General features: G+C 40.1%; 2 protein-coding genes across 4 annotated transcripts in view; one reads left to right on the top strand and one right to left on the bottom strand.

The window, feature by feature from the left end:
* The first annotated feature begins 33,458 nt into the window (after positions 1–33,458).
* Positions 33,459–64,010, top strand: AP1S2 (adaptor related protein complex 1 subunit sigma 2). Of its 3 annotated transcripts, XM_034649638.1 has the most exons (6): positions 33,459–33,705; positions 36,153–36,331; positions 43,958–44,066; positions 45,116–45,253; positions 61,618–61,626; positions 62,446–64,010. In XM_034649638.1, the coding sequence occupies exons 2-6, from the start codon at positions 36,153–36,155 to the stop codon at positions 62,491–62,493; spliced, it is 483 nt and encodes a 160-aa protein (XP_034505529.1). In that variant the 5' UTR covers positions 33,459–33,705; the 3' UTR covers positions 62,494–64,010. The 3 variants fall into 3 exon arrangements, with proteins under 3 accessions (XP_034505529.1, XP_034505531.1, XP_034505530.1); XM_034649640.1 differs by lacking the exons at positions 61,618–61,626; positions 62,446–64,010 and adding an exon at positions 58,087–60,860 and having other exon boundaries at positions 33,460–33,705; XM_034649639.1 differs by lacking the exon at positions 61,618–61,626 and having other exon boundaries at positions 33,495–33,705.
* A 1,701-nt stretch (positions 64,011–65,711) lies between these two features.
* ZRSR2 (zinc finger CCCH-type, RNA binding motif and serine/arginine rich 2) overlaps positions 65,712–72,089 on the bottom strand; it is a 24,979-nt gene continuing 18,601 nt past the window's right edge. Inside the window, exons 7-9 of the mRNA XM_034649892.1 lie at positions 69,830–69,885; positions 68,944–69,053; positions 65,712–66,639 (exon numbers count right to left, since the gene is read on the bottom strand). Coding sequence (XP_034505783.1) covers positions 66,179–66,639; positions 68,944–69,053; positions 69,830–69,885 — 627 coding nt within the window. The 3' untranslated portion in view covers positions 65,712–66,178. The remainder of the gene's footprint in view (positions 66,640–68,943; positions 69,054–69,829; positions 69,886–72,089) is intronic.

Below are 72,089 nucleotides of genomic sequence, written 5' to 3'. Positions count from 1 at the left end.
CAATCTAAGAAATAATGCTACCACTGTTTCAAGGTCCTTATCACATCCCTTTTGCCCCCGGCGGTAAACATTGTGTTGTATTTTGTTAATTGGTTTACTCCCTTGCTTTTCTTAATAGTTTGACAACATCTATATGTATCCCTGCAGAGTATCTGTTTATTTTTTTATTTTTTATTTTTTTTAAAGATTTTATTTATTTATTTGACAGAGAGAGAGACAGCCAGTGAGAGAGGGAGCACAAGCAGGGGGAGTGGGAGAGGAAGAAGCAGGCTCCCAGCGGAGGAGCCTGATGTGGGGCTCGATCCCATAACGCCGGGATCACGCCCTGAGCCGAAGGCAGACGCTTAACCGCTGTGCCACCCAGGCGCCCCCAGAGTATCTGTTTAGAGTTGCTTGCTTTTGAAGGCTGTGTGTGTGTGCGTTCATACTTTGTATTCTGTATTCTGTGACTTCCTTTACTCAGTAGTGTATTTCTGAGATTCAGCCATCTAGATAGGTGAAATTCCAGTTCAATCATAATCACTGCTCTACGGTATCCTATTGTGTGAATGGATTACCTTTTTATTCATTATTCTGTCAATGGACTATTGGGTTGTTTCCAGTTTACTGCTATTTTGAATAACGCTGTGGTGGACATTTTTTATGTCTCCTGGTGCACACAGACCAGAGTTTCTTTAGAATATACCAGTAAGGCCATGGGACATGTGCACCTTCATCTTTCTAGATGATGCCAAATTGTTTTCCAAAGGGGTTTACCAATTCACATCCTCACCAGCAGAATATGAATTCTCTTTGATGCATGTCCTTCCACATTAGGTATTATGAGAGTAATAAAACACTGTGTGCCTGCTCTGACTTCACTTGAAAGTGAATGTCCATCTGGTACAAAATTGCCAGCGTGTGCCACAGCGGTTGAAAGAGCAGTCCAGGGGCGCCTGGGTGGCTCAGTCGTTAAGCCTCTGCCTTCGGCTCAGGGCGTGATCCCGGCGTTCTGGGATCGAGTCCCACATCAGGCTCCTCTGCTGGGAGCCTGCTTCTTCCTCTCCCACTCCCCCCACCTGTGTTCCCTCTCTCACTGGCTGTCTCTGTGTCAAATAAATAAAATAAAATCTTTTAAAAAAAAAAGAAAAGAAAGAGCAGTCCAGCAGCTGTCTGAGCCCAGATGTTTCTGTAGCTACAGTAAAATGTCACACTTTAAATAATGACGACTATAACTATTTGTAATTAAACTGTAATATTTTGGAATAAATTTTTCTGTATGGAAGTTCATTCTAGGATAAAATAGTTGACCCTTGAACAAAACAAGGGTTAGGGTCCCAACCCCATTTGCAGTTTGAAAATCTATATATAGCTTTTGACTCCCTCAAAACTTAACTACTAACAGACTACTTTTGATCCAAAGCGTTACCGATAACATAAAATCAATTAACATATATTTTGTATGTTATATGTATTATGTGCTATGTTCTTACAATACCTAACTTTTTCTTTTTTCTTTCTTTCTTTCTTTCTTTCTTTCTTTCTTTCTTTCTTTCTTTCTTTCTTTTTTTTTTCTTCTTTTTGGTATGTCTAGGCTATGTGTTTTGTCTATAATTTTTTTTAAATTGTGGCAAATCTCCAAAGACTTTCCTATATATTTACCACTAGACACTTGGCTAAAATGTGTATTTTGTGCACCCCTGGATTACAATGGACAAAACAAAATTAGCATTGGCTATCTAGATTTTGAAAATAATTTCTTGGCCTCCTCTCCAACTCCACATCAGCTTGTGTCCTTGTGCAGTTCTCCCTCTCTTCTTTCCCTTCTCTGTTTTGTCCCTCTCAGCAGCCAAACACAAATTCCTTCCATTTTCTTAAGGGAGCAGTTTGGCCCTCTCTCTCCTGTACTTCCAAGTTTAGTGAGGGCCTTTCTTCACAGAGCCAAGGCCTTATAGTAAGTACTGAAACCTAGAGCAGCTCCTTCCCCAGACTCTTACAGAGACAAATGTATATATTAGCAGATAAATGTAAAATAGTTTATATGTAATTTACATAATATATATGCAAACTATAGATGATACTAAGTATTAAACTAAAAGGAAAAACCAATGAATGGAAATAAGGGGTGCATGGGAATTCTTTTTTTTTTTTTTAAGATTTATTTATTTATTTATTTGACAGAGAGAGAGAGAGAGAGAGACAGCCAGCGAGAGAGGGAACACAAGCAGGGGGAGTGGGAGAGGAAGGAGCAGGCTCCCAGCGCAGCAGGGAGCCTGATGCGGGGCTCAATCCCAGGACTGGGGATCATGCCCTGAGCCAAAGGCAGATGCTTAACGGCTGAGCCACCCAGGCGCCCCTGGACTGCTCTTTCAACCGCTGTGGCACACGCTGGCAATTTTGTACCAGATGAACATTCACTTTCAAGTGAAGTCAGAGCAGGCGCACAGTGTTTTCGGCCAGCCCTGCCAGCGTCGATTTCTGCTTCTGGGGATGTTGCCACCGATCTAAGTTTCCTTCCTAATAGTAACTGACCAAGGTCAAAATTTACCTCCCAGAGTTAAAGGTGAGGTAGACGGTGACAGTGCCATTTCACTGAAGAAGGCTCATGGACCAAGCTCTTGTGCATGGCTTAAAGAAGATAGCTTCTGAATATCTTCAGGAGCAACCTTAAGATTGTTTTTCTTGATCCGGCTTTTTACTTCTAATAAGTGTGCAGCACTTACATTGCTTCACGTGATTACGGGAGATAAATCTGTCCTCAAACCTTGGATCTGGAAATGTGGCATTGGAGCAAGTAATTGGCTTTCAAGATGACAAAATTATCTCTGAATTTCCACCTGCATCTCGGTTTTCATTACATTCACAGCAATTTCAGCATCTGCAGTGGAGAAAACTGATAGAGGTGTCTTTCCAGCAGGTCATGGAGAAAATACTTGCAGCTAAAGGGCCCATCAGTCTGCTTAACTGCTTCAGCAGCTTTTGGCAAATAAACTCTCTTCATTGCAAGGAACCACTGCTTGTTAATAGGCCCTGCTATGTTGGTATCGTTATCTGCAAAGTACAGAATTAAAGTTCTTTTGTCTAAGTAACTTTTTTTTTTTTTAAGTTTTGACTTATTTCTTTATTTAACTCATCTTTACTTGGGGCTTGGACTCACGACCCAGAGATTAAGGGTCTCATGTTCTTCCAATTGAGCCAGCCAGGTGCCCCCCAAGTGACTTTTTTTATTTTTAAGCGTGTTATTGCTGCTTTTACATCTTGTTTGACCTGTAGTTTGGGAAGCACTGTTGGCAGCACTTTGCATGCCGTTAGGGAAGGAGTTCCTGTTTATTAAAAGCTACAATGAAGTAAATTCTTGCTTCCTCAGCTTGAGTGATCCTCAGGGATTCTGATTTGGTAGTTTGGGGTAGGTCTCAAGAATTTACATTTCTATCAAGCTCCCAGGAGATGCAGATGCTGGTGGGGAGCCCACCCTTGGAATAGCTCTGAGTTAAATAATGACCTTGTCCCCACCCACTGTCTTCAGTTGTAGGTCTGGTCTGCTGAAGGGATGTCTGTCTGCTCTTCTTATTTTGTCAAATTCTGAGCTTTTTTTTTTTTTAATTTTTTTATTATGATATGTTAGTCCCCATACAGTACATCATTAGTTCTTGATGTAGTGTTCCATGATTCATTGTTTGCATATAACACCCAGTGCTCCATGCAATACGTGCCCTCCTTACTACCCTTCACCGGCCTATCCCAATCCCCCACCCTAAAGTCTAAGCTTCTTTCCAAGGAAACCATTCAGCCCTCGGTTCTTTTTTTTTTTTTAAACAGCAGTATTGAGATACAATTCACATACCATACAGTTTATCCCTTTGAAGTGTACAATCCAGTGGTTTTTAGTATATCGACGAAATTGCGGAACCATCAACATAATTTTGGAATATTTGTATCACCTCAGAAAGAAACTCCATATCCTTTAGCTATCACCGCCACTTCCCCCCAGGCCCTGGCAACCACCAAACTACCTTCTGTCTCCAGGATTTTGCCTATTCTAGATATTTTAGAGAAATGGAACTGTACGGTCACCCTCTGCTCCTAAGTGTTTCCTTGAAGGGACAGGAGCACAGCAATATTTGTCAGGACTGAACAAGATTAGAAATACAACTCTGCTGGGCACCATTCTTTAAGAAATGAGGCTCTCAGGAATGATATCTTTTCCTGAACAGGGTCAGTGGCATTAGCGGTGAAGGTTATTTGGATTTTGAAGGTTTATTATTTGCTGTTGTGGTGGGATCTACTTATTTTATGTGGCCACTACCGTGCCTTCTGACAATAACCCATTCTTTCTTCTGGAGGACTGTCTTCGTTGCTTCAACTGTGTGGTTTTAATGGCGCTGCTAATCACCACAGCCTCCTCCCAGCTCCCATCACCTCTCCCACAACCCATGTTCTAGACTGAATTTTGTGTCCCCACAACATTTATGTGTTGAGATCTCAGCCCCCAAAGTGAGGGTATGAGGAGGTGGGATCTTTGGGAAGTAATTAAGTTGAGGCAGAGCTGCATGAGCGGGATTAGAGCCCTCCCAAGAGACATGACCAAGCTTGCTTCCTCTCCCTGCACTCTGCCAGTGGGAGGACACAGCAAGAAGGTGGCCATATAGAAACCAGGAAAGGGCTCGAACTGGAATCCAACCAAGCTGGCCTGTGTGAGAAATAAGTGTTTGTTACTCCAGCCACCAAGCCTACGATATTCTATGATAGTTGCCTGAGCTAAGACAACCTGATTCATAGGAGAGGGTACATGACCCAAGCTTGCTTTGGATATTTCCACCAAAACAGCCCTAAGGGAAGGGAACTGTTTCTTTCCAGGTATCTGTGCTGAAAGGATGTGAGCCCTGGAGCGGCCATCAAGCAGGGTTTCAACATCCTGGCTGAAACCTGCACAGAGAGGCAGAGGCAGGGAGGGAAGTAGTCTTGAGCAGAGGGGACACCCCCATCTTATCGCTGAAGTTCCCAGGGCCACCCTGGTTCTTGCTTCCTCAAGACTGGTTTGTTGGTTCTGATCTCTATTCTAGAAGTATGGAATGGACTTCAAGCAGGTCTGAAGTCTCAGAACCAGAAACTTGAGGTAAATGAACATTTACTGTCCCAAGTCTCATGGCAAATGAGTTGTTTTGTGTCCGTTTCTTATATCTGGCAAGTAGGCAAGCAGGTAGCCAGGCTCTCCAGTATGACTGAAATGGGCTAAGAGAGTAAAAAGACTTCAAGAGAAGAAGCAGGTGAGCATTTCTCCCACCCAGTAAAATAGTCACTCTGTGCCCACTGGCTTAAAGGGATCTTGGAGGAATCAAGGATGCCAGCTGCATCATCTCCTGCAGAAGATGAAGCTAAGTCGCATGAAGCTAAGTTTCTGTGTCTTTTGACATCAGAGATAACACATTCCTTTAACTCTGTCTATGGGCATCTTTCCACCAAACACATCACTATCCCATTGAGAAAATGGTGCAATGAATTATCCCAAGACACTTCTAATAGATCCCTGTTTAGCTAAAGTCCTTTTTGTTTGCTTTATCATCTGTTTTGAAAAGTTCCAACTAATACAACTACTGATGCTAAGGAATTTACTCACCATTCTGCCTATCTAAAGATAAGGCACTCACTATACTTTTGTGCAAAATATAACTATATATCACTGTCAAGCAGAACACTGTGCGCCAGCTATCAATCCCAGGGGAGCAAAACACTGCACACCAGCTAACAGAGGACTCTAAACACTTCTGCCCATCGCACGATGGTACTGGAGTTGCCAAGGAAAACACAACACGGTCAAGCACTAAATGGAATGATGTTTGACTTACATGGAGAAAACACAGAGCAAGACCAGCTTCGATAGTGGGGGTCGGTCCCCCATGGCCAGCGGGTCCCCTGGGCAGCCAGTGCAGGGCAATTGGCCTATACACACCCTTCTCGTGTCACAGCAGAACTCTGACCACTCCCCATGGTGTCTGAAATACTGAAAGCTAGGTGTGTGCCTGTGGGTCACTGGCACACAGGTTTAAGCAGAGTGAAGGAACATTCATTAAGCATGAAACAGGGAAAGATACTCCCACATGAGGCAGTCAACCCAGCACAGGCTGTGTGGGCTCTTCATACCTTGGTAAGGAAGTGTTCCAGGTCCAAGGCCCATTCTTACGTGGCCGAGTGGGGAGCTGGGTCCGTGAGTCTGCCTTTCTCGGTAATAACCATATCCACTTGGAAACTCTGACCTGCAAGGTACAGAAAACCTAACTCAGACAGAATTGGCTCGCATAACTGATAAGCTGTCCAGTAGTAAGGGCCCCACTCTCCATTTATTTGTGACTCTTTGCTCTGCCTGCCTATGTCATACCATAACCATTTTAAGACAGGCATTATTTATGGAAGCAAAATGGTGCAGATTTTGTCTCTCCTGACATTGGACTCTTCTCTAATTGGACAAACTCGGCATTCCTGAAACAAAAGGGGAAGGAATTAAGGCTGCCACTTGCTAGGGGAGGCAATGCAAAGTCTGTGACATTGACCCCAGTCTCTGTTTGGACTTAGTTTAGTTTGATAATGGCTGCACTTTGATTCTGAACCAGGTAATGCTGATGAGTGAACAGCCCTGCCCAAAAGAAACACACAGGCTTCTAATCAATTCATAAATAGTTTCTGTGAATGTAATATCAAATGCTAATTTAAAGGTAACCTAAGAAACCCAGAGGAGGGTACTTTGCCTAACCAAGGGTGTTATAAAGGCTCCCTAGTAAATATCTTCCCTGTACTTGAAGGTATTTGCACTTGAGACTTAAACTCCGTACAGAAGCTCCATGAGGCCTGACCCCACAGTATCCACTTATCCCCTGGCAGGGAGGGGCTCTCAGGCCATCCTTAATCTGTTCCAAAAGAAGTCTTTGCATAACTGTATTTTAGCCCCATTAGTGGTTTTGTTTCCATTTTCAGCCAGTTGTTTGTTCGCTTCTGACAGTGTAACAATCTTAGCCTGCCCTCCCCCATTTGTTCTCACAGCTTTCCACCCTCTCCACCTACATATGAGAACTTAATTTTCATTTTCCAACGTATGGAGACACAGTAGCACTTCTCAGAGCCAAGTCAGAGGGTACTGGGAAGTTGAGAACTGACATTTATTAAGCACCAACCATATACTGGCATGAAAGTGGACTTTTTTCTTTTTTGCATCCATTTAGTTCTCAAAGAAGTCTGTGAGGTAGATCTAGTCTCCCTGTTTTATAAATGAGGAAACGAACCCAGAGAAGGTGGGTTAATCACGGAGAGTTATGCACCTGCTTAGTGAAGAGGTAGAAACCTACACCTAAGGCCATCTGATTTCAAAGCTTTCCAAAGCTGTTTACTTCATTACCCAGTGATTTCAATTTTGGCTATAATAAAAATCATCTGGAGAGTTAAACCACACACACACACACACACACACACACACACACACACACACGACTTGGGCGCCACTCCTAGACAGCCTTATTTTAAAAGGGTGGGGCCCAGGCCTCAGCATTTTCCTGCAAAGCTCCTTGGATGAGTCTCATGAAAACCCAGGGTTAGAACAAATTGTACTAGAATGTGCTTGCCTCCCAAACTATATCAATAAATTTCATGAAACGTAGCAGAGGCTGGACAGCACTTCAGTCTCAACATCTAAGAATAGCTAATAATGGCACCAATACACAGTATTAAAGGAAACCCAGAGTAATTTCACCTAGGATGCTTCACTCATGCGAAGAGTTTAGGCTAGGTCTGGAACCAACATAACAAATCAGATCCCAGAAGCCTACTCTTGGCTTTGTTTCTGAGCCTGCATATGACAGCTGACTTCTCAGCACACACCACGAATGGCCTGCTCCATATGCCCTCGGCGCACCCTGGGTTCACCTACAGCTACTGGGGAAGACAGTCTTGTACACGCTGACAGCTCCTCACCTCAGGCAGCGACCCATGTCTCTCTGCATCTCTGCCTGACGGCTTTCTCTAGCACCTCTGGAGCTGGCTCAGCCCGTGCACAGCTGCCTGGGAAGCGCCAGGGATTTATCATCCCCTGGCACAGCCCTTAACCAATGAGGGACAGAAGCCTGTGGCTAAATACCTAGGGTTCCGAGGCTGCTTGGTTCCCCTGAGCTTCATTTGTACATGGTTAGAATGACTCATAACTCACCCCTTTTGGTGACTTCCTCCCTCGCATTATGGTCCCCACTCCATTGCTTATGCTTCCTGGGATCACCTCCCCAGTTTACTCTTTGCGCCCAAATCTTAGTCTCAGGGTTTGATTTGGGGAAACCAAACTAGAAACACCTCTAGGTGTCTCGTTTTAACCTCAGATGTAAATAAGCATAAGCCAACAATGATACTAATTCATATATGAAAACTACTTTCTAGCTTAAAAAGAGCTTCCACAAACACTATCATCTTGATCACTAATGGAGGAAAACATTTCCTAACACCAACACAAGAGGGTTATGGGATGGATGCAATGAGCTTTAATTTCTTGAAAGAAAAGTATACTGTTATCATAATAAAGACAGGCAGAGACTCATTTTTCCCTGTATGCACATACCCTGCTGACTCTATTTGACTCTATTAGTGGGTCCTTCACAAGGAAAATGATCTATTCAAGCAAATATTAGAAATAATTCTATGGTGGGGCGCCTGGGTGGCACAGCGGTTAAGCGTCTGCCTTCGGCTCAGGGCATGATCCGGCGTTATGGGATCAAGCCCCACATCAGGCTCCTCTGCGATGAGCCTGCTTCTTCCTCTCCCACTCCCCCTGCTTGTGTTCCCTCTCTGGCTGGCTGTCTCTATCTCTGTCAAATAAATAAATAAAATCTTTAAAAAAAAAAAAAGAAATAATTCTATGGTTTTACACAGGGGATACTCAAGTAATTAGTGCAACAACATTAATGGGTTGTGGGGGTTTTGGGTTTGGTTTTTTTTTTTTTTGAAGTTTTATCATGAATAGTCATTCATGCTTCATTATGTAAAATTTTATGTTAAAAATATGTATGTGGAAACAGTCTTCATTGAGATAAAAGCAATTTGACATGGGTCAGAGACTAGGGATAACAGAGAAACTCAACATTTTTTTTCTGTCCTCCTATAATTTAAATAAAAATGAGGTAGAAAGGGGGAGATCATTGGGATTGCAACATAAAGAATAGTATTCCTTGGCCATTACTTTGCAACATACAATAGATTCTGCTGGGTATTATAGCTTCTAGCAGTCTTAGCTATAGAGAACTTCAGATAAAATTGACTAGCTCAAGGAAAGGATATTACTATTGTGAGAATAAGAATGAGCAAAAATGCACAGCTCTCTCTCTGAATCTAAATCCCTAATGAAATGGATAATCCTGCAGAAGAAGAATTCGATTGAAGCTATTATTGTCCCATCTGTGCTGAGTCAGGGCTGGCCACCTTGCACTTTTCTTCACAGAAAGTAGGGCTCCTTTTTCAGTAGAATTGCAATCTTTTTTCTTTTCTCTACAATTTGGACCTTTTTACTGCAGGTTGGATTTCTATTATTCATATTGTAAGGAACTTTAAAGCATTTCCTTAAAACAAGATTAGAAGTTTTAAGTCTACGTAGGAGGGTATCACCTTAACCACGTAGTTAAGGTTCTTCTGGTTTCATATTTATTTATTTTTAAAGATTTTATTTTTAAGTAATCGCTCCACCCAACGTGGGGCTCGAACTCACAACCCTGAGGAGATCAAGAGTTGCGTGTTCCAACTGATCCAGCCAGGCACCCCTCATATTTACTTTTCAAGAAAATCTAGATGATTTCTTAAAATGTCTAAGCCATAATATTCACATATGAGGCCTTGAACTTCCAGAGTTTTTTCTCTTAACCCACTGACCTCTGACCTTCAATAAAACACACAATTTCATTTTTCTTTTCAGGTCAAGATTTGGTCTGAGTGGTCATGACAAACTGGGGTGCAAAGTGGGTGTTTCCTTATAGAGGCTGAAAGTGTAAAGGAGCAAACTGCTTCTCAGGAAAAAAATAAAAACAAAGCAGGAAAAAGTGCTGATCCTAATTGTATGACTGAGTGAGAGGGCAGGCCAGATATGGAAGCAACATCTGTCTAGGCTCACTGAACAAAAGTGCATGCAAACCAAAGAGATAGGAATTTGGAAACACTTAGAGAAGTTTGAGGGGGAAGGGAGTGGGTGGGTAGAAAAGAGACACTAGAAATCAGTGGAGCCCCCAGAGAGAAGCTGAATTTGCTAGTGACTGCATATTTGACCACCTCTGTATAGTCAGACTTTCTAAAATACATAAACAAGTTCTGTTTTAGTCCTCAATCCCTCCCAAAACATTCTGTATGGGGATGGGGAGACCAGGGGGCTTGGCTTGGCTTATAGTCTAACATTTTTATTCTTGATAATAATATTACGGAGATGTTCACGTATTAATTGAAAATGGTGTCAGTGTTCCAGATCATGATGTTAATTACCACCGCAGGCTTAAGGATAGACTGTAAAAGAGTAAAATGTAAAAAAATGTATATATTCACCCGTTTTCCCGTGCTAAATTAATACGACATTATCTTGGGGAAGCAGGAAGATATAACACTCTTTTCAACATTTTTCTGTGGGACTTTTTCATCTTTACTATTGGTTTTTAGATTGTGGCTAGAAATCAGTTTTTTTGGAAAAATTCAAAATGCATTCACATCTTCTTTGAAGCAGATTTTTATCTAAAAGAGTTGATTATTTGTTGTCAGCATTCCAAAAACATGTTTTGGGGGATTATTGCCCTCATCTGTGCTTATTTCTATAACTTATCAAATACCAACATTCTAATCTGCAAGTAACTTTAAGAAAAAAAAAAGTGTTTGAAATGGATAGTACTGAGATTAATAGAGATGGCAATTTTGGTGTTTCCTACCACTGTCTGAGAATCAGCTTTGCTGGGGCGCCTGGGTGGCTCAGTTGGTTAAGCGTCTGCCTTCGGCTCAGGTCATGATCACAGGGTCCTGGGATCCAGCCCTGCGTGAGGCTCCCTGCTCAGTGAGGAGTCTGCTTCTCTACCTCTGCCTCTGCCCCTGCTCCTACTCTCCTTCTCTCTTTCTCATAAGATCTCTCTCTCAAATAAAGAAAACCTTAAAAAATAGTATTTCAATTTTAAAAAAGTGTTTAAAAAAAAAAAGAATCAGCTTTGTTGTTTTAGAATCATCCAGTTGCCCCATACTGACCTGAATTTTTCTGTTACTCATGAAGATGTCATCTTATCCAGACATAGCCCTTAAATCTTACCCTGGGTTTTGGAACGATTCCTGTTGTTCTCTTTGCTAGGGGTAGACGCATATTTTTGATATATGAATTTATATTTCTGAAAAGTTTTAAGTAATCAGTTCACTTAAGTTCACATGCTACCACATAACATAGAATACTTGTTCATGTTTTCAAACACCAAATATTACTTTAAAATCATGCCTGCTGTAGCATTCAGACGAGTTTTCTGTCAACACTTGGAAACTATAATATTCTTGGATGTTTTATTTATCAGCTCCCTCTCTCCTACTGCTGTTCACATGTTGGAGAAATGGTGCAAGCCAAAAGACTTAAGTTAGAGTCACAGGAATGTTATAAATGGCGGTGACTGGAACTGGATAAGGGACATAGATATTCCTAGGTCACTTTATGCATTTTGTTCTGGGTCTGGCTAAGAGTTAGGTCCTTTGATATCAGCTAAAACTGTCAAAATTAGTCAGTTGTGAAAATGCAAACCTTAGGAGGCATTCTTCATCTGAAAATCTGCGTTAATGCTAACTGTCCATGCCCCCAGGAGAAAATCTGGTGAATAAGACTGCAAGAGCAGATTCGAATTTTCTAATGCATGTTTCCCAGTTGGAAACAAATCACTTTTATTACCTTTTTCTTATTTTTTCATTTGCAATTTGTGGACTCATAAATATTACACGTAGTTTAAAACTGAATGGAATTCTATGATTTACTTTTTCATAAATTTTTTAGAAAGTAATTGGCTTGTTCTTTGGTGCTCTCCTGATATTGAAGATGAAAAATGTTATATAAGCATTTTGACGGATTTTGAGGTTTTAAAAAATTTATGTTGGATAAGTTGACTCTAGAATAATACCGTTTCTGATTTGGTGTCTCAATTGTACTTTTTCTACTCCCACCCCTACCCTCATGTACACACTCCACTCATTCATTGCATTAGGTATGGCACCTGGAGGGGAACATTCTTAGTGAAAGCTGCTCCTAAAGAGTGGAGGAGAGATATCATCACCTCAAGCAAAATGTTTGGTAACCGGTGGGTTCTGAGTTTGCCAACTCAGAAGGAGACACATTGTTGAAATTTTAACATTGATCTGTTGTGGGATATAGGAAATACATTCAGGCGCTTTTAGTGCTTTCCTTGGTGGGCTACTTGGGCAGGCTCTGGGTTCTTGTTAAGAGCACTAGTAACTATTTTCACGCTTATTTTTCTTAAGCAGGTATTTATGCTTTCCAGGTTTTGTTACTCTTTGAAGGAAAAACTGGGTCCTTAAAATTAATCTTGGATCTGAGTTTTTTCCACAGGTGACCCATCTGACCTCCTCTGAACTTATGATGTTGGAGTATTTAGACACCTTTGGGGGGAAAAAAAAGAAGAAAAGGAAAAGAAGAAAAAAAAATCACAAATTAACATCTGATTAGGTTTTACTCATCTTCATGGCTTGCTGCAATCTTTCAAAATCCTGATTCTGAATTTGCTATCCGATCCACTTGGGTATTGTCTGAAAAATCCGATCAATGTACCATCTCAAGAGAGATTGATGGTCTACTGGAAGGGCCTGCGCCTCCCCCAGGGAGCCCTGCAACAGGCTGGCTGTCTCACAGGAAGGGCTTCAAGGTGTTCAGCTCACAACGGTGGTTGCTTTGTGCAAATTCCAAGATTAGGATGATCCTCACCTCGGCAGGGCCATTCCACTGACCATGAACCCAGGTCTTCCTAATTCCTGATGATGCACTCCCGATCGGGTGCCTCCTGCCCCTCTCAAGTTCTCCATGAGTACAGAGGAACACAGTCCTTCTCCTGGAGCCAACCCTGGTGATTCCAACTGTACCCTGCCCCCAAACACTTCTCTACAGGACAGAGAAGCATTGGGAGGAGGGCACATACAATGCATGCGTGACATTGTCTGTCATATATTTTATTGGTCCTCCTCCAAGTTTCCTCAAGAAACCTGCTTTACCACTGCATTACGTAGTATGTATAGAATTTGATGCTGCCTTGGGATTTAAGGGCTGGTACTCAAGTAGGGCAACTACCACCTGACCTAATGCTATGATCTTTTGGAAACACAAAAGGGTTCACCCAGGGGCGAGATACATGTTCCCTGGGGTTGTTGGCAAGTCACCAGGCTGAGCTGGAATGGCCAGTGATAAGGTGATCACAAGGCTTATGCCCAAAGGCTGCAGAAGCCCTAGAGCAGCGTATCTTCAATGAAAGGAAATGTAGGATGATAAAGCTGCCTGTGACTTCATCCCCTGGTTCCTTCTCAGCCCTGAAGATCCTTCCAAGCCCTAAAGATGACAAGGAAGATGTCGAAGGCAGAATAAAGGGTCCCAGAAGATATCCATGGCCTAATCCTCAGAACCTGGGAATATGTTACATTCCATAGTAAAAGGGAATTAAGGTTGCTTATCAGCCGACTTTAAAATAGGGAGGTTATCCTGAATTATTGGTTGAGCCTGATATAATCAAAAGCGTTCTTAAAAGTGGAAGGAGGGGGCGCCTGGGTGGCACAGCGGTTAAGCGTCTGCCCTTCAGCTCAGGGCGTGATCCCGGCGTTATGGGATCGAGCCCCACATCAGGCTCCTCCGCTATGAGCCTGCTTCTTCCTCTCCCACTCCTCTGCTTGTGTTCCCTCTCTCGCTGGCTGTCTCTCTCTCTGTCAAATAAATAAATAAAATCTTTAAAAAAAAAAAAAAAGTGGAAGGAGGTCGAAGAGTCAGAGTCAGGTTGTGCTGGAAAGCCACCTAACTAGGGGAGGAGTGTGTGCAGAGGCTAATACCTCCTGCTGTTTGGTCATCACCCAGGCCAAGTCAAGCAGGCCCTGCAAGGCCCGGGGAAGCAGCCAGGCAGCTCCTGATCACCTCCTGGGATACTGTCTTGGGTATGAGTGCACTGAGAGCTCCACAGAGCTACATGATTGGCTCTGTATTACTTTTCAGACTCTTCTACTAGCACAGCATCTTCTCTAACCTCTGACTTACTGTGGAAACCCTACTTATTGCCCAGTCAATTTCTGCTGCTGAGAGGAAGCTTGTATTTAATGAGCCCTGGGAGGAAGGTCTGCAAGGTCCGAAGCCTGAACGAAAGAATCACCATGTATGCGCATGAGAGACACATAACTCCTACAAAGGAAATGTCCCTAGATAACATCAAAGGGAAAAAGAGTTCTCTGATGATGGAGCTCTTAGGGGAAAGTGAGCAGTGTTTACTGACAGTCAGTAGATTGGTCTGGGAAACACTGAAAGAAGTCATGGTGCAGAAGATCATGTTACTACCACAAGACAAACTAAAGAACCATAAAAAGGAGAAAATATGGGTCATGTAATTTATGAATTTATGTTTAAATCTTGCAAACCAGGAGGGCTGATGGCAATAGCCTGGAACATGTTCAGGAGGTAGGTGGTGCAGATACAGAGGTCCCTAATTGCCCTCTTCATATAGAAAAATGCCTTACTTTTTATAATTTTGAAAATTTAGTGACAGAAACATGACTGGAGACAAAAGAAAAATCCATTACTGTGAGAAGCATCACTATGTGGACGAGGGCCAAGTGACAGGTAATCAGGTCAGTGGCTTAGGCCTGTGATCTAGGAGTATGAAGATGCCAGCTTGGACAAAAAGGCATTTTTATGATAACGTAATAATGGCATAGAGGAAACATATTCTATACATCTGAAAGAAAACAGACTTCAAATCATCGTTATTTCATTAATCAAAATCATCACATTATTTTTATTTCATCCAATTATCCTTGACTAACCTTCACTATTCATATAACTTATTGTTAATCCAGCCTTTGCATTATTTTCTATACCAAATAACTTATATATGTCAAACACCAACACATTCACAATCATAACTGTATAGGATTTACAGTATCTATACTATTATTGTACCTGGGCATCCCTTTCTAGAAGTCATACCTCTACTGTTTTTCATTCCTTCATTTTATATTTATCACCCCAAACTGGTGGACATACAACATTACTCAATGGATATTTGTTCAGCTGAATTAAATGAAATGCTATGCTAATATAAAATAAATCATCAAAACAAATAATTTTTTAAAATGTACAAAGGACTTAAATAGACCTTTCTCCAAAGATAGAAAAATGGCCAATTAGTATATGAAAGATCTTCATCATTATTCATTAGGGAGATGGAAATCAAAACCACGATGAGATACCATTTCACACCTACTAGGATGGCTATTTAAAACGAAAACCAAAAACCAGAAAATAACAAGTGTTTGTGAGCGTGCGGAGAAATTAGAATCCTCGTATATTGCTGATGGGATTTTAAAATGGCACAGCTGCTGTAGAAAACAGTTTGGCAGTTCCTCAAAAGGTTAAACATAAAGTTACCACATAGGCCAGCAATTCTACCCTAGGTATAGACCCAAAACAATTACAAATAGGTGCTCAAACAAAAACTTGTCCACAGAGTTCATAGCGGGACTATTCGCAGTAGCCAAAAAGAGGGAACAGCCCAAATTTCCATCAACTAATGAACAGACAAATGTGGTCTATCCATATAACGGAATATTATTTAGCTACAAAAAGAAATGATGTACTGACACAGGCTACAACATGAATGAACTTTGAAAACATCATGCTAAGTGGAAAAAAAAAAACAGACAAAAAAGGCCACATATTGTATGATTCCATTTATACGAAATACCCAGAATAAACAAATCCATAGATACAGAAAGCTGATTAGTGACTGCCAGGGACTGGGGGAGGGGAGAACGGGGAGTGATTGCTTAATGGGTATGGGGTTTCCTTTTGAGGTGATGAAAAAATTCTCCAACTAGATGGTGGTGATGGTTGCACAACACTGAGCATGTACTTAATACCACTGAATTGCATACTTTAAAATGATCAAAATGGTAAATTTCATGTTATGCATATTTTATCACAATTTTAAAGAGAAATTAAAAAAAGAACACAGCCGCCTAATAAGGCATTTCTGTCCACCTTGACCACAAGGATACCGAGACCTTGCCAAATACCTTGCAGAACTCTCTGTACACTATTTGCACCACATTACTTTGACCAACCAGCCTAACATCATTAGTAAAGGTACAAGTAAAAGGAAATCTAATGACTAATGTGATGTACTTAGTGACCCCACCATCCTGGCTCCTACAGCTCACCAATTTCCTGTGTGGATGCTTGTAAATCATTCTTTGAATATTGTAATCAATCACCTGGGAGTAACATCAAGTATACTAGACTGTTATTTTTGGTATTGTCTCACTTTTCAGAATTAGGAACCCCCTTCTTCCCCACACCCTTCCATTCCTCTAGCTTCTCTCCTACTTTCCAACTCTAGGAATCCAGGGTCTCATTTGTAAGTTTTTGTTGATGGTTTATCATATTTACCTGGGCTCAAATCCCAGTACTTATGGCCAAACAACACTGCCTTTTTGCTTGTATTTCTTCTTCTCCTCCTTCTTTTAGATCTCACCTCTCGCCACTCTCCACTCACTACTCCAGCCATGCCAGCTTCCTGCCAATTCCTTACATCAAATATGCCATGCTTCCTCCGACCAAGCTCTAAGAATGCCAATATAGACCAAGCTCTAAGAGAATGCCAAATATTCTCTGGTCTCCCTGTCTAGAAAGCTTATCCCCCAGATTCTATTGGTTCATTCCCTCACTTTCTTCAGATCTGTGCTCAAATATCACTTTCCCAGGCAGGCCTTACCCAACCACTCTATCAGAAATAGCAACCCCCCTCTTCCCGTCTCTGGCATTTCTCTCCTGCTGTTTATCACCTCCTGACTTCTTTGTTTATCTGCTTATTGTGCTGTCACTCCCTTCCCCTCACCTCTTGGCACTTCTCACTACCTGACAGAGTTATGTGTTTATTTTTGGATAGTCTAGCTCCCCTGGGATATCATGGGGGCTCTGTATTATTTATGTAATAAATCCAGGGTGGCCTTCAACTCTCCCCTGACCCATTTGGTCAATCAACCGAGTGTTATTGAGTAATCTTTATATGCCAGGCTCCGTGTCAAGTCTCTGAGACCGGGAAAATGGAAAAATGTGGTCCCTGCTGGTAAGGAGCCTCTGGACTACTGGGAGTGCCCAGACAACAACAGGTCATAGGAGGGACCATGATCTAGGGAACGTCGAGGTCTCACTGAAGAAGTGAAAAGGGCTGAGGTTTTCTGAATGCTAAGGAAGGGTTCCACAGGTGTTGAGTTAATGAGGTGGAAGAGAGTGTAGGTCGTTCAAAGAACTTTAATATTCTGAGGCTGGAGCCCCAGATGCAAAGCACTTATCATCGTCTGATCCTTTGTTTATCATTTATCTGTTCCCCACTCTCTTTCCCCTTATTTCTTGGGCTTATCGCCTCCCGAGCAAACCCCACGAGCTTGGCCGTGAAAGGCCAGCACGCAGAGTTTGACACCTGCAGGTGACGGAGCGGTCAAGAAGACAGAAAGGAGGAAACAAGGCAGGGAGCCCAGCAGCTATGCTGTTTGTACAAAGCCCTCTTTATTCCTGCTTGCAGATGGCTGCAGTACTTAAGAAAGCTGCCAAGTCAGATTAAAAGCAATCAAGAATGTAGAATATAGGTCCTAGGTTCAACAGACAGAACCACTGGTAAGGGAGTCATTGCTATACAAAAGCCTCCCTGTTTCAGTGTAAGTTGGAGCAGGGCAGTGATCGGGGGAAGGCTGGTTAACCAACCCAGCATATAATTGAGTCTGTTCTTTTCTCTATTCTGCTAATGATTCATTAAGCAGAGTGTACCACTCACTGTGATCCAGACTCATGACTTCAAATCAAACAGAGGAGGCCAATTTCTGCAAAGTACAGGAAGGAAACAATCAGTGCCTTGGGCTTGGTTAGGGCAAGAAGCCTGCATTTGCTATTCTTTGGGCAAGATATTCCGGGAAAACTATAGCTTCAGACCTAGACACAGAGCTGGCAGTAGAAAAAGTCTAGGCTAATGAAAAACACATGCCTTGGACTTGGTTACCAATTACTGTTTCAATAAACCTGTACAAAATTATGGCATTAGGACATTTTAGCAGTAGCTAAATGATTAGAGAAAGAAATGGACAACTGGCACTAAATATTTTAAATAGAAATATTATAGGTTAAGGGGCGCCTGGGTGGCTTAGTTGGTTACGTCTGCCTTCAGCTCAGGTCATGATCCCGGAGTCTGGGGTCAAGCCCCGCCTCAGGCTCCCTGCTCAGTGGGGAGCTGCTTCTCCATCTCCCTCTGCCTGCCACTCCCCCTGCTCGTGCTCTGTGTCAAATAAAGAAATAAAATCTTAAAAAAAGAGAAAGAAATATTATAGTGTTAAGAAACTAATTTGACCCGCTACTTTAAGGAGAGCTGAGAATTGTTGGAAGAATTAATAATATTCACATGCCACTTTATACCTACTATATACAAAGCATTATGATAGGTCCTTGGCATCTTTTATTTCACTGCATCTTCAAAATAACTTTCTGAAACATATTTTTTGAAGATTTGTTTTAAGTAATCTCTATGCCCAAGGTGGGGCTCGAATGTTTAACCCTGGGATCAGGAGTCACATGCTCTACTAACTGAGCCAGCCAGGCGCTCCTCGGAACATATATTATTAACCTCATTTAACAGATGAGAAAAGTGAGGTTGTGAAAGACGAAGCAAGCTAAGGTACAGAGAAAAGCCAAGATCTAAAGCCTGACTCTGCCTGACTTGAAGAGCATGCTGTTTTGTACGGTGCCCTGAAAAGCTTTCAGGCTTTTGTGGCAAACACCGAGTACCTTCCAAAACAAAGCCCTGTTGGAGAAAGCATAAGATGAGAATTAGAAAAGTATTTTTGCTGAATGAGAATTTGCAATGATGGAAATTGCAGTAAGGAAATACAGTTTCTTCAGTAGTTGTGAAAATGCAGGATTCTTCGCCCAAATTAAGAGATACCCACAAGCAAAAAGAAAGCAGTTGAAAGGAAAGATTTTTAGGGGAAAGAAATCACCTTAATTCAAGGTTAAATCATGAATATAAATGAGGTATAAAATAAGAAAGCATCTTTATGAGCAACACAGAGAAGCTTCAAGAAAAGAGCCCTTTAGTTGAGTGCTTGTGCATTTGGCATTATGAGGGAGAACCAAAGGAAATTCTAGACACTGGCCTTCTGTTTCATTTGTGCCTGACTATTCTAGACTTCTGGTATATAATTCATGAAACATTTCATTTCTGTTTAGGGTAGAGAGAACACCAAAACACACACACAAATCCCAAAACAATGGCAGACCTGAAGTGGTCTCTTTGGGAACCCCGAATTGAAAGGAGCCCTAGGGAGCTTCCTCTTAGAACTAAACATAATTCTGCCTTATATTCCATCTCTTTCAATGCTGTAAGAGAGCCATCCTTTTGCCCCCTAAATACTTTATTCCCTGGGCTAACCATCCTTACTCATTTCAGCTTTTGCCCCTATTTCATGATTTATGGCACTAGATGGTATGACTCCTATGAAGGAGTTGAAGTTGGTCTACGTCCCTCATGAAATATGTTTCCCAGAATTGAACATAATAAATCAAAGGATGGTAAGATTGATTATCAAAAGCACAGAACAGTCAGAATACTATATTTCTATTTAAACAGCCCAAGATTCCTTTGGGTTTTTTTTTTTCTTTTATTTTGTAGCCTCATCACGCTCTTGGCTCTTACCGGCTTCAGGCCACTGAAATCCCCAAGTCTTTTTTTCCACATGCTGCTATTTCACAAGTTCTCCCTATATCCTTAACTTTGGTTCCAAGGATAAAACAATCAAACTTGTCATATTCAAATTTCATTTTAATAGAGATGGGCACTTATGCATTTATTTATGAATTTAACCTGCCTTATTCCAAAAGATACTGGCTGATACATCATCCCTGGGCCAATGCCAGTTTGCAATCTGCTTTGTCATCTGATTTATTCACACTCCCTCCCAGCTTCTTACTCTCCATGTATTGATGACCAGGTCCACTCAGTCCATATTCAGGTTACTTAAAAAGGACCATGCTAGGAAAACATCCCTGCTCAATAGAAACCTGCAACAGAATCTGCCAGATTTGACAAAGACAGATCCATTAACCAGGATTCTTAGGGTAGAGTGGTCATGCTGCTAAATTATCTTATCGCCCATCCCTTTCTCCATCTCTTCCACAAGGATGCCATGAAAGTCTTTGAAAAATGCCTTGCAGAAATACAGAAACTCTATGTCCACAGAATTCCTTTGATCTACTGGTCTAATAAACATATCACAAAAGAAACCAAAGCCTGCCTGTCAGGCTGTCTTTTCTTAGTAAATTCATGCTGGTTTCTTTAAGGATCTTCTCTTCCCTCTCTGCGAATTCACACATCACCCGTATAATATTCTTAATGCAGAATTAATACCGACATCCCTGTTCACATGTCATCACCTATCTTCTCCCCTTTTTGAAAACCAAGACATTTGCCCATCTCCTGTCTTCAGGAAGTGCTTCTATTTCCCACAGACTGCAGATGACATTTTTAGGACCTCTTTTGAAAATTGTTTTCATCTTTTCAGTTACGTTTTGTCTAAACCTGAAGACTCGCATTCTTTTAGTTTGCATCCTTGGAGTGGGAGTAATGAGGGGAAGGAGCGAGAACAGTATCCCTGGAGAATGGGGGTACTGTTTTTAGGAGTGAGGGGTCCTGGGCAAACAAGAGATTCTACTGCAGCAGTGAACCTTCAAATTCAAATACCCTTCAGCAAGTCTCAGTACTCTTGCGTTCATCTTTCTTGCATTATTGTTAGAGGTCTGTGCTGTTCGTGTGGTTTGAGCCTTTGATTGCTATCTCCTTCCTCCTGGGTTTTTAATGTGTCTCTTACAATCTGAGCTCCTCCAAAAGCCTTAGCTCCTCTCACCAGCACACTTAGTCTCTTGGATTACTTCTTCCACTCTTATTAATAAGGGGCTCTCATGCCCTCACACAGACAACAGTCCCTTACGCTTACTTGTAATTGACATTTCTTGGAGGTAGATGTATTCATTGGTTTTATTGCTGTTAGTAGGCCCTGATCCCATTTGCAGAGTTTCCGTTACTAACGTGGTTGAAAATTAGCCAAAGACCAAAAGACATGAAGCCATCCAGGGCTTCCAAGGTCAATAGGCTAGGAAGGATAAAGTATTCCATTATCAGGATGAAAACTGAATGCTCACATTAACCTTCCTAATGGTTTGCTTACCTTGTTTTTATACTTTCTAAGTGAACAGGAACAAAGCCACTTGCTGCTGCTCTCATTAACACTAATGATCAATAAGTAGAAAAAAAAAATTTTGCTGATTCTTATATTTTGTTCAACATTAGGTATGCTTAATTTAGAGCTTATTAGGGCATTGCCAATTTTGCTCATTATCTCCTCTACAAGATGAATGTGTTTCTTAAGCAAGTAGTTAACATGAAGCAACAATGACTAACTCAGTCTTTGTAATTAAGCAAGGTTTTCAGTTATATTTACTGCTGAGGGTGGGGAGGGAAGAAGCAAGCATTAGCATTTAATATTGACTTATTTTAGATACTCCCAAGAGAGAGAAGTACTTATAACAAACTCAACGCTGTTAATGACCAGAACTGACTTGGTGTCCAAAGGAAGTGTTTGCCTTACATCCTCCCCTAAGCTCTTTTGAGGTTCTTTCCACCCATCAAAATCATGCTTTGAAATGAAATGCCAGTACAGGCTACAACATGAATGAACCCTGGAAACGTTATGCTAAGTGAAGAAAGCCAGACACAAAAGGCCATACATTGTATGCTTCCATGTAAATGAAACGGCCGGAAGAGGCAAATCCATAGAAAGAACACCAGAGGCTGGGGGAGGGGGTGTGGGTGTGGGGAGGTGGTGCTGGAGAAATTAGGGGGTAATGGCTAAGAGGTATGGGACTTCTTTTTGGAGTGATGAAAATGTTCTGAAATTGATTGTGGTGATGATTGCACAGCTCTGTCAATAAACTAAAAGCCGCTGAATTGTATTCTATAAATGGGTGAACTGGGTGGCATGCAGATTACACCTCCATAAAGCTGGATTTTCAAAATGACACCCTACTTCTCCAATTGCCATTATATACCACTCCCTGTCTTTCTTCGGAGTCTTTAGCAACTGGATCACTCTCACCTTTTCCATCAGGTCCTGCTACCATCCCGAATGACTTTAACGTCCACACAGGTGACCCACTACTCAACACCTGAGTGAGTCCGCATCTTGGTCTTCCCTGCTCCAGACAGCCTCACCTCCTTTCCGCTCAGCTACTCACTCTGCCCTTATGTGTTGCATACTCCACCAGCCTCCCCACCTCCTCCTCCTCTGAAATAATGCATTCATGTGTTTCTCCCAGAACACAACTTCCAATACTTTCGGCTGTCTCACTCGGTTGCTCTAATTATAAAGTGGCCATGATAGCTGTAGGGTCTTCCTCTTCCTCAACCCCATTACTTTCTCCCTTTCTGCTCTATCAGCATCCCTGAGCCCCGTCCTTCCCTCCCTCCTCCCCTCCCTCTCGCCTGAAACTCCCCACTTCATTGTCACTGCTTTCCTTGTCTGGCTTAAATACCTCACCACTTCAGTCTCTTGTCCTTATTATCTCAATCACCTGGCAAATCTCAACCCTCCAGCAATGCAACTAATTACAGAATGGCCCAGTCACAGATCTTGTCTCCACTGCACATTCAGTGCCCTCAGTTATCCTTTCCTATTGCTCCAGAAGCTTCTCTCCAGTTCTCAAAGGTCTCTAGTGGAAACCTGCTTCCCACTTCTCAACCCATCTCCACCTCCCTCTTTACACCCAGCAGATAATCTTACCTCCCGCTCTACGTCAGAGAGGGAGATCCTTCCCTACCACCAAACTATGTGCTTATCTATATTCTTTCTTCCTCCTCTACCATTCACTGCTCGAATCTTCATCCTCTCCCTCTCTACTGATTTCTACCCACCAGCGGGTCTCCCTCCTAAAGCAACAACAGCACCTGGAACTTGATGCCCCACCCTGTCCCAGCTACCTCTTTTTTTCTCCTCCTCTTTAAACATAAACCTCCAAAAAAAGCTGCCCCCACTTCTCCCTTTCTACTTTTTCCTCCATATGCTGCAATACCTATTTCTACACATCACTTCACTCAAATGGCTTTTTTGTCTATACATCACTTCACTCAAATGACTTTTTTTTTAAAGAGAGGGAGGTGGGGAGGGCAGAGGGTGAGGGAGAGAGAGAATCTTAAGTGGGCTCCAAGCCCAGGGGAGCCTGACATGGGGCTTGATCTCACAACCCTGAGATCATGACTAGAGCCGAAATCCAGAGTCAGACACTTAACTGACTGAGCCACCCAGGCGCCCCTCAAATGGCCTTTTTGAATCCAGTGAGCTCTTTCTGTCCCTACTTGAATTCTCAGCAATATTTGGCATATCTGACAACTTTCTCCTTTTTATCAGGATCTCTTCTTTTAGCTTTATGACTCTACACACTTCTGGATCTCCTCCCATGCTTTTGATCACTCCTTCTCAGTCTTCTTTTGAGGCTTTCCCTTGCCTGCCCCCTAAAAGTTAGTATTCTTGAGTTGTGTAATTGTATAAGTGATCTATTAATGCGTAACAAATTAACAAAACCTTAGCAGTTTAAAACAATATCCACCTATCATCTCTCAACTTCTATGGGTCAGGAGTCCAGGCACAAGTTTGCTGGGTCCTCTACTTAGGTCTCACAAGGCTAAAGTCAAGGTGCTGGCCAGGGATGTATTCTCATCTGGAGCTTGGGGTCCTCTTCCAAGCTCATTCAGGCTGTTGGCAGAATTCAGGACCACATATCTGATTTTGGAGGTTAAAAAATGAGTGCCTTCTACCAGCCTTTTTTCCTGGGTTCCCTCTCTCAGAAAATCATCCCCCATTGTCATCCTTGACTTTACGCCCACTCTCTCTGCCCCCACATCAAAGCAAACTATACCAGACAATCCTACCTCCTAAGCCCTCTCCAATCTATCTCCACTTCTCTTTATTCCTTGGCCAGGCTACCTTCACCTCTTATGTGAATTATCCAACAGCTTCCCAACGGGTCTCTTAGCCACCAGTCTTAACCACTGCCATGGACATTGTGGACCTGCTTGCTCAATATCCATTCCAACCTCCCAGCAGTGCTCGTTCCAGAGAATGAAAAACGACATTCTTTAGCTAGGTTTCTGGTTGCGACGTAGATTGTAACAATCAAGTGTACTCACATAACATTTGGAAGAAGGCAGTGATGTATCATGGGGAGGGGGCCTTGCCTCTGCTATTTCAGCTGCCAAGCTTGGTTATGGAAGCATTTGGCTTTTGGTGGCAGTTGTAGAGGCAGTCCAGGGTCCGGTCCCTAGCCACATAACTGAAAAAAAGGCAGTACCCAAGCATCCATTTTGCCGGCAACAGCTTCCTGATTTCTTGAACACAGCAGAGGGGGTATGGTCCTGAAGCCAGCAGTTACGGAGATAGCTTAACATTCCAGCTCACTGATCATGGCACACACAACAGTTCCCTGGCATTCAAGTTCTACAGTGTTATTCTGGAAGGTTTTTCTGGAAACTCAGCCTAGATTTTGCTTGTCCAATCATTTTTAGACTGCTTCTGTCAGTATTGGTTAGAATGGTTCATTCTATCTGCAACTAAACTCTGACTACAATATATCCTGCAATTAAGCACCTTCATCCAGAGAGCCTTCTGAAACTCTAAAACTCAAATCCTATAATGGCACTGCCCTTGCTCAAAATCTTTCAATATCCCCCAATATCCTTGTAGAAAGACCAAATCTTCTTCATCTTGTTTGAAAAGCCCTGCATGATCCGGTTCTCCTATGCTCTGCAGACTCACCCTTACCAAGGTACTCTCCGGCCACGCTGACCTTCCGTTCAGGTCCCTAAGATACTCACGCACACATCTCTTCCTCTTTGCCCATGCTAGCCTCCCTTTGTGGAACACTCTTCCCCTGTCTTCTCTTGGTTCATTCCTCACTTTTTAAAAAAATCTTGGCCAAAGGCTATGTCCTCCAAACAATCTTCCCTGACTCCACCACATGTCACTAGTACCAAAACTCTGGGTTAGGCCCTAGCTTATATGCTCCCACAGCACCCTGGCCTCTCCCCTTTGAAATATTTACTCCACTATACTGGGATTGCCAATTGTAAACTGTACTCCCCCGACCTTTACACCCTATGGACCTGGTGGGAGGTTCCATCTAACTTGTCCTCTATTTTACCCCCTGTGCTGAGTGCCTGGCCTAGACGTAGGCATATAAATTTAATGAAGAAATTGGAGCATTTGAAGCAGAGGGTCTAATCTCTATCAGATATATGTTTTAGAAAAAATACTCAGGTGGCCATGTGCATGCAGAAGAAACTGTAATGACATCATAGAACAATGGCATGTAATGGTGGAAGGGGCTGAGATAGAAGGTCCAGTTTCTTGGTCTGACCTAGTGCAGTATTACTGGGGATGGAAAGAAGGATACTTTGCATGCTATGGCAGGAAGAGGGGGCACAGAAAACTGGCAACATTCAAGAAGTAATAAGACGGGCTTCTTAAATCTTGTTTTGGCATTCCAATTCAATTTTTTCTTTGTTTTTCAGTTGAAGTATAGTCATCCAATTCAATTTAATTAACAATTTTTGAGCATCTACTTTATGCAAGACATTGCATTAGGTTATGTGAGACAAAGATTCTTAAGATACTGTCCCAATCTTGGAGATTCCAATGGCTTCAGCTGGCTACTGGAGTCACAAAAACTTTAAAAGAAAGCAGAGCGATCACGGAGGAGGCACTGAAGAGTTTACATTTTGAGGGGCTGTGTGTGTGTAGTTTCTCAGTTTATTTTTTTGTCTGCTTTTGCCTAAAGATAAGGGCCAATAGTTTACGGGCAATAGTGTACTATAGTGGAGAAAACATCGCCTGGAGACAGAACATGGGGGTCTTACTTCTTCATCTGCCACTAACCAGGCAGTATGATCTTGAACAATTTGTTTAACTTCTCTGGGCCTTAATTTCCTTATCTGTAAAATGAAGTTTTTGAATGAAATGACCTTAAAATGCTATTATTTCATATATTTGTTATATTTTAAATACATACAGTATTTCTAAAAAATTTTTGAGTCATTCAATTAAAATGTTCATGTATTCTAAAAAGTGCTTTTGGATAAATGTTTTAACTGTTTTCTATAGTATTAGAAGACAAAGATACAATCTAGTCACAAACTATAAACTTTGGTTTCTTGATTCTAAGAGACTGATGATAATATTATCCACTTTGGACAATTAGGGACAGTTTACTGGAATGTGCACCCCTCACCCCCAATTCCTTGGCTCTTTCAGCCCTATGATTTTTGTTTTTTTTTTAATTTTCCCTTATCTATCGCCTGGTACAAACACTAGGCTTTGCTAGAGAATAAAAAACAAACAAAACCCTCAAATCAGTCTTTTTGCCCCTTTGATAAATGAGTTTTAAATTCTGGGCTTAAACTACATGAGAATTTTCTTTAGATTTCAATGGAAAGGAGACACATGAAGGGGCACAAAAAGGTTTAGAATCAAGAAAAAGAACTATCTACCTGCTCTCCCCACCACTATAGTTCTTTCTCTTTGGAACTAAGTGTATAACAGCTTACAAGAATGGCCAGTAATGCTAGCAACTGTATCAGATGAACTCAGAAAAACCACTTGCTGGATACAGAGTGATTTCTGATTCACTTAAAGTACAATTGGTGGTAAGTATGATGGTGGTGGTGGTGGTCTCTGCGTGTCTGCTCCATGCAGTCATTTAGGAACCCAGGCTGACAGAGACTCAACCATCTTAAAAGACTAATTTCCAAAGTCACCTGGGTATCAATATCCAGTGGACAAAAGTAGGGTTGAGGGAGGGAGGGAGGGAGAAGAGGCTTTTGTGTNTCATTTAGGAACCCAGGCTGACAGAGACTCAACCATCTTAAAAGACTAATTTCCAAAGTCACCTGGGTATCAATATCCAGTGGACAAAAGTAGGGTTGAGGGAGGGAGGGAGGGAGGGAGAAGAGGCTTTTGTGCGGAAGGTTTTTCTGGGCCCTATGTGATAACACCACATTTCATCAGCCCAATCTCAGCCCCATAGGATACCTAACTGCAGGGATGGCTAAAGAATGGGGTGTAGCCAGCTGTGTGCCAAGGAAGAGAAGGGGCAGATTTTGATCACTGCATAGTGGGTTTCTGCCATATCCAGACATACTGATTCTGTCTAGCTCTTCCCTCTCAACTCTCTCCTTCCTACCTCACGTCTGTAATTGTTGACAAGATATTTCAGAGGTGATTCCTACTTGGCATGAGTAGTTGGAAAATATTTTTAGAGCAGTGATATTCATCAAGTAAGCATCTGATTTTTATGGTACAGCCTTCAAGTTTCCCTAAGTGCTCTACTTTCTAACTTAGACTAACAGAGTACATTAGTTTGTACAGGGCATACAATGATCATATGCAACTCTGGTTTACGCATATAGATTTAGCTTCAGATTTATATAACTGGGAATATTATTCTCCTAATGTTATCATACTTAGTAAGGTCAGCAATAAAAAATATTCAGATCTCAAGTTTCCTTAAGATCATCAGTCTGGGAAATTATATCACAATTGCTGGCTTGAGAACTTGCCAGTTAGGTATCACAGTGTTTTGGGGGGGGGGTCTGGGGTTTTCTGGGGGTTTTTTGGCATAGAGCAGTGGTTCTTGAAGTGTGGTCCCTGAACCAGTGGCATTAGCAGCACCTGAAAACTTGTTAGAAATGCAATTCTCAGGCCTCACCTCAGACCCAGTGAATCAGAAACTCGGGGATGGGGCCCAAAAATCAATGTGTTTTCACAAGTCCTATAGAGAATAACCTAGAACCACTAGTCTAGTTGAATTAGATTACTGCTGAAACATTTCATTCCAAGGACCAGGTCAAAAGAATATTATTTGAAATCATTTTCTTGAAAACACATCAACTTTCTTATGTCACTGTGAATTCAGAATGCTGTGGAAAACTCACAGAATGAAAAGATCACTGAGAGCCCTGGGAAGTAATTAGGGCAAATAGTTTCTAAAGGTGTTAGTCATGGAAATCTAAGGTTCTGTGAAGCATCTTTAGGGGCTTCCCACAAGAAAATGTGTTCTTATGTTTGATTGGTGACTGCTCTGACCACCCAGAATTGGTCTCCAAAAGACATGAAATTCTGTGTCAGGAGAAATGGCTTTAGAGCTTTAGGACAGAGCCAACATGTTACTCATTTCTGTATCCCCATTATCTTCCAGAGTGGCCAGCACAGTAAACCATAAGAAACATAATAAACCAGCATAATAAACATTTATGTTAAATGAATGAATGGATGGAATAGTCACCTCATGGATTCAGGTTCTAAATAATTTCCACTAATATTCTGGGGTTACTTAGAAAAAAAATCCTTTTCAACAGTTTATTCTAGTTACTTTTAAAGAATACTGACTGCCTTATGTAGGTGGCCAGTCTTTTCAGCAGTTAAGAATTTTAGCTATCTGGGGCGCCTGGGTGGCTCAGTCGTTAAGCGTCTGCCTTCAGCCCAGGGCATGATCCCAGGGTCCTGGGATGGAGCCCCGCATCGGGCTCCTCCCCTGGGAGCCTGCTTCTTCCTCTCCCACTCCCCCTGCTTGTGTTCCCTCTCCTGCTGGCTGTCTTTCTCTCTGTCGAATAAATAAATAAAATCTTAAAAAAAAAAAAAGAACTTTAGCTATCAGATATTAAGAATGCCTCCAACCCCTCTAAAAAAGAGGAAAAAAAAAAAAAACCCTTAAGATAGTGTGTGTTCCATTGCTTAAAATACCTATAAAAGAGCTTGGTTACTGCATGCTAACCTTTTCAGTGACTAACTTGGAGCCTCTCGGCCTCAGCGCTGTTGACATTTGAGGCTGGATCATTCTCTGTAGGGGACTGTCCTGTGCACTGCAGCAGCAGCAGCCCCACCTGCCCCATACCTGGGCGCCAATATGACAACCACAACGTCTCCAGACACTGCCAAGTGTCCTCTGGGGGAGGGGGCGGGATATACAATTGCTTAGGTTAAGAGTCACTACTCTGCCCTAATATTAAAAGAAGAGTCACTTTCCTGCATTTTATCCAAAGCTCTGGAAACACGCTTCAGGGAAAAGCGGATGTCCCACATTTGTCTTTAGCTTATTGTTGAGGACTCTGGCAGTGACAGCTCTATCTATTTGAAATGACTGATTCACAAATCCTCATTATTTTAGGCCAGTTTTCTCCTTGGAACAAGTTTATCTTTGGAGATGCAAATTCACAAACTCTAAGCACCTTTTTCACACTTACTGTGATCTTCTACATTGATTGAGTGCTGAATTCCATTACAAGGGCATTTTTATTTAATAATTTCTAAGTAACATAATGAAGGGCTAACGGAGCTAACAAAATGCTGTACAAGTCCATAATATAGTGTTGACACTAACAGAAGCGTTTTTATCTACTTCATTACAATACTTTAAAAAACGATCTAAGTAAAACCTGCACTAAAATAAAATGTAATAATAACCTTTAATACATCCTACCTCAAGATTCTGTCCCTGGAAAGAAAGTCATCACTGCTTCTGGAATTTACTTCCTGGTATCTAAACAATACACTAATAATTCTATTTTTTGGTTTATGTTTGATGTTATCTATTTTCTTACTGCTAGTACATGAAGATTTAGCATTATTTCAACATCCCCTCACTTCTGCTCCTCCACATTCTCAACATAAATATATTACAATTTTTACCTAAATCATCAGTGTTTCACAATGAGCCAACAGTGCACTCAGACATCCTTGGTGATATCCTCATGCTAATGTCCCCTCTCTTATTGCCCATGTGGGTATATACTTTAAACATTCCTCCTTTTTTCTTTTTCGTTTAATGGCCATTTTGCAAGGGAGAGTAGATAAAGCATATGGCCATCACACATTTAACAGGAAACTAAAACTAAGGGTATTTTTGAAAACTTTTAAAAGATTACATTAAAAGTCTCAAGGGGCGCCTGGGTGGCACAGCGGTTAGGCGTCTGCCTTCGGCTCAGGGCGTGATCCCGGCGTTATGGGATCGAGCCCCATGTCGGGCTCCTCCGCTATGAGCCTGCTTCTTCCTCTCCAACTCCCCCTGCTTGTGTTCCCTCTCTCGCTGGCTGTCTCTCTCTCTGTCAAATAAATAAAATCTTTAAAAAATAAAAAAATAAAAAAAAATAAAAGTCTCAAAATTTTATTACTAGCTGCAAAATCCCTATTTCACCCCCACCTCTTACATTTAGCGTAAATGAAAGCTAGGCACCTCTTTTTTTTTTTTAAACAAACAAGTGACGTTAACTAGACTTATTGTAGTGATCATTTCACAAATACATATAAACATCAAATTATGTTGTACACCTTAAGCTAATATAATGTTATATATCAATTAAGTCTCAATAAAAAATAAATAAAAGGCAGTTTACCAGAAATACTTCATTTGTTCCCGTTCTGTATACTTGGAACACGGTTATTTTTCCTACTTAAGGATAGATCTGTTCTTCTTTCTTCTGACCTTGCTGAGTTTTCTTTATCTGCCTGGGCCATTGAAACCTGGGAAACATCAGGCAGCCTTGCACCATGAAAGTACATGTTCTTGTTCCACGAGAAATGATTTTATAATAAATGTCTCCTGTACCAAAAAAAAAAGTATAAAGTCTGATTTTTAGTTTTTCCTAAGAAATTATTTTTGTATCATCATTAACAACCAAGAAGTCAGGACCACCCAGATAACAAAAGCAAAGGATGAAAAAAGATACCCTATTAACATGACAAATGAAGAAGATACTAGGTGAGAAGAAATATGTATATAAGAAAGCCCACAATTTGGAAAATGTGGGAATCAAAGTCAAGCAGTTAATTACTAACAAAGACAGTAACAGTGCTTCTTTTGTCTTTCATAGTGAATGCACAATTAGCACTTAATACTAAGACTGGGGGAAAAGCCATCTATAATCTACTGAAAAAGACCATCTGCTTCTATAAATTCTGTTCTTATACACTTGCCAAAAAAAAGGAACATATTAACAAAATAATGGGCCCTGCATTGTTAATTGCTAGGTTGTTTGCAGTTGTGCTGCTATTAGAATTTAATAAGCCATTCCTTCTTCTAAATTAATAAGCAGCCAAGATTATGTAATAGCTGCTTTCAGCTGCTAATTATTTTTCCCATAATTCCTTTCCCTCTCTACCCTCCACCCCCACCTTTTCTTGGCTAGGAGCACCAGAGGCTGCCAATACGTCGTCAGCAAGTCTCCTGTCTTCATTTTCAGAACCACAGACCAACATTAGGAGCATAACCAATGACTTTTAAACTTGGAGGTGGTTAGCTTAGGAACGTTGAGGATCTATGTGCTTCGTACAAAAAAAGGGAAAAACAGCACTTGGATTCAGAGGGCAAGTTTTCATTGCATAGTATTCGATCTACCTTTGAACTGGTTAATGGCATTTGTTTTGTGTAGTACGGGGAAAACGGGACATTAACATGTGACTTTGGGACACGACTGGTTAGGAAGCAGAGAGAAATTCGGGCAGGGGGCCTCAAGACCACAGAGAGCCAGCTCTGTGCTTTGTGTCAACTGCTTGGTCTTCCAGTATACATTATCCTACATATTTGTGGGACACTTTCCTAGTAGTATAGTAGTGCTTAAAAGGGGAGGTATTATACATTTTTATACACCAAATAAGGACATTAAAACTGCTCTCAAATCCCTGTTATATACTATCATAGTTTTATAGACCTTTTATCACAAAAAAAGAACAATCACTAATAAAGGATTTCTTTAGATTGATTAAATTTAGCTTCGTGAAAAACGTAGCATTTCTTTTTCACTTTGGGCCATTAAAAAATTCTGGCGCCTATGTTTGGGAACCTCCGCAAAAAGGGCATAGCTCAATAAAAGCAATTTTCCAGCTTCCTTTGTAAGAACCTAGGTGACTGGGGTAATGAATACCATTCAACATGAGAAACCCGTGGCTGTTCAAGCAAGGTCACTTAATCCCGTGGGGCTCCCCTTTCCTCATCTGTAAAAGATGAGTCGGACTAGATGATTCATCCATTCTTTTCATTCAAAAACATATGTACATCCATTATGTGCCAGGCAAAATGCTCAGCACTATGGTTCTTAACAAACGTATCATTTTATAGTCCTCATCAGTCGACTCCCGCTTATTAGATGTGTTACATACCAGGAAGTGAACTAGGTTGAGACAAAAACTGAATAAAATTCAAGACGTGCTAAATAGAGGCAAATGGACACGTGGGGATGCAAAAATGAATAAAAATCAAAATGTGCTAAACAGAGGTAATGAACATGTGGGTGAAAGAGGGATTCATTCTTACAGGGTTTGAGGGTGAAGCTTCATAGAAGATAAAACATTGAGAGGAAGGGCATGCCAAGCAGAGCAAGTCTTCGGCAAGGCTAACTGGAACCCAGGCGGCTTTGGGGTGGGGGGGGCGGGGGACACGACTCCATGTGAAGGAAGTGGAATCTCAAAGACGAGATGCTGTCTGGGCTTCTCAGCAGAGAACGGACAGTAATTCATCAGGTCCGCAGCACTGAGAATAGGCGAGGCAAGCCCAGGGAAGAGACACTTGCACAGGGTGGGACAAAAGGTAGTCTAGGGCTGTAGCAGTGCGATAGGAAGGACGGGCTGGATTCCAGGCAGTTTGGAGGCAGAATAATTGCAAAAGGCGCTCTGAACGCGTGCACTAGCTCCACGACAGAGCTGACTTGTTTTCCCCAGAGGTGCAGCGCTCCCTCTCTCCCCTCACCATCATCAAGGGCAGTCACGCCTCCCCGCCCCACCCTCTAAGGGCACGGAGAGTTATCGGAGCTCGAACTTGGCTCTTCGCGATCCTGACCTTCCCTGCCCTGCACAGCGGGGTCGACAAAGGGCACCGCAGAACCCTGTCCTCCCACCACCGGAGAGCCGGGGAAGCCGCCTGTACGAGCTCCAAAGGCACACGCAGGAGCGCGCAGGCGCGCCGGCCTTGGCAGAAGCCGCTTCCGGGTCACGTGGCCTGACTTCCGGCCCGGACCACCCCTCTCGGTAGAGATGCGGCCAATCGGCTTTCTTGGACTGTGCGGTCACCTGCGCTGCCTCCGGTGCCGTTCGCGAAAGCCGAGCTGCTTCCCGCGCGTCGCCCAGCCCGCCCCTCCGCTCGCCGCAACCCCGGCTCCTCCCTCGTCCGGCCCACAGGGCGGGGTCTGTCGGCTCGCCCTCCCCTCGCCGCTTAAGCCTTCCTTCCCTCCGCTAACTGGGTCCCCTCCCCACAGCAACACGGCTTCTCTTCTTCAGGCCGGCGACAGGGGCTTCCCCTCAGCCTCCGCCGCCACCGCCACTGCCGCCGACGACGACGACCAAGTCCAGCCGCGCCCGCGGCCCGCGGCCGCCGTAAGTCCCGGGGGGCGACGGGGGCGTCGGGGACAGGGAGACGGGATGGAGGGTTGGGCGCGCCCTCCGCCACCCCGCGCGCGCCCCGACGACCCCACCCCGCGCCTGGCAGCCCCGGCCCGCCAGTGGGTCGCCGCGCCCGGCAACTCACTTCTCNCCCCCCCCCCCCCCCCCCCCCGCCACTCCGCCCCGCGCGCCCGCGGATGCGGCGGGCCCCGCGGCACCTGTGGTTCGGGAATCACCTCAAGTTTTGCGGGGCATTTTCGGGAGGGGCCCGCGGCCGGGGGCGGTGGCGGCGGAGGACCCTTGGCGCCCCCTGCGCGGCGGCGAATGCCATTGTCTGCCCGGCTCCTAGCCTGTCACCTCGCCCGGGCTCGGTCAGTGATGGAGTGCGGCCCCATGGGGCGGTGGGGAGGCGTCGGAGACGGCCGGACCGAGGAACGCTGGCCCTGAGCCCGCTCCGCGGCTGAGCCTATTGTTTTTAATAACCAATCTCGAGGAATTGAGGTGCCCTGTGATTTGCGGCAAAATCAAAGCATTAGTTTTTAACCGGAGGGGAGGAATACTTGTGCTTCGAAACCGGGTATCGTCCCATGTTAGCACTTAATTGATTTTAAAGAGCTAATTATTTATTCGTCCTATAAAGTGGTAGGGAGGGGATACAGACAGCCTAGAGTTCATACTCTTGTAGAAAGCAAACCGCCACCCCTCCACGTCGTCAGGGTCCTGGAATAGGGGTCTGTTATTCTCAAAGTTCTGATAACGGGTTTGCAATAAACGTCCAGTTGATGTTTTACTTGCTGTCCCCCTTCGAATGCCGCTATCTTAACAGGACTTGTATGGGAGGCACTTTGACATCAAGTATATCGTTCGTTAATTTTGTGCCAGTGAAGGTTTTAAGTGAGGTGTAATAAGCCACTTTTAACTTTAATAAAGTTAAATTGCCACATCATAAATTTCTGAATATCTTGTTGATGCCCGATTGGATTAATACAAAAACCGACAATAATTTCTTAGCGAGATTTAGAGCCCATTTTATTCTAAACTGGCTGTGTAAATCCCCCCATCCCATATTCAGATTTAAAATGGTGTGGTGCATATTAAGAATCGGGCAGGAATCTGACTTGTAGTAACACTGTTAAAGGAACTTAACAGCAGTTACAAGAAAGAAAAAAAAAAACTGTCTGAATTCTACCTTTAAATTACTTTTGTAGAAACAATGCTTACCTGTTTGCAGTTGGGAAGCCCAGCTGTATTACAAGACGTTTTCCTTTAAAATTAAACATGTAAACTAATCAACAGATTTGAGGTTCCAAATACATGTATACAAAATAGTGTAAGTAAAATACACTAGAATTCAGCACCCACTTCATCTGTAGATGCTTTTTTTTAAAAAATTGTTTTAAATTTGGTATTTCACGTAATGTCTCTGCATGTGTGTCACTCTAAATTTTGGCTTTTTAAAGGTTTATATTCTCTTTCATATTGGTACATTAACCCACTTCTTTATTGTGTGTATGTTTATTTTGGAATTTTTAGAAAATGAAGATGAGGGGCGCCAGGGTGGCACAGCGGTTAAGCGTCTGCCTTCGGCTCAGGGCGTGATCCCGGCATTATGGGATCGAGCCCCACATCAGGCTCCTCCGCTATGAGCCTGCTTCTTCCTCTCCCACTCCCCCTGCTTGTATTCCCTCTCTCGCTGGCTGTCTCTATCTCTGTCGAATAAATAAATAAAATATTTAAAAAAAAAAAAGAAAGAAAGAAAGAAAGAAAGAAAATGAAGATGAGAAGAGATATTTAAAAGTCAGACTTCTTTAAGAAAAATGTGCATTTATGGGTTTTTTTTGTTGAATATTTTAGATCTTTTGTTTTGCTTAAAATATGTAAGCGTAAACTGAAGGGGGGGGCATTCTGAGTGATAGCAGTCTGAATACAAGTAATTCAGCCGGGATCTGGAACAGCCTCAGGACAAAAATAATTGTAGATCTGTTTCTTTCAAATGTATTCTAAAACCAGTTGATGTCAACAGTTCTCTTGTGAAGCATACAGAGAGTGTGAAATGTATAGCACAGGTAGACAGTAGTCTTAAATTCCAAGAGTTATCTTTCTTTTTCCTCAAAATTTTCTCTCCAGCTTTTCACCAGTTTTTTCTTTTTCTTTATTTCTTTCTTTCTTTCTTTCTTTNTTTTTTTTTTTTTTTTTTTTTTTTTTTTTTGGCCACACTACTCTCCAAACTTACATGGGGTGGGGTGGGGAGATTTGCATCTGGTGGGAAGATCTTTCTACAAGAATTTTCCTGCTGTTTTACCTGGCATAGAAATACTGACGGCTGCTAATCATTTGTCAGTTAAAGGCCCTGCACCCAAAGCTTCTTTATGAACCATGTCATCTTAATCTTTACTGAATCAAAGTGTTGCATGTAATCTTGGTTCTGTTTGTCTTAACAGATGCAGTTTATGTTGCTTTTTAGTCGTCAGGGAAAGCTTCGACTGCAGAAATGGTATGTCCCACTATCAGACAAAGAGAAGAAAAAGATTACAAGAGAACTTGTTCAAACCGTTTTAGCACGGAAACCTAAAATGTGCAGCTTTCTTGAGTGGCGAGATCTGAAGATTGTTTACAAAAGGTATAATTTTCATTTATCAGAAAGGTGAAATAGGATCAAATGTCCAGTCATTTATAATGTGGTAATGGCAGACTTTTGAGAGATGACATTTATAAATAATGATTAATAAAGATTTAGGTAAAAAAGCTTTAAATTAAAGCTTTGTATCTTTAAAATAATTGCTGTTTTGATTGATTACCCAGTCAAAAAAATAAAATCAGGAAAGTTGATTTAAAACTAATTATGCAATTAAAGGCATAAATGATTATTCCTATTAATCATCTTTTTAGAAAAAATTCAATGGATTTATTTCTTTGCAGGTGAAAATGGGGTCATATTTTAAATGGTGTGAGTAGTTCTCTGAATTTAGACAAACTTTCTTGAAAATCTATACAGTAATGTCTGATAATTAACATGCCTTTTTTCTGACTTTTAGAATTTTACTTATGAACACCTTGGATGCATAGACCATTTTAGTCGTATAGAGGTTTTGAAACTTTGTGTATATATATATAAGATCTCATTGTTAGTATTTATTAATTTGAAGTACACTTGTTGCTGTCATGGAGGTATAATTAAATCTGATAATTTTGCGAAGAATAGATTTTTAAATTTTTGATGTCGCAAAATGACTCACACGTTGGCTTTGAGCACTAAACTTTTTAAAAAATGTACATTTTTATTAATATCTGAAAGTCTTTTAATACCCTAAGATAACATTTCTCAAGATTGGGCTAAGCAGGTTAAAAGAATCATAATTACTTTGTTTCTTCTCCATTTTCCCTCCCTTACAAATAATTTACTGTATTTAAGAAGAGTGTTTCTGCATATAAAAAATTGTCTTCTATAGGGGAAGTGCAGGGAACTAATAGTATGGGCTGCAAGGAGGGTTGAAGAGAATTCTGGGTTTTATCTCTGTTTCCTTTATTCCACTCTAGGTGTGAATGGGTTTTTCCTGTGTGGGGGTGGTGGGGGGAGATGGCAGAGGAGGTGATGGAGATTAGAGGACATAGAGAATGTTCTAAATACCATAGAACTCCTCTTTCCAATAGAATAAATTTAGTCATCTTTGGGTGATTTTGATTTAGTACTTGTTGAGAAAACTCAGCATTTTAGAGCTGGGAGAGGTCTTGGAATAATCTAGTCAGGTGATTGTTTTTAAAAAGCTTTTTGCGGGGCGCCTGGGTGGCTCAGTTCTTAAGCGGGTGCCTTTGGCTCAGGTCATGATCCCAGCGTCCTGTGATCGAGCCCCCTGCCAGGCTCCCTGCTCACTGGGGAGCCTACTTCTCCCTCTCCAGCCACCCCCCCCCCGCATGTGTTCCCTCTCTCTGTCAAATAAATAAAGACTTTAAAAAAAGAAAAAGAAAAAGCTTTTTGCCCCAAGGTTAGAACCTTCAATGAAAGGGAAGTGGAGGTGCTCTCCCGAAAACAGGACTGGAATCTCATACCTCCGGTTACTTAGCTTGAACCCTCTGCACAGGAGATGGTTTGTGAGCTTTAAAACGACTACTGTTGATTAAATTTCAGTTTTACCAAAGGAATAATTTGGGAGAAGTGACTTGTCCAAGGTCATATTCTAGTTAGTGACTGACAAGAAGGCTAGAAGCCTTCTCATGTCTGAAGCGTGAAGGCAAAGGTTTTAAACGGGGATGAGAAAAGAGCAGATACACACTTCTGAGAGGATCCTTGTAATTGGAGAATGGGTAGTTGGAGGGTTGAGGCTGGCACCTGAGAGAGCTCTTAGGAGACCGCATTGTAATGAGGCCCTGAAGGAAGACTTCTGCTGTGGCTCAGCCAGTGGAATGAGCTGTTCCTACAAGGTAAGTTTTAGAAAACTTGGTCGCTGCTAGAAGCCGGGAGGGCAGTGATTCCACATTTCTGGTTCAGCTGACAGTAAGTGTGGGTAGCAGACATGTTGACTTTGAGATGCCTAGTTTTCTCAGGGTCAGCTTGGAAGTCAGGGCGGAAATTAGGCATAAAGTGGTAGATCACCAACATTCAAGGGGCAGGCAAAGTGGGGAGGCTAAGTATAGGGTCAGTAACATCAGGAAGGGGGAGAGAGTTTTGAAAATTAAATCACCAGTGCAAATGTTGCAAAAACGAAGTGAATAAAGAATCTATTAGGTTTTACAGTGAGAGTTCATAAAATGCCATTTGTGGGAACATTTTCAGTGAAATAGTAGAAACTCTCAAAGAAATGGGCAAAGTGTGAGGTGGAGACTTTTAAACAGCAAATGTAGACTATTTCGGGAGCTTCGTTAGATGTAAAGAGGTGGTAACCACCCATAGACATAGGAGTGAGGGACAGAGTTTTAAAAAAGGTGTGAGACTTAAGCTTATTCCTAGATAGGGGAAGGAGTCCCCCGTGTGGAGGAGGAAAATGCCAGCAAGGGAATCAATCCCAGGAATTGAGATTTCTGCAGCTGAAGGCAATGGCCTGTTACAACGGAAGGCAAGTAAGCAGTCGTTGGTGTTCCCGCACACACCATTCACCCCATACATGTTGGGCCACCATTTTTTCTTTTAAAGGCTATAAAGGGTAATCTAACCTGACTCTGATGCTTGTCTCAAGCTCCTATAAATAAAGGGTGCACTTAAAAAAAGAAAAGCTTTATTATAAAATTCACATACAGAAGTTAGAATTTTTTTTTTTAAAGATTTTATTTATTTATGTGACAGAGAGACAGCCAGCGAGAGAGGGAACACAGCAGGGGAATGGGAGAGGAAGAAGCAGGCTCCCAGCGGAGGAGCCCGATGTGGGACTCGATCCCTGTACGCCGGGATCACGCCCTGAGCCGAAGGCAGACGCTTAACGACTGCGCTACCCAGGCGCCCCAGAAGTTAGAATTTTTAATCAGTTTGCATCTGCCCCCATTTCATACTGAAAACCTCATATACCATATTTAAGAATGTATTCTTTGTTGATATAAACAGGTGATTTTTTTTCTCCCTAGTCCAGCCGGAAGAGAAGACCTTTTAAGCAAAAGAATTCTTGCTTAGCTTCTGAGAAATTTGAACCAGCACTATTGCTGTTCCTGTCAGCAAGTGATCTTTAGGCCTCCCTTCTTCTATTTGTCTCAGCCACGTTCTTCTTGCTGAGCATTTCGCATAATAGTTCCCCCTCTTGGGGAGAGGTTGGGGGGGGCTCCATAAGGAGAATATAGCTGAAAAAACAGACGGAAAATCTGGGGGCTTGAACTCTGTTTGGTTTGTACCCTTAGCTAGTTTTGTGTCTTTGAACAAGTGATTTTGTGTGTGTCTCCTCATCTCTGAAATAAATGCTCTTGAAGATCCCTTAAAGACCTACCACTGTATGCTTTTTTGATTCCTATTTTATGCAGCATGTTATGGAAGAGGCACTAGATGAAAGTTTTACAGTGAATTTAAAAATACATACATCTCCAAATTACTAGTTTGAGAATTTGCCACAGTATTGTTTTCTTTACTAACAAAAGAATTTTTAATGACATACCAGTGGGTATTGAGAATAGTTTAGTTACATTCACGCCCAGTCAGCTGACACTTAGCTGACTTCGGAGAAGTCATGTGTTTTGAATATAAGAATAGGCACTTTCAGATGTTCTCTGAGTGCCAGTAATTAGAGTAAGCCTTAATCCACTCTGCTAAAAATAACCAAACATACCTTTCTTCTTACTAGTCTATTATTAATTTTACTTCAGATTTAGACTTACAAATATGTACTAAGAAAACAAAATGAGCTCATAATTGAATTTTTAAAAAGCATTTGGTTATAAAAATAGGGAGAACGCTTCAGTTTCTCTTGGTAATCTTTTACTAAATCAGTATAACAATTTTTCTCTCCCTCTTCAAAGCTCTTAAAATATTGCTTATTCAGTTTTAATTTTTGCCAGGTACAGGATTACTTTATTTAATACAGTTCCTGGCTATAGTTTTTAATATGAAACTTGGGCTTTGGAGTCAAATTACTATTCCTGGGGAGGTTACTCAATTAAGCCTGGGTCTCCTATAAATGCAAGTTAATAACAGTATCTTTCTGGAAGAGTTGTTGTGAGGATTAAAATGGTAAAATATGCAAAAGCCTTAGCTAACATTTAGTGTCTCACTCAGATTGAGGACTCAGTGAATGTTACCTGTTAACTCTTGCTTTCTTCCGTAAGCTTTCTGTAAAGAGGTGTCTTATAATCCTGATAACTAGATAAATACCTACAACAAAGAATTTGTTTAATTGATGGCTCTTTTTCCATTCTGACTGAAAGCAAACATTTAGGTACTATTGCAGGATTTTTATTTTTATTGCTTTATTTATTTTGTACTGCAGGATTTTTTTTTAAAAGATTTTTATTTGAGGGGTGCCTGGGTGGCTTAGTCATTAAGCGTCTGCCTTCGGCTCAGGGAGTGATTCTGGCGTTCTGGGATGGAGCCCCACATTAGGCTCCTCTGCTGGGAGCCTGCTTCTTCCCCTCCCACTCCCCCTGCTTGTGTTCCCTCTCTTGCTGGCACTCTCTCTCTCTCTCTCTGTGTCAAATAAATAAATAATCTTTAAAAAAATTTTTTTTAAAAAGATTTTTATTAGAGAGAGAACAAGCAGGGGGAGCAGCAGAGGGAGAGGAAGAAGCAGGCTCCCCACTGAGCAGGGAGCCCGATGTGGGGCTTGATCCCAGGACCCCGGGATCATGACCTGAGCCAAAGGCAGACGCTTAACCAACTGAGCCACCCAGGTGCCCCTGTATTGCAGGATTTTAAAAATACTGGTTGATGCTTGGACACACCAGTCCTGGTGATATTTAAATTAATATTTCTAAATGATTCACACAATTAAGGACCATTGACGAAGTGCTATTTATTTGTAAGTCAAGAGGCAGTACTGTGGATAAGGAGCAAAGATGGTGTAAGCATTAGATTGCTTAACAGTAGCATTGTTGAACTGCTGACGTTGAGTAAAAGGAATTTTACCCAAAACTATTAGTAAATTCCTTCTAATGGGATTATTTATTTATTTATTAAAGATTTTATTTATTTATTTGACAGACAGCCAGCGAGAGAGGGAACACAAGCAGGGGGAGTGGGAGAGGAAGAAGCAGGCTCCCAGCAGAGGAGCCTGATGCGGGGCTCGATCCCATAACGCGGGGATCATGCCCTGAGCCAAAGGCAGACACTTAACGACTGAGCCACCCAGGCGCCCCCTAATGGGATTATTTAAATAGCACTCTGTTCATGTCAGCTAGTCGTGTCTTTTTTATCTACCATTTTTAATGTCAGTTCCTTTAATAATTAGTTTTCTTGATTTGGGGACTTGTAACATGTCATTTGTAACATTTTCCCCAAATTCAAAACTATTTGGTGAGCATAGGTTAGGGAGGATGGAAAGTTGGAATTGCCTTTTTTATTATTTTAATTTTGCAATTTTATTTTTTATTTTTTAAAAAAGATTTTGTCAGAGAGAGCACAAGCAGGGCGAGCTGCGTGCAGAACAGGCAGAGGGAGAAGCAGTCTGCTGAGCAAGGAGCCTGATGTGGTACTCAGTCCGAGGACCCTGGAATCATGACCTGAGCTGAAGGCAGACACTTAACCGACTGAACCACCCAGGCGTCCCTAATTTTATTTTTTTAGAGAGAGAGTGAGCACACGTGAGCAGGGCTAGGGTGGAAGGGTGACAGAGGGAGAGTGATAGAATCCCAAGCCGACTCCATGCTCATAGCAGAGCCCGACACAGGGCTCAGTCTCTGGACCATGAGAACATGACCTGAGCCAGAATCAAGAGTCGGACGCTTAACTGACTGAGCCACCCAGGCCTCCCCCGTTGCCTTTTAAACTGATAAACAAAACCATAAGGTAGGAAACAGAGGAAGCACTTTGTTAAAGTTGGAGGTGGTGCCCCTTTATGTCCTCCCTGCTAATAAATGAATATGTTCAAAAGCCTGCTCTCTCAAGACTGCAGGAGACCTACCATTTTTTTTTAAAGATTTTATTTATTTATTTGAGAGAGAGACAGCCAGCGAGAGAGGGAACACAAGCAGGGGGAGTGGGAGAGGAAGAAGCAGGCTCATAGCGGAGGAGCCTGATGTGGGGCTCGATCCCATAACGCCGGGATCACGCCCTGAGCCGAAGGCAGACACTTAACCGCTGTGCCACCCAGGCGCCCCAAGGAGACCTACCATTTTAAATAACTTAATGTATAAGTCCCGTAGAATGGACATGGCCATGAAGAGGGAGTCCCTAAGATGGAGTGGGAGGGAAAAGGTCTGAAGATCAGATTTCTTGTCCCAGAGCAACCACTTGGCAGACTCTACTCTTGGGCCCTGTTGTTGTTCCCCCCCACCCCCAATCAACGATGATGATGCTTGCTGTTGGAAAAATCAAATAATTGATCTTTATTTGATCAATTTGATAATAGAGCATTCTGTAAATACCAGTTATTTTCATACTGAAAAGCAAGAATTGATTGAATTCCAAAACTGAGATTGTATTATTTTCCATTAATGCTATGAGCAGTAATTGCTTATTGTGTTTTCTAAAAATCACTTAAATGCTCCTCAGTGAAAATTACAATCGAAACTGAGACTTGTTTAAAATGTCTTAGGTTTTCTGTTTCTTTTTGTTTTATTTTTTTCCCAAAAGCCTTTAATACACTTAAACCATTTGAAAATGCTCTTTTAATCCGCCTCAAAAGACTTAATCATTGTTTGCTATGCCTCAAGGTTGTAAAGTTTTGGCTTCCTTGGGTCAAATATCATGTAATCCCATGTGCTAGCATCCTAATTTGGAAGAGAACATGGATTTTCCAATCTTATTATTCAAACGGTAAATAACCTAAACTTTCATTTAACAGAACTGGGAAAATTTGAGAACAGGTCTCAGTTTCCCCTGTTCTCTTTCTCTAACTTCTGTAATAACTTAGAACTGTTCTTTTCTTGGAGTTTATTCCACAGTCCTAGAAACCTTAATAACAGTTCCAGTTCTGTGCCGTTGGAAGTCAAGATAGTAGTTACCCTTGGGGGTAGCATAGCAGGTTGTGACCTGGAGGGGTTAGGAGAGGGGATTCAGGAGTTCCATAATCTGTTTCTTGATCAGGGTGCTGGTACACTGGTTCACTTTGAGAACTCCTCAAGCTATATATATATATCACTTGTGTTCTTCTCTGTTGTGTATATTACACTTCAACAAAACATTTCAGGCATTGCCTTCACATTGACAATATCTTCAGTAAGGCCTTCAGTTGGAGAGTTTATCTTCTTCCCTGTTTACTTGTAGTTTGAATTAATCACACAGTGCATTTTGTTTTAATTAAGTAAACATAAGATTATATTTCATACAATTTAGGACCATTATATTTCATTCAATGTATTTCATAACTGGGTCCAGGTATGTTTTAGAATATTCACAGAAGGCAGCTTGAAAGAAGAAGAGCAAAATGAGTTACTCTTTCTACATTTCTGGATGCTATGATTGAGTGATTATTTTGGGGGTTTTTTTTTTGGTTTTTTGCATGCCTGTACTTTTCAAACTTTCTCTACATGCTTTCATTCCTTTTGTACTGTGGGAGGAAAATAATCTATACTGTTGTAAAAGGGGAAATAAACTGTAAGTATGGGATGTTTCACAATAGGATATGAAAACATACTTAGATTATAGGGTGACATTTTTTCCACATTTGCTTTGTTACAGATACGCTAGTCTGTATTTTTGCTGTGCTATCGAGGATCAGGACAATGAGCTAATTACCCTGGAAATAATTCATCGTTATGTGGAATTACTTGACAAGTATTTTGGCAGTGTGAGTAGTATTTTGTTTTAGGAAATTGAATGCCATAGTATTTTTAAATCTTTTCTGTAACAAGTTATTTGATTGTCTTGGGGATTCTGTGTGAAAGTAACTGCAGGGGAGGGAAGGGCTGACTGTCCCCTGCCAGCGGGCCCAGTCAGTTAACTGCTGGAATGCTTGACCCCACGGCCCTACTCATTTAATGATGGTTGTGAGAATGAGGTTTAAAATAGTGAAACATAGGGGAGCCTGGGTGGCATAGCGGTTGGGCGTCTGCCTTCGGCTCAGGGCGTGGTCCCGCGTTATGGGATCGAGCCCCACATCAGGCTCCTCCGCCATGAGCCTGCTTCTTCCTCTCCCACTCCCTCTGCTTGTGTTCCTTCTCTCGCTGTCTGTCTCTATCTCTGTCAAATAAATAAATAAAATCTTTAAAAAATAAAAAAAAATAAAATAAAATAGTGAAACATAGGGGCGCCTGGGTAGTGCAGTCGTTAAACGTCTGCCTTCGGCTCAGGGCGTGATCCCAGCGTTCTGGGATTGAGCCCCACATCAGGCTTCCGCCATGAGCCTGCTTCTTCCTCTCCCACTCCCTCTGCTTGTGTTCCTTCTCTCGCTGTCTGTCTCTATCTCTGTCAAATAAATAAATAAAAAATCTAAAAAATAAAAAAATAAAATAGTGAAACAGAAAGGAGTTCAACTGCAAAGATAAATATTCTGGAAGTGCTTAGTATAGAATTTAGATTTGGTAAGCAGTTACAATCACATTATCCAGGAAATATGTATTTAAAAAGGTCATTGTTTATGAGTAGAGAATTATTAAGTTGCCCATGTTGGGAGCTTCTCGAATCAGGTCTTAACTTAATTTGTAGGCCTTCTGTTTCCAAGTACTTGAGATTTGAAAATTAAGCCGACTAAATCAGTGGTGCTTAGTTATTAGCCAGATTGCCATTTTTAGAAAGAATTAAGATCGATTCACTCTGATCAGATTTTATTCCTTACCTGATGGTGGGTAAGTATGTTTTGCTTTCTTCAGTTTTAACACTGTTTTTCTTGCTTTCCAGGTGTGTGAACTTGATATCATCTTTAATTTTGAGAAGGCTTATTTTATTTTGGATGAGTTTCTTTTGGGAGGGGAAGTTCAGGAAACATCCAAGAAAAATGTCCTTAAAGCAATTGAGCAGGCTGATCTACTGCAGGAGGTAAGCTAATTGGAGTTCTCTTTACTAGACATTAGCATGTTTTGCTATTGCTAGGGAAGTCCAGTTATGTTCCCTCATTCTTAAAGTTTCAGAAATTACTCTGAAGCATGCTTGGCATGTAGTGTCCATGAGCAGTATCTTAATTGGAGTATGTGTCAGTCACATCAACTTAGTTATCTGTGGATGGATTTTTTGCTTTGGAAATGGTCTGTCATATTGATGGCCCATTTTTGGACCCCAAAACACTAGAGTCTAAACCTTTAGAAGACAGACTAAGAAGGGAAAAGATTTGTCCAACAGTAATTTGAGAATTCTCAATCCATTGTTCTGAATTACTGCAGATAACCCCTTTTCACATTAGTGTGGCTGGATAATCAGCTGATTGTGAGACTATGGCATTTTCATCCCAGATTGGTTCATATTTTCACCTCATGTCCATTAAGTGCAAATGTAGCCAAGGAAATGATAATGTTATAATTATACCTTTGTAGAACTCTCTAGTTTTGTGTTAGCAAAACTAACTAAAAAGCATTTGGGCCTTTCTTTGCTCTTTTTAAAGATTTATCTATTTATCTGAGAGAAAGGGGGAGAGAGAGAGAGAAAGAGAGCACAAGTGGGAGGGAGAGGCAGAAGGAGAGGGAGAGCGAAAATCTCTCAAGTACACTCCACACTGAGCAGGGAACCGACTCAGGGCTCAATCTCAACGCCCCTGAGATTGTGACCTGAGCCAAACCCAAGAGTTGGATGCTTAACCAACTGAGCTGCCCAGGCACCCCTCTTTGCTCTTTTTAAATAACAAACATGTTCTGTCAAATGACTGTATTCTTATTTTGCCTTGATATCACAGGAACCGTTGATAAACTCCCATTTCCAATTTTCACATTTGTCCTTGGTTATTTGTATATTTGTTTCTGGACCTTCAGTTTCTGAAATTTAAAATTTCATAGATAAGGCCACCTTTTTCAAAATATTAAAGATACCTTAATTCAGATACCAAGTTGAATTATGCTTTAGTGGTAATTGTGGTTTTAATCAAATAGGAAGTCTATAGCACAAGGAGAAGGAGCTAGTCAATATAAAAAATGTAGTGTGTTTCCATTAAGTTAATTCTCTTTTTTTATTATTAAAGGAGGCTTTAAATACAATTTTTTAGCATTTGTGTTATAACAGAAGTGTGAACTAAAAAGAGTACATCTCTGTTTCTTAACTGTGGGCCTCTGTGGGAGGTAGGGCTTTGGTCATGGCTCTGCATTAGTCACTGACTGGGTCAGTTGTGAGGATTGCTTCAACTTGGGATGACATCATTCAGAACGTACATATATTAAATATAAGAGAATACATTGTACATGTAATGATCTTGAGTTAACAAAACAGTGGTTAAGATGCCTGCAAAAGTGGAATCTTTTGTTGGCAGCCCTGATGCTAGCCAACGTCAGTAGTGAAATGAGCACAGCCCCTTTGCCTTATGTGTAGTTTGGCACAGTTCTTTATTAATTGACCGCAAATATGTCATTGGGAAGATTTTTTTTTTTTTAACATCTGATATTGTGACCACAAGTTCATATTGTGCTATTGTAAAGTTGGTTTTAAAGTTAGGACCTCCTTATTTTGCTGTTTACTAATCAGGCTTTTCTAAAAATAAGGTCAAACCAGAATCAGGAACTGGGAATTTTTCATATTTGTCTCTTCCTTTGTTCACTTTTATATTTCATTATTATGTAACTATATTCTGCTCTGTCAGATCCTGGTGTTTCCTCTAAGTTCTTCATCATTTCCTGATTAATTACATCTCCCTTAAAACATTTCTAAAGTTCTTGAAGTTCACCTTTTAATTTTAATATATTTTTCCTGGAGAGTAGTATTTAGGGCACTGATCTTTTCTGTGTCTGGATTGTTTTTTAAACTCTACTGAACAATTGCTATAGACTTTATAATATGACAGGCATACTAAGTTTACTTTATAGCTTGCATTGGGGATAAAAATGTCATTCCAGGGGCGCCTGGGTGGCACAGCAGTTAAGCGTCTGCCTTCAGCTCAGGGCGTGATCCCGGCATTGTGGGATCGAACCCCACATCAGGCTCCTCTGCTATGAGCCTGCTTCTTCCCTCTCCCACTCCCCCTGCTTGTGTTCCCTCTCTCGCTGGCTGTCTCTATCTCTGTCAAATAAATAAATAAAATCTTTTAAAAAAAAAAAAGTCATTCCAAGTCCATATTTGTGAGTATGTGTGTATCTCCCCTATTAAAGTATCTTAATAGTAAGATACCTCCTTTTTTGAAGTAGTATTTTTGTATCTCTGGAGAAAGGAGTGGAGAGAAGCATGGGATGTCTGTGGTCCACGTTAAGATTTTTCTTTCCCTGTCTCACCCTGGTTAAAAAAAAAAAAAATTTGACTACTGTTAACTACAGTGTATCTTTAGAAGAGAGCTTTGGCCCTGTTTTTCATCTGTGACTACCTTAAGATTGTTTTGTACATAAACCAAAGTGATAGTATATTAAGACATTTTCTATTCAGTGGTCCGAGTGAACCATTTTTCTTAATTTAGCCATTCAGGTCTTGAGGCAGGACACAACTGGTCAGTTCTGAATTTAGAGTGAGTTATAGTACATGGCAGGTTAAGGCCTTGTGAAGCAGTAAGGCTTCAGATGCTTCTGTTCAGGTTAATCTGTTAGTCATTCAGGTTATTTGCCCACATACTGTCGCAAATCCAGGGATGACAAGATGCTTGTTTCCTAAAATAGATTAATTTATATGTTGATACATGATACATGTTTACATCTTTGGAAGAGTATTTAATATGTTCATAAAATAGGTGGTGGAATAAGATGAGAAAAAACGGCTAAATTTCTTTAAAGTTTCCCTTTTACCCAATTTATATAAACATCTTGTGGTTTGTTTAGGTAGTTCTTCATTTTATAGGCAAACAGGGCAGACAGTTGATAAAGTAGGTTTTCTATTAGCATCTTATATATAGTCAGTAATGAGAACATGTCTGGACACCATGAGAGCAAAAAAGAACTATGATGATAGCTAATGCTTATTGAGCACTTGGATGGGAAGCTTCCTGTGCTAATCCTCACGATGCCCTGAGAAGGATCATGAGCACCTTTTTAACAAGTGAAGAAATAGAGGCTCAGTGAGGTTCCAGTGACTGGTCCTAGCATTCCAAACCCGGATCGCTGGACTTCAGAGCTATGTGATATCTTGATCAGTGAGTAATATCCGTGTCTCCCCCTGCCCTATTTGTGTATTGTCTTGGTATGTGTATCTTAAACCTTCTGTTTCTGGTACCGACTTCTGTGTTTTTCAGTAATAAAGTGATTCATCATTCTGGAGGTTTTTCTGTATGGAACAGAGTACATTTCCTAACACAGATGCCATTTTTTACCTCTTATACTGAAAATTTTCATTGTCCGAACTATCAGTAGTTGGTATTTTTAAATTGAGTGTATAGATATAAATAACATATCTTTAAAATCATTTCTTGTTGGATTTATCAAAGCTGGATTTATAGTAGCTTTTTTGGTCGTATAATGTGGGATATAGTATTCACGTAGCCTATGTCATGAATATGATTTTGCTTCCAAAATTGTAAATATAGCTGTAAAGACACTTATCTAAATGCAGCCTTAAAATTATAGTAGTCCTAAGTAATTTATTTTAATTCAGTTTTGTCTGTATTGTGATTTTTCTGTTTGGTATCAGGTCTTTTACTTGATTATTTCTAAACACCAACAGTGCCTTTGAATTTATAATGAAAGTATCTGTTGGCTTAATGATACATGGAAATAGCAAAATGATTTTTATTTTAGCCCTTTTAAAATTTGTGAAATACACATTTCCATCCTTAAGAATGTTTATTTTCTTCAGAAAAATTTCTTTAAAATTTCCCTTTTATTCAATTTGTATAAATGTCATGTAGTTTGCTGAAGCAAGTCTATCATTTTATAGGCAAACAGGGCACAGTCAGTGGATAAAGTAGATTTTCTATTAGCATATTATAGCCAGTAATGAGAACATAAGTGTGTATTTGAATAATAATTGCTAAAACATCAGACATTGTGATTAAATAATAAAGATACCTTTTTTATTTTACTTAGTTACTTGGTAAACAGTGGTTCAGTTTTGACATTTCTAGAGTGAATTCCGTATTATTTTTCGTATTTGGTTCTGTGAATACATAGTTAAATTTGGGGGTAAAGCCCAGAAAAATTAGTCCATTATCCAATTTTTAATGTTTGTTGGAATTTAACACAGGTTTTCTTAACATGCCACTGGTACTTAGCTTGATTCTTAAATTACTAAAGTGCAACATGCTGAGATTACTAAATTGACATTCTTTGCAATACTTGGAACATTTCCCCCCCCCACCAATTAAGGGCCTATTTTAAGCTAGTTTTTTGAGGGGGAGGACATGGGGGAGTGGTACAGTTGATTTATGAACATAGATCTAATGACCAAGGAAATATAGAGTGCATTTTCTTTGTAAAATCGGGCACTTACCAGTTTTTCTCTGCTGTTAATTTTATAGAGCCAGAATGAAGAATGGGGAGGTTTGTCTGAGGATATCTTATGATAAAGAGCAGTCTAAGGCTTTAGTCCCTTTGACCCCCAACTTATTTATTGGTAACTACCAAATTTACCATTTTTGTGGCATGGATAAAATGGGGTGTTATGCAAAGACTGTTGCACGTGAGATGATTTCAAGTCCTTGCCTGATCTGTGAAGATCAAATAGTTAAAATACCAGGCGTTGGGCTTTAACCTCAGCGGTTAGATGCATGATGGTGTTGATCGGCGCTTTGAGATGTGTCAGCCTTTCTTTTTTATACTAACAGCATCGTTTTGAAATTTGTGGGGGTTTTCCTTTTGAGCTTTGTTTGCTGTTGGTATTGTTTCTCACTAATCTGAGCAATGCAAAATAAGTGAGCTACCAAAAGCAAGCAGTACACTCACGGATTTGCTTCTACTTCGACATGATCCACTTCAGGAAGAGATTCTCTTGGATTTGCAGTTGTTAATCTGCCTCGGCTAGAAAGTGGTGCTCTGTGGAGAATTAGCGCCGCTAAAATTGATTTGTTTTAGTGCTGGGGCTGCATGATATATCTTAGTACTATGCACCATCTTTGTGGAAGTAATAAATCTGTTGGACTGCATAAAAATGGAAAGGTAAGAATCTTAGAAAAAGTGATCTTTAAAAATAAATCTTTTATAACTTAAAATTATTTTAAGTAAATAAGTACTTGAGGTATTTAATGACATGCCCTTTAGTATGAAGTTTGGGGATTTTTTTAAAAATTAAAATCTTGCTTTAAGAATATTTGGGTATGCTAGTCAAACTCGAGAATGTCATATATTGTTTTATAACAGCTAGATATGTTCAAATATATACAATAATATCATTTAACAGCAAAAAGCGTTTTGATATAAATCCTCTTAGGATTTGATCTAATTAGACAAACTCCTATGATTCCTTTGTAATTTCCACTGTTTATGTTAAAACCTTCAAGCCTAAACCTTTTAGTTTTAAATAACGTTAAAAGCTATCAAGGCTATACTCTTATGGCAGCATATTTTAATTTTTTTATAGGTAAACTTGATTGGGGTCTGCTAGAACAAACTGGATAAGTAAGGATTGGTTACATTAATGTTTGAAATGGAAAGTACAGAAGGGCAGATACAAAAAAAACAGAAGGGAGAACAAATCTTGCCTTTTGTTTACATTTTATAAGAAATTCGGCCAGTGTCCTTGGTCACTGGTTTTCAGGTTGTAATCATTTTGCTGTATGTGTGTTTTTTGAGCTCTTTGTCTGCTTTTCAGAATTTTGAGGATCCCCCCCCCGTTTCATTTTTTTTTTTTTTTTAGATTTTATTTATTTATTTATTTGACAGAGAGAGAGACAGCCAGCAAGAGAGGGAACACAGGCAGGGGGAGTGGGAGAGGAAGAAGCAGGCTCCCAGTGGAGGAGCCTGATGTGGGGCTCGATCCCAGAATGCCAGGATCACGCCCTGAGCCAAAGGCAGACGCTTAACGACTGAGCCACCCAGGTGCCCCAGCCCCCCGCCCCCGTTTCATTTTAACAAATTTTGAGCCCACTCTTCCTACTCTGGGCTATTTGTAATAATGAAAAGTTGGAGTAACTTAAAATCAGTAACTGTAAATCTGATTTTCAAAGATATTTGACAAGAACCCACAGTAATAAAATACATTTTTATATAATAGCTACATGCACATAAACTGAAAAAAAATATTTTGTTAAATAATACTTTATTTCTTGTTTTGCAATCTCACATTTTCTATTCTATTTTTTCTTTTTCTTTTTTTTTTTTTTTTTTAAGATTTTATTTATTTATTTGAGAGAGAGAGAGACAGCCAGCGAGAGAGGGAACACAAGCAGGGGGAGGGAGAGGAAGAAGCAGGCTCAGAGCGGAGGAGCCTGATGTGGGGCTCGATCCCATAACGCCGGGATCACGCCCTGAGCCAAAGGCAGATGCTTAACCACAGTGCCACCCAGGCACCCCTATTCTTTTTTTCAATGTTGATCCTGATCTACTAAATTGATCATTGTTTGCACCCTAGGATTGGGACCTGCAAAGAGCCTAGTCCTAGTTGTTGGTGATTTTTTTCTTTAAAAAGTACTTTCTGAAAAATTTCAGGGTTTGAGTTCTTTTTTCGCCTGACACATTCTTTAAAATTTTCTTTTGTTTCCTCTGTTGCCTTTTTTAAAAATAAAAGTTCCCATTATAGAAAAATTAACAAATACAGGTAAGCACACTGGAACATAATTTTACCTACCCATCAACCAGAGACAATTAGATTAACTCAGTGGTTCTCAACTGGGGTGGGGAGTGAGGCAATTAGGCGTCCTCACGGAACATTGAACAATGCCCATATTTTTGATTGTCACGACTGGCAGTGGGGTGCTTACTGGCATCTGGCAGGTGAAGACCAAGGATGGTGCTAAACACCCAGCAGTGCCCTGGACAGCCCTCCTAGAACAAGGAATTATCTCGCCTCAAGTATCAGTAGTGCTGTGTTTGCAAAACCCTGGTTTAATTTAACACAGTAGGATATATAAAGATTCCATTTACGTTTATAGACTGCTACATCTTTTCAATATATAGTCCAGAGTATAAATGACCTGAAATGAATCAGAAGTAGAAAGGGAAAAAAAACCCTAAGAACTGTAAAGGAAGGACAAATCTACTTAATAAGAACATGTAAATGGCTATAAAAATCACCTCTGTGAGTCAACAGAACACCTTTACTTGATAACCAGTGCCTGGAGAGATAATATGTGGTTGACTTTAGCACCTAACCCACAGCAAAGCTTGTGGGACGTCACTTTATAATTTCATTTCCTCAACAATAACCAAATCAGTTAATGCCTGTTAAGGTAATTGAGTTTTTACCTGGAAACAGAATTGAGTATACCCTGTAGGCAATTCGAATATTTTTTTGATTTTCTGCTGACTTCCCCATCCACCTTAGGGACTTGATAAATTTTTTTTTAGAGGGGGACTAGTTTTAAATGACCAGAATTTGCATATATAGACTTTTATTATTGTACATGTAGACTTTTGTTGTTGTACTTTTGTACCTTATTAGCCTTAAAGAATTTACTTAGTACACATCTAGAGTTTGAATATTTGAAATTCAGTGATAAAAAGAAATTCTGTTATTTTTTGAGATCCCTGATCAAATTTAAAGCATTTCACATTATCCAAATGGGAGACCTAGGCAGATACAATACGGTTACCCTGAAATATGCTTAAAACTGTTTCTTTACAGTCTAAAGTTTATATTTACTAATTAATCTGCTTTTTTAATTTAAAAAGTACAATTAACTGCCAGAGAAAGTAATTTGTTCTTAGTATTTTATAACTAATAGGTTTTAGAGTAGGCTTTACAAGATGTAGTTAAGTTATTCCCATCATTTTTAAGATAAACTTTTGAAACGTAATAGAAACATCAACAGCACAATAGGAAAAGCAGTAGATATAAATCACAATGAAAGAGAAAACAAATGGCCCTTTTACATAAGGGAATGTAAATGAAAATAATGAACTAGAACCTTTTTTGCTTTGTTCTTGGATTGGCAAGGATGAGCGACCCTCTTTGCTACTTGTAAGCACTTAAACTTATATTCCATTTTGGAGGATTAGTCTGGTGATACCTGTTAACAGTTAAATTTGTACACCTTTTGACCCATCAGTTAAATTTCAAGGAACTGTATCCAATAGAGACATACAAATACACTAAGATTCAGTATAATATTAAGCCACTGGAACTTATCCAAATGTTAATCAGTGGGAAATAGGTTAAGAAAATTACAGTACAGCCATACATGAGACTGTTATCTGTCTGTAAAAGAAATGAGATTGATTTCTAGGTAATGATATGGAAAAATATTCAAGGTGTATCAAGTGAGAAAAGATCTAGGAGTGGGACATTAATTTACCGGCATTACCTCTGAAAATGTTTGAGGTCCCCCCCTTTTCTAGAAGTGTAAAACAAACCTGTATTAGAAGTATAAAATTTTTTTTTTTAAAGATTTTATTTATTTATTTGACAGAGATAGAGACAGCCAGCGAGAGAGGGAACACAAGCAGGGGGAGTGGGAGAGGAAGAAGCAGGCTCATAGCGGAGGAGCCTGATGTGGGACTCGATCCCATAACGCCGGGATCACGCCCTGAGCCGAAGGCAGACGCTTAACCGCTGTGCCACCCAGGTGCCCCTAGAAGTATAAAATTTTAATTTTTAAATTTTTTAAATGACAAAATGAAACTGTTTGAATGGAAGAGTACACATTGTTTTGTTCCATTAGGTAAAATTAGAGTAGGATTTGCTAAAAAGAAAAGTTCCAGCATGTAAAGTGAAGCACTTGTGTTCTCTCTTGGCCATTTTAGACACTTAACCATCTGGACAACCATATTGCTCTTGCCACTCATTACTAACTTAATGTAAAAAAAAAAAAATCATTTATTAGTGCCTCACAATTGTTGGTGGAATAATACTGACACCATGAACTGTATCATCTAAAAGGTACCTTACAAGGGCCTCGGATTCTCTTTTATTCATTGCTAAACATAGATCTTAGTGAATTTGGACATTCTCTGGCCCTCTGGTCTTTAAGCACAAGGAATAGTGTTCCAGAGTCGAGAGTAGGGACTTTGCCACAGAATTCAGTGAGGGGCAATAAAAGGTCCATTGTATTCTAGAACATGAGGATAGTACTTATAGTACAAGGAATAAGTGAAGCCCCTTCACAAGAAAAACGAGTAGAGCAGTAACTTCAAATTACACTTATATTTATTTTTCATTAAGTGTAAATTATTTGCTCTTTGAACACATCGTGTGCTAGAAAGAGAAAATCAGGAGACTAGGTTTTCAGTTTCGGATCCAATACTGGTAGTTAAGCACTCATCTCAACAGGATTTAAGCCTTCAGATAAGTGCTAAACTTCCAGTTTCTTTATAGTTTCCCAGACTGTTATACTTTTGAGTCATCAGCCTAGTGTGATGAATATCTGGGAATTTTTAAGGTAACGGGGTTTGTCTTTTCTTTAGAATGTAGACAGTTTTAAGAGCAGGTGTAACTTAATTCCGCTCTCTGCTGTGTTTGTTAACCTGCACTTCCCACTACCTCTGGTTCTTTCTGTAGGGGGACTGAGAAAAAGTTCCTCTGGGTATGGAGGAAAGTTGAACATACATGGGTGTGTACCAAGGAGAAGGAATGAATGCAGAGACCAGTGAAAACTAGGAATAGAATAAAGGGGAAAGTATATTGGCAGGGTGAATGGGAATGGAGTCAAAATCATTGGTCTTAGGCAAGATGAATCTTCCTCCTGTTGGGAGGAGATAACTGGGTAAAGCTGTAGTTTGTTTTTTCCTCATCATTTGAATGAGTGAAATTCAGAAAGTTGTCCTTTTCTTGTCTTTGAGAAACTTATTATCTAGAGGAGAGTTGCTGGGGACAGAGGAGAAAGAGAAGAGGTAGATGATTTGAGGAAAATGCTGAGGGTTTGGAATAGACTTAATGGCAGGGAGAAAAAGGATTGCCCGGGATTTCAGGCCCATGTCAGGTTGAAAATAATGTCTCATTGTTATTCAAAAAATAGGTTTCCAAAGAACTGATACTAAGGGCAATTTGCAGTTTGTATTTGTGTAATACAACTGGATTAAAATTTTTTTTCTGTTTTCATTCTAGCCTTTATTCCCATGTAATCTAAATCACTGATGTTTTAATGTATTGAGGAACTCAGCTTTCTGGGTAGTGGAAGAGAGTAGTTCTGGTTCCACCCAGGACCCCTTGTGTGTTGTGACAGACTCGACTCTCACCCTCCCCGATTCTTAATTAATTATTCCATGACTCAGAAGATGTTCTGGTGGTGTGAGGGCCCAGAATACTGGAGTTATATTCATCTACTATAGTATTTTCTTTGTATATAAGAGAAGAAATAACTTGGTTAATGTGGGTATACCTGTATCATTTAGCTTAAAATCAACCTTAAATGTTAGGTGGTCTTTAAGGCATTTTTAGCACAACTTTTTCAGACTCTGTCTAAACTGAGAAATTATTGAAAACATGTTACAGCAACTTAAAAATGGTAAAAGAATACATTATTTGTGTGCATTTTAGGGTTTTTCTTCTTAATTATGTTTTTCCAATGAAGAGGGTTTTCTCCCCATGAAGAATATTCTTCACAATTGATAGATGCTAATTTCTTAAGAATAATAATACCGATCATTGGCTATAAAGAATAGTTAGGCATCTCATCTACCCTTCCTTTACTGATGTAGTAAAACGTCTGTCAGAAATGCCGGGCAATCTCGTTTGAGAATTGTTTGTCCCTTTCCTAGTAAGTCTCTTCTAGGGAAGGACAGCGGTGTGCTCAGCCCTATTTGGGGAAACTACCTTTCTCTTTTCTTTCAGTGGGCATAAGCTGTCCATGGTTGGTTTTTCCATAGTATGTATAAAATTAAGAGAGAAAACAAAAAAGATGAAAAGCTATAATTTTATAAAATCTCAAAGAACTGGTATGTAGGTGAAAGGTTGACAGACTTAAACTTTTCTTGTTCTCTCTCCAGAAAACAGAGAATATGTATCACAGGAAGAGTTTCATGGGGTGTAAAAGCATACTAGGATACGTGCTGGAGTACTGACATGCATCAAAATGTAGTAGGATCTATGAATTCAGTTTGTACTTAAAATTTTGTCAAGTTTGTTATTTATATTTTAGCATTACCTGAAAAGTCTAATTACATTAAATCCCAAGGGATAGTCCCAGTATTTCCTTTAACTGATATTTTCATAGGGAATTTTGATAATGATCCATCATTGGGACTTATAATTTATTTTTTTACACAGAGAATATTGAAATAGGTTCAGAGGTTCCTTAACAACAAACCATTATTAAATACTGTGAAGGACTAAGGTCACTGGTACAGAAATAGATAAATAGAATTCCCCTATGAAAAATGAGAGCTTCTGTAAGAAAATGAAGCATTTGGGGTTTATTACTACTATTATTTTAACTTGCTGGTTCATGCCACTATATTCTGGGTGGGGAAAAAAGGCAAAACTATCTCTTTTTAAACTGTTTTAAGAATTATCTGAGGATTAAAATTTAAGTGGTACTTCTCCGATACTTGTGTATTTAATAGTTATTGTATAAGGGATCTGATACATATTTGAACAGTTTACATGACTTTGTAGCCTATCATCTTTTTTTTTTTTTTTTTAAGATTTTATTTATTTATTTGACAGAGAGAGAGACAGCCAGCGAGAAGAGGGAACACAAGCAGGGGGAGTGGGAGAGGAAGAAGCAGGCTCATAGCGGAAGAGCCTGATGTGGGGCTCGCCCATAACGCCAGGATCACGCCCTGAGCCGAAGGCAGACGCTTAACCGCTGTGCCACCCAGGCGCCCCTGTAGCCTATCATTTCAAAATGCCAACTTCAATATTAAAATGAGGATATTTTACAAGCCGTCAAATGAGCACAAGCCTTTTGGCATGGGTATAATCCCTTTGAGAGCCCGAAGAGCCACGGCCCCTCTTCTCAGGAAAATCTGTATGTAATTTTGCCTCTAGTTTCAGGGAGTTCTTTGAGTCCCTAGAAATCCATCTGTGGACACACTCGGTCAGTTTCAAACCTCACCTCAGGTTACCTCGTTGATATGAGAAACCTCTATTTACATACATTTGTAGGCATAGACATTTAACAATCTTTTTGGAGAGTTCTTTAAAATCTATCTTGAGAATTATTTTAAAAAAATAATATCCTTAGTCTCAAAGGCATAGTCTTTGGAATTTTTTTTAAGCTAAGTGAACCATTAAACACCTCCATTGCTAGTTAATATACCAAATGGGTGACTACTTTTCCACTTTTTCTTGGCAAAGATTTTCCTTTAGGATCTGTAGAGGAGTTTATGGTCACCTAAGGATGTAATGATTTTCATTAAGGGATTAAATTCCTTTACTTTGTGTAATAAAATCCTGACATACTTGAAGACTGGTGGGAGGTAGTATTCTAATTGAATTTTCAGTTAACTCAGCATTGACCAGACGATTTTACACTGAAAATCTCTTCAGCCTAATAACAGTGCTTTTGGATTTTGTAGGATATAGGTCATTTTGATTATCATTATATAACGTTACCAAAAGATGAATTGGAACTCCTAAGCACTGTTTATAAGTTAAATGTTCAGCCATAAACCAAAGAACGAAAACAAAAATTTAAGTTTCCATTTACTGTGTACTAAACATTCTAGGAATCTGATTGTGTCTGTCAGTTTGTATACTGTGTAAGAATATATGCATTTCTTTTGTAGCCACGTCATGAATATTTTAATGTCCCTGTGTACTAAATGACTACTCATCGTGTATGCAGAGTTTCACAGAGGAAATAGAGAGCTGATATACTTATGAAAGAAAATATCCCCAGCTTGGTGACTATCTTGTATAATAGAGCATTTCAGAAACCAGTACCTTTACAATTGTAATTGTTTTTCCTGTCCTCATTTTTCTTTTTCTGTTTTATTTTCATCCTATATGTGATCTTGATGTAGTTTATTCCTGCTCGCAACTAGCTTAATTTCTTCTTGAAATATGACCTATGAATGTTTTTAGTAGTAGTTCATCTTAAACACATACATGTCATCATTTACGAACCATCTGTGATTAAAATCTTGTAAGAGAAAAATTTAGCCATCGTTAAAATGTTCACCAAAGAAAACAGCGGAGACGCTATGCCCAAATAAGCGTGCAGTAACAGGGAGTGTGGCTTGGTCTTCAAATGTTTCAGGGGAGAAAAGAAATTCTCGTTAGTGTGACTATATTACAGCCTATGTGAGGTAATGTTTTCTAATGTATCACATAAAAGTGTATTTGGAAATAATTCCAGAAAGTAAAATCTGTACTGTTCCGTAGTATTTAAGGGTAAAACATTCACAGTTCTTAAGTTCCTGATGCCACCTTTATTCAGTCACATTTGTGCTAGACAGTATTGAACAGTCCCTTTAAGAGTGATCAGAAAGCTCTGTCAGAAGCCTCTGCGGCAATATCTCTTGTTTAATAAGAAGTAACCTTTTCAAAATGTTAATACTGAGTTTATATAGTTAAAATTCTAATACTCAATTTAAATACTAATATTTTTACTAGTTATGGTTTTATAATATATATTAAGTCTTCATTTAAATACTTATAATTTGTTAACTATGGTTTTATTTTAAGACTTCTAATATTGATCATGATTGTGTATACTTTTAATGAAACGTGCAACTTATTTTATTGTAAAAGGAAAAGTACCAAATAATTCACTGTTCGTATCTAGAGAGTTTAAAAGCCTAAGTTATCATTAAACAAATTCAGAAGACACTCAGGTTTACCACTGAAAGAAGACCTGTGAACATGTAGATTAGGCAGGTAGGCAGAGCAGTTCTTTCCATTCTCTATGTCCTGCACTACATTTGAAGCACCTGGATGGGCTATCAAATGAGAAACTTACCATTATACATTGAAAGCATTGGGAAACATTGGTCTTTCATTTCCATTTTTTTTCCCTCTGTCCCTCCCCCCACCCTGCAAGATGTTATTCATCTGGTTTTAATGCTGAATATGCATTGTCTCCTGCCGGTTTGCTTTGGATGCTGTGCTGTGTGCTGAGCTGTAACAAGATGTTGCTTCTTTTGTTATTTATATACAGCTGCTTGCTTTCAATTCGTAGATTCTGAAATCGCTTTTCTTGCACGTCTAAAATAAAAGTATTGCATGTACTTTGTCTCATGTGAATGACTTTTTTTCTTCTCCATCCCTTTGGACAAATAATATATTTTATATTTTGGTTTTTCCAGGTAATTTTATTAAATCGTGTAAAAAACACCAAAAGTGGCTAAGCTGGTAATCTGTTGAGTGTACAGTTCAGTACTGTTAAGTATATTCACAGTGTCATGAAAGTGACGTCCAGAAATTTTTCCTCCTGTGAAACAAACTGTATATCCATTAAACAACTCTCCATTTCCCCTTCCCCCAGCCCTTGGTAACCGCCATTCTACGTTTCTATGAATGTGACTACTTTAGCTGCTACTTCTTGTAGGTAATTTTGAGCTACAATTTCAGTGTCAACATGGGAAGATCACGTTTTATACTATGGACACAATTTGTAAAAGAAACTAATGTAGTATTTGTACAAGTCTCAAGGAGTAAAATGTATAAATGATTCCTTTAAACCAGGCCTTTTAGAAAGTACACATTTTAAATAATGCATATTTGATAAGTAACATGCTTCTCTTTGTGAAATGCTATATAGGATTGCAGGCAGTGAGCACATAGGGGAAATCTGACCAGCTCCAGGGAATAGGATGGGAGACATTTTTACATGGATCAGCGAAGAATGTTAGCCGTATAGAATTCAGTGTAGGCATCTTTTAATAAATGCATTAAAGGTTACATGGTGTTTTTAAGAACTATTGAACATTACAACTGACCTATGAACAATGAGGGGGTTAGGAGCACTGACCATCCCAGGCAGTTGAAAACCCACATAGAACGTTTGACTCCCCACAAACTTAATAGCCTACTGTTGACTGGAAGCCTTACCAATAACCTAAACACTCCATTAACACATCTTTTGTACATGTATTATGTACTGTATTCCTAAAGTACGCTGGAGGAAAAAAATGTTAAGAAAATCCTAAGGAAAATACACTTATAGTACTGTATAGTAAAAAGTCTCTGTATAAATGGACCTGTACAGTTCAAATCCGTGTTGTTCAAGGGTTAAATGCAAATGATTATTTTTAAATTGTTTCAAGCTGTATGTGGTTCAGATGTCAGTATATTTAATGTTTAAGGCTAAACATACATCAAAAACACTGGTTTATTACATCATTCTTGGGAGTGTTGGCATCTTTTCCATCAGACTTACTTTAAGAACTCTATCATGAAAACTCAGCTTCAACACCTGTAACTCAATACTCATAGTAATATGCTTGTTGTGTCATCCATCTCCCCTCCACCTCCATTTTGGCCTCGGGGTTTTAAAGCAAGCCCTGGACATAATTTCATCTTCGATACTTCAGTATGTATCACCAAGAGACTGAAGTACCACACCCCCCAAAATTTAACTCCTAATATCTTGTTCCCAGTTCAATTTTTCCTAACCGCCTGAAAATTGCATTTCTATAATTGGTTTGTTAGAACCAGATTCCCAATGAGGCTCACACTGTATCTGGCATCCTCTTGAGTCTTCTCACCTTCAACAACTCCCCTGCTTTTCGTCCCTGCCATTTTTTTTTCTTTTTAACCGAGTCACCCATGCTGTAGAATGTCCTCCATTCTGTATTTGGTGGATTGTAATCTTGTGGCAATGTTTAACTTGTTTGCCTATCCCCCATATATATTTTGATGTACCCTGGTTAGGATGAGGTTTAATGTGGGGAGCGAGGGCAAGAATACTTCATAAGATAACCTTTCTTCACCAAAGCCGATTTTTACCCATTTTTCATTAGTAAACAAACCTCCTAAAACTTGTGAACTTTATACAGAGTTGGTTTATAATATTTTATTGAGTACTGAATGCTAAATACCTTCATGTAGGCAGGTCTCAATCGTGTAATGTTACCAATTAACAGTTTTTGAGCACTTTCTAGAAGTCAGGCACTAAGCCTTCTCTCCCTTAAATGTCTAGTAAGAAGGTAAGTATTGTGATCCTTGTTTTCCAGATCAGGAAACAGGCTAGTGTTTAATTTACTTACGATTAAATTACATTAACCATGTAATGCTTTACATACAATTAAATCTAATGTATGGATTTACAGTTTAATTTTTTTTCTTTTCCTTGTTTTTTGCTGTACCACAATTAGGATGCAAAAGTAAGTTATTATTGGATACTAAAAATTGCATTTTCTTCATTAAATTGTCATATGCCTTTTAATTACAAAATTGTTGCAAGTAATACCTGATTTTGACCTTGGTCCTGTTTTGTGATGTGCACAATCAGCCGCTTTGGAAAATTTTTAATTATTTTTTTCTAGATACGCCTGCTTTGTTTTGTCTTCCTTTGACATTTAAAAATGAGTATTGGTTGTGGCATAAGACAAAAATGCCTTTGGTCCTAGAGTACTCTTTGTAGTATGTTGCCTCCACTGAAGCCACTGGTTGCCCTGGGAGGGCTGGGAAGGTGAGGTTCTGCAGCGGTGCTGCTGGGGACAGTTAAGTCAAAAACTGAGCAAAAAACGCAGAGGAAGACATTTCTATAAATACATGTGACCTAAAGGGGGGGGGAGCATGGAAAACAAAATTATGTGAAGATTGGGGAGAACTCTGGGTTTTCCCTGTTTTTTTATTTAGGGGAGGCTTTTAACACTAAGGTAACTTACCTTTCCTGTAGCTAATTCGATAGTGATTTCCTAAATTGCCAGTGGGTTTGCCTGCTTTTTGTGACAGCAATGGTACTCAGCACATTGGTAGGTAATCAGTGGGTATTTAATGCATGCTGAAAATATCCTTCTGTGGTCTCTGACGTTGGGGCGCAAAACCGTAAATAACCACCTGCTCTCAGTATTCGAATGTGCCCAAACCAGTGACCTGCTTGCATTGTTCTCTGAAACTTGCACATCCCTCCGCGTCAATTTCACATTCTCCAGCCTCCCCGGATCTGCTTACCAGAGTCTCACATTTTCCCTCCACAGGAAGCTGAAACCCCACGTAGTGTTCTTGAAGAAATTGGACTGACATAACTCTCCTCCCTTGTTGATGACTTCTTGTGGCATTTCACACACTGTAGATGGTCACTGCCTTCATGTCCATGTTAGCTAATGGTATAAGATGACGTCTTGTCAGTATTACTGTTTTGCTAACCTGCTTCATTCAGGCCTACACAAAGTTTTTTTTTTTTTTTTAAGGGAACTTTGGTTAATTAAGTAATAAGGGACTTAAATACGAATTAGAATGATGCAGAAAAAGAATGGTACCTTTCTGGATATTTTAAAGTTTACAGATCTGTTTCTCTCAATCTAATCATGCATCTATGAGAATGACACAATCAGGTAATATACATTCATTAATTACCGTCTTTGGCAAAGGAAACTGTTAAATTATAATATGAAACCTGGTTTTATGAAACCAAAGACTAGTGTGTAGCATTTCAGCATATATGAGAATAAAGGGAATCGATACTCACATATCAAATGAATTAAAATTCAACTGTTTGAGACTTAAAAAAAAAAAAAAAACCAAATTTACGCCAAAGACCCTTATTGGAAACTACATACTTAAAGGGAATACACAAAGGACTAAATTAAAATGATGTGTTTTACACTAAAAATAGTGTTTTACACTTTATTTCTCTGGCATTCCAAACTGGGGTCGAGGAACAGAGTATCGGCTGTTTAATAGTGAGCACGTTATTTTTAAGGCCAAGGAACATTCAACTCCTGAGACAGATTGTTTTTGTGGTCATAACCATTTAGTGACTTAGATGGTTTTTGATGCCCCCAAATAGAAATGGAAACACTGACTTACCGGAATTCTTCATAATGGCATCTTACGGTAAATATGTTCCTCTCTTCACAAAGTGTTGCTTAAGTCATTGTTTAAAGCACGAATATTCCTCCTGGGGTGCTTGTTACGGCCAAATTTATTTTGCTTCCCTCCACTTACAAGTGCTGCAAACTTTAGGGCAGCTTCCTTCCCTTCCATGGCAATGCCTAGTTATCAGAAATCTTACAAAAGCAGACACCACGTTTCATGTAAAAGAGTTGAATGAGGTAAGATGACATTAGTGGGCCCTGTATTTTTTAAGGCTCTACAGTTGTTTCAGTGTCACTTTTATACATACTTGTGTGTATGTAAACATGTTTTCATGGTTTACACTTTCATTTGTATCTGCTGGGCTGGAATAAGCTTTGTTGTGATTGTGACCAGTACATATTCAGGCCATGTTAGCACTATCACATCACCAATTAGTTGTAATAAATGTTCAACGTACACCACTGTAGTGTGTTTTTATCTTTCTCTTTGCAGAAGTTTGTCAAACTATGGGGGAGCTGCTGAAAGAATTTTAAATTTTTCTCAGTAAAATGTCAAAAATTCACCTCCATTTGAAGGTGGATGCTAAAAGCACACACAAGGTAAATGATGGAAGATATAAGGAGTTTTCATGTACTTCAAGCTCACTAAAAAATAATGTGGCTTCCATGCTGAGAGCTTATCTACACATTTATTTTCAATCAATAAATGCCGCTTTTAAAACCTTGATGCAGTTAACGTTTCTGCTTTCTGAAGGAGCAACTCTCATTACTCCAGGTAATCAAAGGTATTGCAAATCAACTAGATCACCCCCCCAATGCCCCCAACCGCCCCGAACTGGAGGTGCTAGCAGGTAAATGAACTGGTATTTGCAAACTAGCCCCTAATATAAGCAGCAACTCAAAGCTTTGGTTATCATGATAGTTAAGGGACCTCCTACTAGCTGCAAATGGGAAATATTACATACTAAAGCAAGGATATTAAAGAACAAGACATCAACTACCATCAAGTTTCTAGTCTGCTAAAAAGGTACTTGCAGACATGGGTAGTCTCCAACACTCATCTGGTTTATTCACTGAAAACAGGCCTGATGGGCTTCTGCTGGCACTGTAGAGCTGGAATGTTTAAATCATAAATAGTAATCAGGTTATAAGTTTAAAAAACAATACATTTAAGTTCAAGATGGACACATCAGGATAATGAACCAGTCAACTGGTTTAAAACTGCTCTGTCCCTCCCTCCACACCACAGTGCCAGTGAATGCTGGAGGGGAAAGACCCCATCATCTCATTACACCTTGAGCACAAGCTGGTGTTTACCCTATTTTGTCCTCCATGATCTATGAAGGCTATTCAGCTCGGAATACCACCTTTAATTTTGTGTATCTCGGCTGTATTTAGGGAAGTACTGAAAAATACTGGATTTAGGGATACTTACTCAGCATTAGTGAATCCAGTAGGTAATTAGAGAAAATTTTCAATCATTTTTAGGGTAAAGCAGGCATTTAAAGTTGAACAAATCAATTTTTAAAGTAAAATGATTTCTGGACCATACTTCCTTTTATAGGCTACATACTAAGAACTCTCATTTCAACAGATAACCACTTACTCAGAAATCCCAATCTTAAAATTTCTTTCCCTGTTAGCTTCAATACTTTGTGCATCCTTAAGCCCTTATTTCCAAATCCCAAGTTGCCAAAAGCCACATACTCTAAAATTCAAGATGTCCAGTATGGCAATGGAAAGGTTATAAAGAAAATTAAAAACATATAAGGAAGTTTAAGAGCATCTTTTCTTTTTTATGCTCTGAAGTCTAAGAATGATATTTTTTTGCCTTGAGCCTTTTTTTTTAAACAAATTTCTCTGACCACTTTTTTAATGAGAATTGCTTTAACACTAAGCAGATTCAGTGGCAGTGACCCTAATTTCCCAGAAAATGACAAAAATAAGACTTACCTCTATATAAACAGCTCCCCAACACACTATAAAAACGATGAAGCCCTTAACGGAAAACCTCCAGCTGAGAAGGGGCTGTGAATATGGGACAGGATGGAGGGGAAATAAACTGACTTTAAAACAAAAGGAATTTTAAAGTCAAAAAGCTAGTCAGCTACTGCATATAGAAAAACCCAAGAGATTATTAGTAAAGGGCAAACAACCAAACTTAACAGCCATCAAATACAGAAGTGTCTGGCTCAGCCAATACACAGAGAATCAAACAGTTGAACATCAAATTTACCAAACCGGCAAAAATTAACTTGGTGGTGTGGGAATAGCAAAACTCACTGCTGAGAGAGTACATTTTCTGTAGCTTTTCTGGAAGGCAGTTTGGAAACACTTCAGGAGTCCTATCTCTTGACGTAATAGAATTTATCCTAAGGAAAAGGTCAGAAATGTGTGAAGGTATTTAAGGAAATCCACAACAGGACTGTTTATAGCACTGGATTCTTTAATAATGCAAAATTAAAGGTAATTTAAAATCCAACAATAGGGATATGGTTGAATAAACGGGTAGGTCCATGCTGTGCAGTGAGAAAAAGAAGAGGAGGCTTGATGAAATAGGAGATTTTGCATAGAAAAAAAAAAAGCATTTTCAGCTGCAGCCATATATGATCTTTGTGTAAAAAAACACGTGTACACACGCAGAAGAAAAAAAGCAAGGCTCCCATGTTAACATGATCACTAAGTGTTAGGGTTACAGGTGATTTCCATGTTATCTGTACATTTTAGGTTTTCTAGTTTTCTATACTAAACACACTGATTATCAGAGAATAAAAGCATTTTTCAATAGTGTTCTGCCAGACTCGCTAACCCATCGAGCTCAGAGCCCTCTACTACCCAAGCAGGAAGCTGCCATCATAAATAAGATCTACAGTCATTTAGGAACAAAGTACGTTTATTTGCATTTGGGACTCTGAAGAGTTCTGTCTCTGCTGCCTGACCTCCTCCCGCCACGACTCCTGGACCTAGAGGAGCTCTGGCTCCGGCTGCCCCGGCCCCGGCTGCGGTCCCTTTTTCTTCCTCTACTTCGTGAGCTGTGCCTCTCACGACTCTTTGACATGTGTTTGTGAGACTTCTTCCCCCGGTGACTGCTTCTCCGTTTCCTCTCCGCTTCCCCGTTTCTCTTGTAGGAGTGGGAGGGACTAGGGCTCCGTCTCCTCCTGGGCCTCCCATAGTACTCATCGTGGTGGCCCGTCCTCTCTCTCCTCTCCGAGCCCTTACCAAAGGAGGAGCCAGTCCGATCAGGAGACAGGTAGATGTCTCTGTTAGCTTCCCAAAACTCATTGTTGGGATTCCTGAACACATGGAGAAAGTTGCAGTGTTTTCCTCGCGGGCACTGTTGTATTTCAAACAAACCTGCAACGGCACAGTGAGGAAATAGCATTTACTGCTGGCACTTTATCCTTTTTAGAGGGTACACTGCCGACGTTCGGACGTGACAGACCTATCTCCTCCTGAGCATTATTTCAAAGCGGCTTATATATAAATGGAATGTCATAGGTCTGGTTCCCAGAATTTCAAAAATACTCAGATGCTCTAACAAACAGCACCATGAACGGTAACAAATCGGAAGTTTTCATTCAGCCGAGAATGCAGTTCCCCGACCGGATGAGGGTGCGGAGTGCAACTGAACAAATGGTGAGCACATCGGAGGTTATTTAGGGTTTCACCATCCCACAGATGGACAGTGTCGAGCCCTACTTAACGCTGAAGAACCAGCCCTTGGGAGTCCCTGTGACAGGGTGCTCTGACAGCATGGTGGTGGCAGGACAGGACCAGTGGCCAAAAGAGAGCCTATCAGAAGTGGAACACTCGGTATTTTCTTTATACTTTAAGAAGAAGATGGTAAACACTGGCCTAGTGCTTTTAAATTTACCAAGTACTTTTAATACGGAAGATTTTGTCACAGGTGACATCTATTTAACAACTTAGAGATCCTCCTGAGGCTTTCAAACTTTTGTTTTTAAAGTCTGTAAATTCCCCAAATACGTAAAACAGTTAAAAGTGAAATACCTCCATACCACACATTCTATACAAAAAGTCAAAATCGATCAGACTCCTAAATATAAGACATGAAACCTTACAACTCTTTGAGGAAGACATACAAGTAAAATCTTCAAGACACTGGGCTGAGCAATGGATTCTTAGGTATGACACCAAAAGTACAAGCAAAAAAACAAAACAAAACAAAAACCAAAGCTAGATAGATAAAATAGATTTTATCAAGATTATAAACTTTTGTACTTCACAGGACACCATCAAAGTGAACAGACAACCCACAGAATGGGAGAAAACATTTGCAATCATATCTCCAATAAGAGGCTTGTCCGTAGAACAGATCAAGCACTCTTACAGCCCAATAATAAAAAGACAACCTAATTAACAACAGGCAAAGTATCTAAATAGACATCTCTCCAAGGAAGATACACAAATGGCCAATGAGGACACACAAAAAATGCTCAACATCATTAGTCACTAGGGAAAATAACAAAGCTGTTATTTAAAAAAAAAACAAGCAAAATAGTCTGCTGCGGGGGCGGGGGGGGCAATGTCACACTCAGAAGTACCTCACTGAAAACACACTGGATTCCCAGGAACTGACAAAAATAACCTCCCTCAGGGAAAAAACAGTACCATCTCTTTCAGCCCACAAGCTTTCAAATTTCAGGCATAATGGTTCTTCTGCTTTTCAAAGCAAGGATCCTAAACTCTTTTTTTCCCCTTCAATAAATGGTTTTTAAGTGACAGCATCCATTAAGACCAGGCTGCCAAAGATAAGACTTCGTAAATTATAGATTTTTTTAATAAGAGGTTTTAAGCAGGCAAGTGTAAAGCCCAGAAAAGTAATGGGTAAGAAAAGTGCTCCCCTAAGGCATGGAGAGTTCCAGCTCTTTGCTTCCAGAATCATGCAACAATAAATAAGTTTGGCTAAGCCCAGCAGACAGAAATAAAAAAAATAATGAGGCCTTCAAAATTGTTGGCTACTCAAAGGACTGACTCATTTCTTGATTCAGCGGCCACAATCCGATGAGTCAGTCTGACTAAATGCGCCCTGACCGGATCCTACAGCTATAATCAGTCTCCACTGCACAAAAGCATGTCTTTCAAGCAAGGCAGGAAATGTTATACTGTTTTAGGTGGTAAGGATAGCAAAACATTCATTAGGGATAAAGATGGGGGGAAAAAAACCCAGCTTGAGTGAGGGGAGCCCATGAGGAGAGATCACTTCCGGTGCTGCAACAAGGAAAAGGTGGCTTCCCACAAACACAACTCCTCAGGCTTCCTGAAGCTTCAAAGCCCAGGACAGAGAATGAGAAGATGGGAATTCTAGCCCCAGCTCTATCGCTGATACACTGTTACCTCAGTCACCTCCTCCATGAAGTGACCCACAAGGTCTATTACAGATGGAAAATGTGAGCTTCTTTATATAACGACCTCTGCTCAGCTAGTCCGTGAGGCAAAAGCTTAAGTTTCACCCCTTTAAAAGATTCTTTTTTGGGGGCGTCTGGTTGGCTCAGTCGGTTGAGCATCTGACTCTTGATCTTAGGGACGTGAGTTCAAGCCCTGCACTGAACTCTAAAAAAAAAGTTTTTTCCCTTAAGAATGTCCCTTTACACAACAGTGGAACCACTGGGGTAAAATCATTGTGTTGTATTTTACCACAAATTGCCATTTTCCATCGGGTCACTGGGCAGAATTCGCACTGAAGCTGCCGTCCTGCGTACCACCGGCCATTAAACAGAGAAAGGGCAGCTTGGCATTCTTCTTCCCTTTAAAAAAAGCCACAAATTAAAGGATGCCTTTTACGGTAACTTCCTATTACACAGATGACCCCTACTGTTAATTAACCTTTTTATTAGTTTACCGTAGGACCACCACGTTCACTGCTTTTGTACTAGGGAGTCCTCGTGAGAGCATTCAAGGGCGTGAAGCTCACCATGTATTCAGGAATGCTTTTTACCAACCCTGCCCAAGGTTCCGAAGCATGGAGATCAGCTTGAGTCAAAGCTGCTTAAACCAAAAGCTGGGACCATTAAAAATGCAGCAGTGTTTACCATTGTCAGAGCCTCTCCTTTCTTAGCTAGGACTGCTATTTTTCTAATTACAATGGTTAGTTTAACCCATTAGCCAGAGCATGGCCCAGACAAACAGCAGGAGAAGCAGAAATGATATACCAACTGCTGTGTTAGGGGCCAAACGCACACCGAGATTACACGGGGCTTCCATTTCTGGCTCTTTCAATGTATCCTTTTTCTGTTCTCTATGCTAGTTACCCCTTTTCAGTTTGTATTTTAATTATTAAAACTATGTAAGTAAAAAAATAACCATTGCAAAAGATTCAAAACTGTGTAAGTATATAACAAATTAATTACAAATACATTTTCAAGTCCCTTCTCTATATATTTCTATATCAGCTCTAAATAGTTACATTTTTAAAAAATACCACACATACGAAAGCTATCTAGTGGGGCAAACCCAGACGGTAACATAATTACAACACTATACTGATACAAAATGTGAAGACGTTTATGTTCAGAATACTTACGATTGATACTGAACATACACATTGCCCCTCAGATGAGGTTCCAAGTTGCAGCTGACCTAAGGAGCAATGAAGAATTTGATCATAAAAAAAAAAAAAAGAAGGAAAAGAAACCCTCCAGCATCATAATGTGCTTTGTCCAAGGCGACACTACCAAAAGTAGTTCTCATTTGAAGGTTCCAAAATCCAGCTACTGTACCACTCCCAGGTCTATCTAAGGCTTCTGCACACAGCAGCGCTACAGGCCCCAACTACTTGATCCCTGCTGATCCAGATTCGTTTTTCACAGACATGAAGTGCTTCACACATACATAAAAATACAGAGAACAAAAATCAACCCATGTATCTACCACCCGGGTTCAACAATAACGCTTTCCATTTTTGACAAAGAGTGGTTAAATATGCAAAACATTAAAGACCCAGTTGAAAGCCTTCCATCCATTCTCCTTTCCCCATCACAGGGATGAGCACTAACTATCTTGAGGCTGGCATATCCTTCACATTCCAAACGCAAACATACATACCAATGCACGTGCACCTATCTACAGACACCAACACGCATATCCACACGTACACGGACAGGCATATATACATACATCATCTGCGTGCCATCAAATCCTACACATATTATTCACAAACGTGTCTATTATGAATACATGGGTATATTTAAGTATACGTATGCAAAGAAACTTGTAAATATGTATTGATAAACAATGTACAGTATTGCTTTATACATTTAAAATTTTTACACAAATAATGTATATTTTACATTCTTTTTTCACAATATCATCACATAAACATAAAGACTCATTTTAACTGTACATTGGATATATCAAATTATCAAATTTACTTATCTACTCCTCTAATGATGACTATCCAAGGTGCTTCCCATTTTTCATCAACAAACAGTGCTGCAGTCAGCATTCCTGAACATGGCTCTGGGGGTAGCAGGATTTCTCCATTATGCATAACCACAGGAGTGTGCCAAGTATAGCTTATATGTACTTTCAACTTCACTAAGTATTGATCAACTGCTCTCTGAGGTGGTTTTACTAATTGACACTTCCTTGCCCACTCCTGGTATTAACAGAATTTGTAATTTTTTACCTGATAGGTGTGAATAATCTCATTTAATATGAACTGTTCTTATTACTAGTTAGATTGAACATTGATCATTTGCTTCAAAAATGACAAATCTGGACACAGAGATCAATGGAACAGAACAGAAAGCTTAGAAATAAACCCACCATTATATGGTCAATTAATCTATGACAAAGGAGGCAAGAATAGGCAATGGGAAAAAGACAGTCTCTTTTATAAATAATGGTGCTGGGCAAACTGGTCAGCTACATGCAGAAGAATGAAACTGGACCACTTTCCTACAGCACACACAAAAATACACTCAAAATGGATTAAGGCCCTAAATGTGAGACCTGAAACCATAAAGATCCTAGAAGAGAGCACAGACAGTAATTTCTCTGAAGTTGGCCCTAGCAACATTTTTCTAGATATGTCTCCTGAAGCAAGGGAAACAAAAGCAAAAATAAACTATTGGGACTACATCGAAATAAGAAGCTTCTGCACAGCAAAGGGAACAATCAACAAAACTAATAAAAGGCAACCTACGGGATGGGAGAAGGTATTTGCAAATGACGTATTTGATAAACGGTTAATATCCAAAACATATAAAGAACTTCTACAACTCAACACCCAAAAAACAAATAATCCAATTAAAAATGGGCAGAAGACATGAACATTTTTCCAAAGAAGACATCCAGATGGCCAACAGACACATGAAAAGATGCTCAACATCACTCATCATCAGGGAAATGCAAATCGAAGCCACAATGAGATATCACTTCATACCTGTCAGGATGGCTAAAATCGAGAAGATAAGAAACAACAAGTACTGGCAAGGATGTGGAGAAAAAGGAACCCTGGTACACTGTTGGTGGGAATGCAAACTGATGCAGCCACTGTGGAAAACACGATGGCGGTTCCTCAAAAAGTTAAAAAACAGAATTACCATATGGTCCAGTGATCATACTACTGTGTATTTACCCAAAGAATATGAAAACACTGATTCAAAAAGATTTGTGCACCCCTATGTATAACAGCATCATTTACAAGAGCCAGATTATGGAAATAGCCCCAGCGCCCATCGAGATAGATGAATGGGTAAAGAAGATGTGCATACAATAGAATATCACTCAGCCATCAAAAAGAATGAAATCCTGTCATTTGCAACAACATGGATGGGGCT

The sequence above is a fragment of the Ailuropoda melanoleuca genome, chromosome X, assembly GCF_002007445.2.
Source record: "Ailuropoda melanoleuca isolate Jingjing chromosome X, ASM200744v2, whole genome shotgun sequence".
NCBI lineage: Eukaryota > Metazoa > Chordata > Mammalia > Carnivora > Ursidae > Ailuropoda > Ailuropoda melanoleuca.
This window is presented reverse-complemented; position numbering and strand designations above follow the sequence as displayed.

Excerpts from the sequence above, each read along its gene's own strand:
- AP1S2 (XM_034649638.1), top strand. The coding sequence starts at position 36,153 with ATGCAGTTTATGTTGCTTTTTAGTCGTCAGGGAAAGCTTCGACTGCAG. Across the intron at positions 36,332-43,957 it reads CTGAAGATTGTTTACAAAAG|ATACGCTAGTCTGTATTTTT; the intron begins GTATAATTTTCA and ends GCTTTGTTACAG. Across the intron at positions 44,067-45,115 it reads TTGACAAGTATTTTGGCAGT|GTGTGTGAACTTGATATCAT; the intron begins GTGAGTAGTATT and ends CTTGCTTTCCAG.